We start from the raw sequence: 71,808 nt of genomic DNA, 5'->3' as shown, positions 1-71,808 counted from the left end.
ATTCATCTATCTATTTCTCTATGTCAATGATATTTTAATTGCCTCTAAGGATCCATTTGATATTCAAAAGGTCAAACATCAGCTCAGTAAGGAGTTTGAGATGAACGATCTCAGTGCAGCTTCAAAAATTTTGGGCATGGAAATTCACAGAGATCGACGGGGAGGCATTATATCTCTTAACCAAAAGGGATATATCAAAAAGATTATATGGCCATCACTGAAGCAGCCAAAGAAGCCATTTGGTTTAAAGGATTTCCTGGTGATTTATGTTCAACACAACATTGCCTTGGCCTATTCTGTGATAGTCAGAGTGCTATTTTTCTGTCCAAGGATCAAATGTTTCATGAGCGTACAAAACATATTGATGCGCATTATCATTTTGTATGTTATGTGTTTGGAAACACACAAATTTCTATCAAGAAAGTTTCCACACTAGAAGATCCAGCTGATATGATGACAAAGAGTCTTTAAAAAGTTAAATTTGGACACTGTCACAGTCTGACTGGTTTTTATATCTAAATTAGTTTTTCTTGCTCTTTGATTTCAAGAGACAGTATGTGTAATTCATCTGGAGTGCTGAATACTCATGGTGGAGATTTGTGAGGGTTCTTTGACTATTCAGCCCGCACACTCACGTGCCAATCCTATTCTTCTATTTGTCTTTTAGGTTTTGTTTGTTGGGTTGTTCTCTTTAACAGAATAGGAGCGCTCGAGAGTATGGTGGCCGCATCAGAAGAATACACATCTTCTCTTGTTTCCTTGTGTTGTCAACTGGTAGAAGGGGGGGGCTATCTTCTCTCATCACTAGCAGACTTGTGACCGTTTTTCTTATTCGATTCGTCCTCTCCATTTGAGCATCTTCTGGACCATATTTTCTCTCTCCTATTCTCTCTTGCAAGAGAGGTTCGTGTGCTCTGGGAAAAGGTTTGTTCCTTCTATTTTTATACTTGTCACTTTACACTGCTTTGATGCTATAGAGTGGTGAAAGGGTTGGTAGTTCAAAAGTGAAGTGTATTTGGGTTCTTTAATGCATTTACACATTCCGCTCTCAACGGTGCTGTGAAAGAAGGCCACATATTGCTTTTTCATTCTCTCACACTTTCTACAAGTGTCACTTGACATTGCTTTGATGCTATAGAGTGGTGAAAGTATTGGTTGTTCAAAAGGGAAGTGTATTTGGGTTTTTTACTGCATTTACACATTCCGCTGTCTACAATGCTGTAAAAAAAAGCCACATATTGCTTTTTCATTGTCTCACACTTTCTACATCTCTCATCTTCTTTCTCGCTCTCTGTCACTCTTCTCTCTCTCCCTCTCTCTCTATCGCTCCTCTCTCTTTCTCGCTATTCTCTTTCCTGTTCATTCTTCCCTTCCTCTTGCATATGAAGCTTGATCCTCTCTCCCTCTCTCTTTCTTTATCATTTTTCTCTCTCACTGGCTCTCTCTCCTCCTCTTTAATCACAATCATTTATGCAAATTTGTGCTGCGTGTTGCAAATTTTTACACAAATTCGCACAGGACATGGAGCTAGGCCTCCCGTGAGACCGAAAAATTTGCACAGTGACCGAAAACTTTGGACCGGACTGCAGGACCATCCCTAGAAAGAGGAGAGGACCAAGATACATACTCAAGAGAGGCAGGGAAGAATGAGAGGAAGAGAGAATAGCGAGAAAGAGAGAGAAGAGTGATAGAGAGAGAGAGAGAAATAGGATGAGAGAGAAGAGTGACAGAGAGTGTGAGAGAGAGAAGATCACAAGAGGGAGATAGAGAGGAGATAGAAGAGAGAGAGAGAGAGAGAAGTGATGCAGGACGGTGACGGGCAGCGATGGTGGCGACCGTGAAGACGAGGGCAACAGATTGCAAACGGCGGATATGAGGCAGACGACGGCAACAACTCGTCGCAAACTAGAGAAGGAGAGCTTGGCGCGGGAGCGGCGGCGTGGCGGCAGCGAAGCCCACGGGGTGAAAACGAAGATTTTCTCTATTCAAATTTCATCACCGTTCACAAGGGGGCTTGAATAGCCTCCTTGTGATGCTTGGAATTACAAGAAAAAAACCAAAAATGCTGAAAAATAAGAAATTCAAAGAGACCTCCATAACGTTCTGTCGGTATCATGACGAGATCCTTAGATTAACCTTCAGTTTCCCCTGCTGTGCGCCACCAAGAAGAGCTTGACAGAGAAAGAGGAACAGAAAGGAACGAGAGAGAGAGAGAGAGAAGAGCTCCGAGGAGAAAGATAAGAGCAATAGAAAGAGGAACAAGAGAGGGAGAAGAGTGCGAGAAAGAGAGAGAGAGAGAGAGAGAGAGAGAGAGGAGAGAGAAAAACGAGAAAGAGAGAAGAGTGATGGAGGAAGAGGAAGACAGATGAACTAGAGAGAGAGAGAGAAGAGCGCGAGAGAGAAAGGAGAGAGAGGGACAAGAAAGAGAGAGAGAAGCGCTAGAGACAAAGAGAAGAACAACAGAGGGAGAGAACGAGGGAGAGAGAAGAAAGGGAGATAGAAGAGCGATAGAAGTGAGAGAAATAGAGAGTGCTAGAGAGAGAAAGAGGGACAGAGAGAAGAGCGATAGAATATGAGAGGGAGAGAAAGGAGTGGGCAAGGGAGAAGCTCGATAGAGAGAAAGGAGCAAGAGAAGAATCATTGAGGGAGACATCAAATAATTTTTTTTAAAAAATCGAAATCAACCGCACATTCGCATCGCACAGGCCTCTGTGCGACGTGCAGTGCGATCACGCTGGCAGTGTGCGATGTGGGGTTTGAAAATTCGAATCGCACCGCACATCGCACCAAATTTTCACTGGTCAATCCTTCTCCCCTCCATCTCTATCTATTGTTATAAATCTCACATGTGACACGCAAAATGGGGAACACGTGGATCGTCAATTATGTTTAAAGATAGGCCATTATCTATAAATGTATGTTTAATTTCGGTTACGATGCTCAAATTAAGTTCAAGAAGATTTTTTAATATACTTCTTAATCTCTCCTCTCCAAGTTGGTCTCTTTCTTTTATTTAATATCCCCATATTCTCTTGTTAAGATTCTAATTTGAGTTGCAATCATAATCTCGCCAACATATGACACATCTTGTCTGAGATGTCTCTGAGCTTTATCTTTCCCCCTCTCTCCCTCTCCCACACTGTCACTATTTGACATTTATATTTGATATTTATATTTTATATTTATCTGATCTATATTTCAGTCAGAAAGATAAACAGACAGGGGAGCCAGGCTGGCAATGACGTGGCCTCACCACCTAAGCAGATTTGACCGTTGCAGACTTGATGATGTCAACGAACTCCGCCTAGAAAAAGTCAAAACTGGCCACGTCAGCACGGACATGTCATCATAAAAAGTCCACGCGCAAAGAGAACCTTGAGGGATGCACCGCCAACGAGGAATCCATCCACGTCAGCCTTGGACGCGAGCTCTTTGCAGTTGGCGCGGTTCACAGAACCTACGTGGCAAAGATTGAGACGTTGATTATGATGACGTGGATGATCCAACGGCTAGGAATCGCTCTTTATATTACGTACATCCGTATATGATCCGTGTTGTACTGGCCACGTCAGCGTTCACGTTCTCCGCCAGCCACGTCCTCAGAGCTTTGTGCACCTGGGAGGGGCCGATGCACAATTTTCAACCTTCTGAGGGTTTTATGTAAAGTTTCGTAAATTTTATCTTATGTGCTGATACACAATTTTCAACCTTTTGAGGGTTTTATGTAAAGTTTTGTAAATTTTACCTTTTGAGCCTGGGCCGGGCTGACAACTTGGCCTGTAGTGATGGCCCAAACTGGCTCGTAAGCGATTACGACGTTGGCCCAGTTCGTCACCCGGTCTGTGTAATATCACAAAATTTATAAATCATAAAATGAAGTAAATGCACAGAAATGCCCCCCCAAAAAGAAATTTTTTTTTCTTCAGAGAAAATTGGAAATTTGAGATTTAAAGGATGGGTTATGAACCTGCGACGGCCTTGGTTTGTGCAGCCATTGCAGAGAGTGTAGACCCTGCCAATCTCTGTTCTAGAGTATCTCCAACACAAACGATGACATTCAAACCTTGGGACAGAGCATAGGCCACCTTATCTCCGACGAACTGAAGAAATCCAGGAAGTTTGATTTATAAAAAATTATGCAAGTATTACACTGAATAATTCATATGTCAGACCTCTGCCAAAACTTGACACAGATAAGAAAATGAAGAAATACAATCATCAAAACCAACGATTCTCCCAACACTTCAAATGGTGGTTATTCATCATAAGCTTATTTACGAATTTAGAAAAAAAAGTATATTTGATGGGCTTATTCATTATGCCTATCCTAAAAAAAAGGGTTAGTATCACGGTACAGCCCAAACCAGGTCGAAAGTCTGCGATCTAACCTTAGCTTTTTTTTGGTACGGTATATCCCAAACTCACTAAGCCGTCTGCAATATATCCTGGTGATGACGTGGAGTCCATCGTGGCTGCCAGGTGGATCTCCGGCCAGATGTTGACCTGGCGGAACCCACCTGGCAGCCACGCTGGATTCCACTTCATCATCGGGATATGTCGACCTGCCAAGGGTTTTCCGATAAGAGAGAGAGAAGGGCATTTTAGAGAGAGAAAGAGAAGCGGCCTAGAGAGAGAGAGAAGGAGAGAGAGAAGGAGAGAGAGAAAAAGAGGTGTTCTAGAGAGAGAGGCGTTTTGTAGAGAGAGAAAGGAAGAGAGACCCGACTGAAGTCCGGCAGAACGCCTCTCTCTCTAGAACACCTCTCTTTCTAGAGAGAGAGAGAGAGGTCGGGTCTCTCTAGAGCGCCTCTCTCTCCCTTTCTCTCTCTAAAAAATGCCTCTCTCTAGAACACCTCTCTTTCTCTCTCTAGAACCTCTCTCTCCTTCTCTCTCTAGAACCTCTCTCTCCTTCTCTCTCTAGAACCTCTCTCTCCTTCTCTCTCTCTCTCTAGGCCACTTCTCTTTATCTCTCTAGAATGCCCCTCTCTCTCTCTTATCGGAAAACCCTTGGCAGGTCGACATATCCCGATGATGACGTGGAATCCAGCGTGGCTGCCAGGTGGGTTCCGCCAGGTCAACATCTGGCCGGAGATCCACCTGGCAGCCACGATGGACTCCACGTCATCACCAGGATATATCGCAGACGACTTTGTGAGTTTGGGATATACCGTACCAAAAAAAAGTTAAGGTTAGATTTTCGACCTGGTTTGGGCTGTACCGTGATATTAACCCTAAAAAAAATGAAGTGTGCGGTATTTTTAAACTACTTAATTATCATGTGCTAAAATTTGGCAAAATAATAAATCTTACAAACCCAGAGAAAGTTAGACAAGTTACCTCATTTGACTCTCCAAGAAGGGCCCGGCGTTCAAAGTGTCCAAGAATCACCCATGGAATGTCCAGGTTGGTGAGCATCTCTGCACTGTTAATGAAGAACATGGTGATTTAGAGTGACTGATGCATCCCTCGTATGGGCTTATAAGCTGACATAGAAAAATTAAATCTTTGATCTAAAAGGTCGACTGATACATTTTCCATCAAAATTTAACAAATACCAAAATTCACAACTGCAACACATCACCAGTTACCTTACTTCACCAGTGTAAGCGCCTCCCTTCCTGACCCAGCAATTTTGAGCAGCAACATGGAAGTCTGGACGCAGTATGCTTTTCACCAAGGGGAGAAATACAAAAGGAGGGCTGATCACAACATCTGGAAATTCATGCATAATGAAGCTGTTAAAGTTTGATCATGATAGAGAAACGTTCATGACAAATATATATACACACACAATCAAACTATCAGTTAACTATTAAAGGCGCATTATAATCATAGTTTCCGTATAGCATACTCTTAATTTAGAAAAGGAATCTGCAATAGATGGCCAATTTTCTTGCAGCGCGTTGGCCTACATACTTTAAAATAGTTTTAATAGGCATCAGAATTTTTCTTGAGTTAGGACTCACGCATTGTGAACTTGTTCGTCGTCTCATCTCATCTGTAAAAGATCCAACTCTACCTCAGATTCTACCTTGCGCTGAGTTATTTGAAGACAGTCCTATCAACAGCAATTTCTTGAAGGTTTTCATATGCTATTAATCATTCGATCCTGACCATTGTCATGATCGTAACAGCTGTCTATCGATAGGCATGTCAGATATACCAAGTCTATTGAAACATACCTTCATTTTATATTTTGTGAAAGGTAAATCACCTCTTTAGTCCCATATTTCCATTCATATCTTCTTCTTATCGTTCATGTAAAGACGTGCTAAATACCCCTTGAGAACACAATTCATTATATTTCTTCCTTCTGAGATATTTCTCGTCTGGATTTTCTTTCCCTGTGAGATAGTCCTCTTCTGCTTGTAAATTCGGACATAACCCACTTAGAGTCAAATAGTTTATGTAGCTGATTTTTGGACGAAGACATCTTCTTCCAAAAGAGCCTTTTGAGGCCAAGTTTAAGCAATGTCATCCACATAAAAATTTATTTACGTAAGCTAAATGAACAAAATTTGTGATCAACACTTTAGGATAACACTCTAAATTCTATTACATCTAAAGTTTTCCTCTAATTTTAAGGATAACACTATAAAACTTCGTCAGATTAGGTTCTGTGCATTGTAAAAAGGTAATCATGTTCTTGATTCATACCCACGATGTCCTCTGAAGGCACTTCAGCTTCATTCAAGTTGCAGATAATTTTGTTCACTTCCTCTTTCGTTCCATTCTACATGCATAAGAAAAGACTAAATTTGATGAAATCTTAATAAATCACAATATAAAGAGGAAATGATTTCCAATCATGATATTCTGAAAATAAACTTAAAACATTGTACCATGGAGTGTGTCTAAAACAAAAGTTGATAAACATCTAAAGGGAATCAACAAACGAAAATGAATAAGAAGTCTTTTTTCCGAGTTTATGAGAGAAGCTAATAACCAACTCATAGAGGTTTATCAAACCTCAAATTTCTTAGAACACCCTCCCCACGAACATCAAAGTTTGGAAAATAAGTTTGGGAAAGAAAAATGACAAAAATAAACATAAATGAAGCCAAATACATAGTTACGGGAGGATATGGTACTAGAAATAATGCAAGGAAATAACAAAACTCAAAGAAGTAGTCTATTGAAACGGGTAGAAACTTTTTAAGATCAGAAACCAAAAAATTCAAGAAGCATAAAAAAGGTAAACTGGTGAATAACATGGAATGAGGAGAAAGTATGATTCATACACATTTCCAGTTGCCTCCGATGAAGAATTTCCTTGACATTGCGAAATTTTCACAGGAATATCAGAATTCTTGAATGTAGGTGGATTGGTTCGGTGGTGAGAGATGAAGGAAATATATAGAAGATTATGAATCAATTCAAATGGGCTGATTAATGACATTCAGACTTGAGGTCGGAAGAAAATTACTGATTTCATCAACGTCAACGGCCAACAGATCCCGGCTAAAGTCAATTATCAACAGTTTCCCCATCAATACAAGCCAATTATCCACAGAAAATCAACGCCATTAGAAATGTCATTGACTGTTTGTACTTGCGTTTCATGGGTATGCCAGTCTCTCTCTTTTCCATCCTCTCTCTTCCTCCCGTCCTCCCTCTCTCTCTCTCCCTCTCTCTCTTCCTCTCTCCCTCTTTCTTTCCCTCTCTCTCTCTCTCCCTTTTCCCTTCTCTCTCTTCCTCCCTCTGTCTCCCTCCCTCTCTCTCTCCTCTCTCTCTCTCCCTCCCTCTTGGCCTTCCTCTCTCCTCTCTCGCTCTCCCTCCCTCTTTCCCTTCCTCTCTCCTCTCTCTCGCTCTCCCTCCCTCTTTCCCTTCCTCTCTCCTCTCTCTCTCTCTCCCTCCCTCTCTCTCTCTTCCTCCCTCCCTCTCTCTCTCTCTCTTCCTCCCTCTCTGTCTCTCTCTCTTCCTCCCTTCCTCTCTCTCTCTCTCCCTCTCTTCCTCTCTCTAAAACATCAAACCTAATACGCGGAGGAATAGTCGTTACGTTGACGAATGATGGGAGATTGACAGTTGACAGCCTTTGACAATTCATTTATCCGTCTAATTTTCTGACAATCTCGCCTAGTCAACAACAACAGCCCGCAGCTACCCTTTAAATTCCACGATCAACAGTACCCCCCCACAAAAACCATCCAACGATCCGCAGAAATATCTCTTCTTCCCTCTCTCTCTCTCTCTATAAATTTATATTATTTATATATTTGACGACCACGGGGGCGGCTTTCCCAGTAAAATAAAATTTAGGAAAATTAGAAAAACATCTTTGAGTTTTCTCAGGCCCGATTTATTCAAGTCAGAAAGAGAGAAAAACGGCCTGGGGAGCCAGGCTGGCAGTGACGTGGCCGCGCCACCTAAGCAGACTTCACCGTCGCTGACTTGATGATGTCGATGAACTCCGCCTGCAGACAGTCAAAAAAGGCCACGTCAGCACGGACACGTCATCGTGGAAATAGTCTACTAGGAAAGAGAACCTTGAGGGATGCACCGCCCACGAGGAACCCGTCCACGTCAGCCTTGGCGGCGAGCTCCCTGCAGTTCGCGCCGTTCACAGAACCTACGTGGCAAAGATCGGAACGATGGTTACGACAACGCGGATAATCCAACGGCCAGGAACTGCCCGTGACGTACCTCCGTAAATGATTCGGACGGTGCTGGCGATATCTGAGCCCACGTTGGCCGCTAGCCACGCCCTGAGATCCTCGTGCACCTGGCAGGGGTAGATGTATAATTTTCAAGAGTCTGCAAAAGGGTTTATCACCAATTTAGAAAAGGCTAGGGTTTTAACGAAAATTTACCTCTTGGGCCTGGGCCGGAGAGGCAACTTTGCCGGTACCGATGGCCCAAACTGGCTCGTAAGCGATGACGACGTTGTCCCAGTTCTTCACCCGCTCTGCAAGAAATGTTCCAGCAAATGAAATATCAGAGTTATAAATCATTTGAAAAAAAAATTATTCTAGGAAAAATTAGAAAAAATTTAGATGTAGAAAGAATGGAAAGTGAACCGGCGATGGCCTTGGTTTGCGCCGCCACGACTTCGAGGGTGGATCCTGCTTCCCTCTGCTCGAGAGTCTCGCCGACGCACGCGATCACTTTCAAGCCTTGGGCGAGAGCATACGCCACCTTATCTCCCACAAACTGAAGAAATATGCATGATCATCGCAATTCAGTTTGTCATAATCATACAAAAATCAATCATTAAGCATATGATTAATTTACAATAAACGAACAAAATGTTGGCGTCATCCGTTGGATCTATTTCGTTCACAACATGAACAGTGTTTGTATCATCATGTAAAACATTTAGAAACGGATTAGTGCAATATTTTGAAATCACTGAATTTGGAAAGTACCCAGGTGCCAAGAACAGGAAATAGATATGCCATGTTGTTATATATAGTTCATGGACGCGGACGGGACGATTTTTTCATCCCGGGACAAAAAAATCGTCTTGTCCGAGGATATGGACGAAATTTGGGACGAAAATTCGTCCCGGGGACCACCAGATGGGACGGTTTTTGTCCCGTGGGACGAAAAAACCATCCGTCCGAGGTCTCAGACAATGGACAGACGGATGTGGACGAAAAACCGCCGGATTCACATACGACGGTTGAGATCTCCCCACGTGGCCTCACCATGTCAATTTGCATCAAGGTCCTTGTGTTTTTTCACGCGTGCAAACTGACGCAGCCCAGAATTAATTTTACATATGTCTATTTGCATTCTCTCTCCTCCATATTTCCCTTAAAACACTTAGAAAAATCTATATTAATATACTAAAAATATAAAAAGGGTTTTTTCGTCCATGACGAAAATTCGTCCCAGGGAGACTGGACGGGACGAAAAAACCGTCCCGAGATTATTGGACGGGACGGTTTTTTTGTCGGTGGATGAAAAACCGTCCCGTCCTTCGTCCCTGAGCTAACATCGGACATAGGACGGGACGAAATTTGTCCCGTCCCGTCCTTCGTCCACGTCCGGGACTATAACTGCATACATAAACGTTACCTCATTCGACTCGGCGAGGAGAGCCCGGCGTTCGGAGTGTCCAAGAATCACCCACGGAATGTCCAGGTTGGTGAGCATCTCTGCGCTGTTAATAAAGAACAGAGTGTTTCTGCGTGACTGACTTGCTATTTATATGAACGTCATCTAACTCTTTGATTTACAAAGTTCGATTAGGCTCCACGGCATCGGATGGTGATGATGAGTCGTCATCCAAGAGGGAGATAATGATAAAGACGAAGAGGGAAGAAGTGAATTCATTTTTTGAAAAAAAAGGGCGAAGGTCATCCGATATCAGTGATCATCCCTAGACGAGGGGACGAGAGATAGATAGAGAGTCAAGATGGGTGAAAGATGACAGAGAAAGAGAGAGAGAGAGAGAAAAAGAAATGAAAGAGAAAGATAAAGCAAAGATTGTAGAGAGAGATAGAGTAGCAATATAGAGAAGTAAAACGTATGTTTGTCTCTCACAATTCCCATTGCTATGTAGACGTGGTCGTTCTGTTCTTTTGTGCGAATTTGTGCGAATTGTTCGTTCTGTTTGGTTTTCCGAACAGAACATCTCACAGAACCGTGTGCGGTGCAAATTTGCTTTGAGCAAATTTTGTTCTAGTTTTGTATGCGTGAATTTTGTTTGTTTAAAGAAAAAAGATCAGAACAAAAAACACCTTGTGCGGTTCTTTTGACCGAATTTTTTGTTCGTATCAAACGAACAGAACAGAACAACCATGTCTACTGCTATGTAATGGGAATTGAGGGTGCTGCACCACCGCAGTGGGAGTTGCCAATGCCATCTCCAGTCTCTCTCTACTCTCATCTATCTCTGGTTTCCTACTCTTAGGTCAGGTACTCGTAACAATGGTATCTGTAACCAGCGATCATTTAAGAGTTAAAAGCACTGCACAAGGCATCAATATATGTTTCTATGTTCATTCCAATCTCGTCCAACTTTGCCATCTCCTGGCCCAGATATGCTGTGGAACATAAGGAACGGGTCTTGCAGAAAATTATTTTCTAATCTGAGATTGAAAGGATTTCAGAATGCAGCAGGAGAGTTGCTTTGGGTTATCTTCACAAGCTGTGTATGATCAGTTTACAAGTTTGAGGCAGGAATGTCTTACCAGAAACTATTGAGCAAAATTTGAGGGGTAAGCTCATGACTCTCTGCAATTGACCAAATGAATCAATCCAAAGATCTCATTCTAATGATGAGCTATATCAATGAAAATAATACGAGAAATAGGCTGTACAAGCTTCAAATAGATCTGAAGCTTCTGAATTCTTGAACATGTGGACAGAGAACTACACAGGGAGACCTTTCCAAAAGGAATTCCCTATATTGCTAAAGCCCTTAGCCAACTAATCACTCTATCACACTGGCATCCGGACCACAACCTATATCGAGAAATTATTGGTATTCATTCCTCCATTAGGAGGATATAGAACGACTCATACAGGAACTCTTGGTGGCCGGAATTATCCAACCTGTTAAGGATTGATGCACTAACCATGGGCCTAAGGCCAAGTAACTGTAATAGAATCGTTAGGGTATTAATAGAACTGCTAACTCCCCTTAGAATGCTGCTAATGGACCCCTGGAAGGCCCATTAGCAGCCCAGTAATGGTCCACTAAGGGCCCATTACAATCCCACTAAGGGCCCATTAAGGGCCTATTAGTGAAGGCCCACTAAGGGCGGGAATATCAGGCCCACTAAGGGCCTGATATGTTCTGGGCCTGTCCTGGACAGGCCCAGAGTCCAACGGCTAGTAAAACTAGCCGTTGGACCCTCCAACGGTTTCTTGTTTAACAAGTAAGACAGTTACTTGTTAAACAAGTAACCTCTCTTTTGAATTTGAAAGGGCCTAGTGCCCTGGATTTTTTGTGTATAAAAGGGGAACTCTTGGCAGCAATAGACCATCTTTTGTGCCCCAACTCTGGTGTTCATCTCTCTCTCTCTAATTCTCTCTCTAGCTTTCTCTCTCCTCGGATTGCTCCATTTCACACAACCATCACATTCACCATATGTAAGACCCGCATTACTCGTGAAGAATAAAGATGGCAGCTGGAGAATTTGAATAAGGTAACAAACCCAAATAGATTACCTATTCAAGTCATTGATGAGCCGCCTCAAAAATTGCTAAGTATGTTCTAAAAATCAAATTGAATTTGATATCAGGATAGTATCAAATAAGGATGAAGGCCAGGGGGAAATTGCTAAGAAGGAATTGAAGACACATCTGGAGACATGATCTCCAAATACCCCGGCAACTTTCTAATCTTTAAGTAATCCATCCTTATCTTGTTAGAAGATCTTCTTATCGACCCCTCTTGGACATAATGTCAGACCTCCCTTTACCTATTTCTACAGATGACAAGCACGTATAACACTGAGACTCACTTGGAGACCCTTGTTGCCGCTGAGCCACATAAGTTGACTAACATGCTTGCGTTATTACCGAAGACCTATTTATTCACATCCATCTCTGGTTTTCTACTCTCGTGTGACACTTAGCGCTTGCGCAAGATCTCAGTTCTCTATATTTTCCATCTATTTATTTGGGGTCGGGTACCCACACAGAGAGATCAATGGGAGAATTAGAAAGAGAGAGAGAGAGAGAGAGAGAGAGAGAGTAAGAAAGTAGACAATGGGAATGGAGAGAGAGAGAATCAGAAAGATGACAATGGGAGTGGAGAGAGAGAGAGAATTAGAAAGAAGACAAAGGGACGGGAGGGAGAGAGAGTAGAGTACAGAGAGAAGAAAGATGGAGAGAGCAAGAGAGAGAGAGAGAGAGTAGAAAATAGAGAAAAAGAGTAGATAATAGAATAGAATAGAGAGAGAAAAAGGATCGAGAGAGCAAGAGAGAGAGAGGGGATGAAAGGATGAAAGAATGGAGAGAGCCAGAGAGAGAGAGAGGGGAGCAATAGAATAGAGAGAGATTTGAGATGTCACTTAAACATTTTTTGGAAATAATAAAAGTATTTAAAATTTTCAATGTTTCCGTCCCCTCGTCATCTAAAGTTGTCACATCATCATTGTCATCCATAGGCGGGTGAAAACTCAGACATCACCATATTCCACTCCCCATTCATGGATGAGAATAACGACATGGGTGATGATTTTGTCATCATTGATAAACCCTCCCTTGTATTAGTACCGGCCAAATTCCAAAAATCATAAAAGCAACAAATAATTGTTTACCTGACTTCACCAGTGTAGGCACCTCCCTTCCTAACCCAGCAATTTTGAGCGGAGACATGGAAATCTGAACGCAGCAAGCTTTTCACCAGGGGAAGGAATACAAAAGGAGGGCTGACCACAACCTCTGAAAAATATCAAACGAAGATAAGCCAAATTTCTAGGTTAGAAAGAAAAGCCCAAATTCGACTGTCATCCACAGCTTAGAAAGCGTTAACTGAAAATACTTATGAAGAATCACACCATAAGGCAGTAATTTAAGGCGCGTCAAAACTGTAATTTCAACGGATTATGTTATAAAACTAAACATGGCAAACGAAGTTATCCAGGGATATTAATATTGATGTATGTAAACTCAATAACCAAGCTATGTGATTAGACAACACTCGCGATTCCATTATTAATTGGTTCTGAAAAGTTTGGAGCTAATATCGCTGGATACAGCAAATTGCGGGCGCATATCCTCCATAAAAAGATTCTATAACATGGAGAAGCTAAACAATAGCAGTGCTCTTGATTCGTACCCACAACGTCCTCCGAAGGCACTTCGGCTTGATTCAAGGTGGCGACAATTTTCTTCACTTCATCAGTGGTTCCGTTCTGCACGAGTTTAAAAACAGTAATAAATGCTTAGTCCATCTCAATAGGAAACGATTCGCAATCACGATGCTCTGAAAATAAATTCAGAAGAATGTATATTAGAGTCTATGCAGACTAAGCTAAACAAATCTTCAAAGCAGATCAACAAGTGAAAAATGAACATCGAAACCTTCTCCCAGTTGATAAAATAAGCGCAATAACCAACTCTTAGAGATTAATCGAGGATATTGAGTATCCCCGTACACCACTCCCCAAAGTCAAAACTTAGAAAATTAGGTTTCACAAAAAAAATTGACTAAAAACAAAAGAAAACAATGACTAAAATAGGCGAATGGATCATCCAAAGAAGTAGCCGATTCACAGATCCGGAAACTTTAAAAGATCAGAACCATCATCATCAAAAGAAAAAGGAAGAAAATCCATTAGAAGTGGAAAAATTGTGCAGACTGAGCTTTAAATGAGCTAAAATCCATCCGATTCATACGCATTTCCAGTTGCCACCGACAAAGAACTTCCTCGTCATCGTCGACTCTTCTCGGAAATCTCGGAGGTCTGAAGAGCAGATTGATTTCCTTTCGATCTTGCCTTGAGAGACAAGATAGAGAAATTATATGCGCAATACAATTAACATTCCGACTTATAAACCAAAGAAATTACGGAAACTACCATGCATCTGACTCTATCAAGAAGATAGTAAAATGGCATATTGTAATTTAACGAATCTTTGAGGCTTAAAGAATAAATTTTCGTCGACGGCTAGGATTGCATCTCAGGAATAAATGTCAGCCTTCACGGGTCCCATCCCTCCTTATCGGAGTCATCACCACCCCACGTTCTGTCTAAATCTCGAAAAACAAAATATTTATATTAATGCGAATATATTTTAATATTTTAGCTTAAGATCAACCGCGAAAATAAGGATTTAATGACAATAAAGGTTTTTTAAAAAGGCCTATTATAATTATGATTACAGTAAGAGTGACGGGACAGGATGGCACGGACCCACAGTGAATATGACGGGTGAGTGACGCGTGCTGGTGGGTTGGGAAGATTTTTTAAAAATGTTTTTAAAAAATGGTTTTATTCCAAATTTATTATTATGGAATCAAAAAAGATCCTACCCGAATATCTTCATCTGCCATCAATACATGTTTTTACTTATTAATATTTCTCTCTCTTTATGTTTTTGAACCTCATCCCTTAAAATGTCATGCTAAGGCTCTTGTCCTAGGTGGCAAGTCTAGTTCTGGGCCTCTGGTTTATATATGATATTACTTACCCATATACCCCTAGTAGGGGGAGTTAGCCAAGCATCAACCATTTGATTTTATCTATTCAAATCTTGTCTGACCTCGACTACGTCTCTCCAGAGTCAGAAAAGTCTTGAGTCCTCCTCTGGCCATTCCTTGTTCAGTTTTTTTGTCCTTTGATCCTCCAAGGTATATAACCATACTGCCTACTCCACACATTTTTTAGCCCCCATATGCCCGTTCCATTGTGTATATTCATATTCTGTACATCCACTTAAACAATCATTAATGATTTTTTCAATGTCATCCCTCCAGTGTGCTAGCTACCATGCATTGTGCATGCTTCACAAAACCTCCCAAGCGGTCATCCATCTCAGACTTCTCCAGCCACAACACACTTAAGTATGGAGTTCCGAATATGATATTCACTATAGCAAACCAAGCAGGTCCATTTATCTCTCCATATATATTAACCTCTCTATCTCTCACAAGTCTCCCTACTTCTTTATATCTATTAATACATATATTCGATTCTCCATCTTTCTCTCCCTCTACCTCTCCCTATTTGTATCTATATCTCTATCTCTCTTAGTAACTAGATCTATCTCTATTTATTTTAATATATATTTATATATGTATCCCTCATTATATATATGTATCTTTCTATATCAAACTCTTTTTATCTCTTTCAATATATTATATTTTATCTCTATCTCCATCTGCACTTGTATTTGTACTTATATTTCAATATATTTACACGTGTATAATGTATCCTTCTATATCTTTATGTCTGAATGTATCTTCTTCTCTCTTTATTTCACTATCTTTCTATACTCAATCTTTCTACCTCTTTATGATGTAAAAGTATATACCAATATCTCGTCCACTGACAAACTCAATTAGGGTGAAATTACGTCATTGTGGATTTGAGTTTAATCAATAAAATCTATAAAACTTTACTCACTAATAATTGGCTGGTCAGTGATGAGCAAGGGCCATCTCCACAGGCGGGATCTAAAGAAATCACCTTATCTATAGGGTAAATTCAAGAGGGTGAGAAGGATTTGTGATTGAAGCAAGTGAAAATGAGAGAGACGGATGAAGGAAGTCGTGATGAAGTGACGATTAGCCAAGATGAGAACTAAAGGGTAACAATAATAAGAAATATATGATCTAGGGTTTAATATTAAATTAGGGTTTAAGATAGGAGAGTTTGGAGCCAAGACATGATAAAGATGACGTTAGGAGATACGATGTTGAAGGTGGCAGAAGTAGGAGTAGAGTGGCGAATGAAATGAAGGAAGATAGTGATTTAGGTTTTCTTATATGAATAGAGAGGGGACACGTGATGAGATCATTAGTTGAATGGTAGATGATGATAGATAGGGATAATGATGAGTGATGATGGATGAGGATGGATATTATCTATCTAAAATAATGTGTCAAAGAATGATCAATGTAAGGCAAGAGACTATATCCCTATGTTCCATTGGGATCAAGACATCTTATTGATCCAAATTAGCTTCCCATCTTCTTTGTTGACGTTCTCCAAGCACTCAAGACACCAAGACACTCTTGATGGATCTTCAAAACTTGACTTTCTTTCATTCTGCCTCTCTAAGAGGAAATGAGATTAAATATATTTTTTACAAAGATCAGGGCTGAATTTATATATCCAATCATATGGATTGACAGAGGACATAAAGAAAAATCTACCCTTAAAATTTCAGCTCAATTGAAGTTCTGAATCATCAGTTATCAAGCCTGGAAGTTGGACGATTCTCAGTAGTTAATTTAAGATGAACATTCTCTATCCTCGCCGTTGTCACCCTTATCGCACCATGTCTAATTTTTTTGTAATTTATAGCGATTATTAGCCCAGAATCATCCACTTCATTTGTGATTATCGACTCCTGTTGTACTACGTGTCACATTCTAGATATGACAAAATTAAAGGATTAAATGATTATAATTAATAAAGTGCTACACGTATGACGTGGCGATGTGGCGACGTGGCGACGTGGCGACGTGGCGACGTGGCGACGTGGCGACGTGGCGACGTGGCGACGTGGCGACGTGGCGACGTGGCGACGTCGCCACGTGGTGACGTGGTGACGTGGCAACGTGGCGACGTGGCGACATATCAGTGTCATGCCACATCAGTGCACTTCCTTTTTAAATGTCAATCCCAGATCTCTGCATTGCATTTATTCCAAAAAAAAGAGTTTTTTTATCAGGGTGCATCACCTCTGCATTTAAAAAATGAAAATATATATTCCGTCAGAAGTAAATGTCATTATGTCATTACTAATTGTGATGCCAAAGTGGTTTGTATTTAATGATTGGCTAGTGTCAATCATTAACAAATTTTAATGATTGGTCGTCACCAATCATAAACCATTTTTGTTGTTTGGTCGGTGTTCAATGAATCTAACATCAACACTTGGTATGGTGGAAATAAAACCCAAAAATCATAAAATTCATATAAAATTAAATATAAACCCAAAAAATTAGTAAATATGTATTTTAACTTAGAAAAATCATATCTTTATGGATATAATTTCAAAAAATTCAGGAAAAATCTTACTATTACTCAAATTTTTATTTTCTTTCAGATTATGCTGTCATAAAAATCACGTAAAATCATTTAACATTCACAAAATTCGAAGCATCACTTAAAAATAGATTTTATCATTTTAGGCTTGATAACACATATATAACCGATTTAATAAGAATACATATGTAAATATCATCGTATCAACCTATTAATACTCCTTATTATCATCCACCTATATGTATCTATATCAATCTCCATTTCTTCCCTATCCATTTCTTCCCATTCTCTCCCTCTATCTCATTTTGTCTCAATGTCTACTTATCTATATATATCTACCTGTAATCTCTATATATTGATTTTTGGAAAAGGTGTGACTTTAGGAGCAAAGACTAAATGGAGCCGGAGTGAAGGCAAGGTGTGAATTTATGAGGCGGGGTGAGAGTGAAGCGACGAGCAAAAGACATGTAGCGAAGTTCTTTCATTTACTTTGGTAAATGAAAGGTCCGAGTTTAGGATTATTTTGTATCTATATCTACATATTTTTCTTTTATATCTCTCAAAAATATTTTTATATATCTTTATACATATATGTCACAATATTAATCTGTGCCTACATCTCTATATCTATCCATCTCTTCCTATCGCTTTATCACCATTCCTCTTCATCTTTATATCTACTATATATTATTATAAACATTATATTAATATCATATATTTTGTGTACTCAAATAACTTTACATCTAAATAAAAAATAATCCTAGAATATTTCATTCATAGATTAGTGTCCCTCTCTATGCCTCATAATGTATATTTCTATCTCTTCTTATCTCCAAGTCTACCTCTCTTTTTATAAGTGCATCTTTGACTTTGTTCATAACAATTTTAGTAGCATATATATCTACATAACTATATCTCTTAGAACATACAAACATAAGTAAATTTCTATATTTATTACATTGATGACTTTAATTTAGGGTTATTTGATTAATTATGAGAAACTTATTTTATTCAAAAATTTATATTTTCCTCGCTTAGTATTGATCAAACAAGAATGCATTCGATTGGGCTATCAAAATTGCTAAATAAGAAATTAGCTAAAGAGAATCAATGGAAGATATTTTCATATGGAAATGCTTGATAAGATTAGGAAGATGGTCATTCATATGATAATTACATTTTATTTTTAAACATAGAAATTTATATTAAAACATAACAATATATATTAAAATATTGTATACTGAATGTGGGAAGGAATTACCTCTGCAGATCTCGGTAGTGTTTTGGCAATGGATCGCCTCATAGTTGCATGAAAGCTAGAGTGTGTATTGTGAGTGGATGGACAAAGAACGGGTGCATTGGTGGTACGCGAAAAAAGCTGGGACAATGATAGATGAGAGGGTGGGGGGGGGGGCAGCATGTGAGAAAACTGAGAGGTGAATAGGATTTGCAAAGAAACATGTGGCAGATGAGTGCATTGGCAACATGCAGCAAAGGCAAGGAAAGGCAGATGTCAATGGGCAAAGGATTATTGTGCAGGTGGAGCAGCATTTAAGGAAGACAGGCGAAGTGACAAAAAATAAGGACATTGAAGGGTCATGTAAAGGAAAACATATGTAATGGGTTAAGATGGTTATGTATTTCTGAATTTTGCTTTTTATTAGATATGGAGAAGGTTATCTATGTATGTCACGGAAGGGAGGTACCCAAACCTTAACAAAAGCCAATCCCTGGGATGCACTGATAGGATCTTCAATTCCTTGAACAATCTCCAAAGGTTCCTCTTCACTAAAATTTTACACAAAATTGCATAATAATGGCCCAAATTCCAAAAATTTGGCACCATTTTACTGAATCATGGATGACTAACCATACCCAATAAAACCAATTTTAATGGCCTGGTCTTCTTTATCTAACCCTGATAATTTTCTGAATTTGTTTTTACATTGACTTAGAATTTTCTTATTAAATACACATACATGTATAAAATAAAATAACCTCAAGAGATTGCAATGATATGACACTTCACTTCAAAGAAGTTATGGTTGTTCTCATAAGTTCAAAAAATATGAAAAGTGATAGACATTAGGATTTAGGTGACCCCTTCATTCACCATAATGGTTCACCAATAATTATTTTTTATCCATGCCTTTTCCTTTAAATCATCAAGAAATAAAAAGAATCAGAACACAAATGTTGGGTTTTGTGGATTCGACTGATTATTTGAAATGTATTATTAATTTATTAGTTCAAGTGGCTATGATACAAATATGGCCAACCTATATAGGCAATGAGGTAGAAGATATGGTAGACTTAAATAATTTTTTAATTCATCTCAGGCTAGTCCTTTTTGCTGTTGGGGGTATTGATCTAGAATGATGATGAGGCACGATCTGGTTTGTGTGAATCCCCCAAGCAAAACCCTTGGAAATAAGGGATAACACAAGGATAAAATATTGGTGAAGCTGTATTGTCCTTATTCCCTAAAGTTATCTATGAAACAAAGATGCTTGACCTCCTTAGAATATGTCCACTAGGATCCACTTAAAATATGTATATTTAATTAATCCAAACCTCATAAATATGCATATAATTTCAACCAAATATTTTTTCAACTACAGTAAAGAAGAAATGACCATTGAATGTATTTCAATGTAAATACTTTGAATATCCAATAAAGTATAAAAAATGGTTCGATATGCCTTGTTTTTTTCCATTCTCCTGATTATATTCATCCTTCTTGTTATCTTTATCTCTTTTTTTGAATTGATTTAGATCTAATTTTTTTCAGAGTCAGATTCATGGTGGGAGAAAATATTGTGGTCATTTTACGGGCTATTTATCAATCATAAATAAGATTCAGAACTCACTCAAGTGTATAGGTACAGATCAAATCCACAAAGAGCTTGGGTTGGGTTTTTAAAAAGATTGAGTTGACCAAACTAGGTTTAATTGGATAAAGAGAGAGAGGTAAGAATTAAAAAAAATTATATAATTTAAAGATAAGAATTATTCTAATCCAATTAATTCAAAACAGATCAAAATCAGATTAAAAATCAATGATCAACTCATGCAAATGAGTCGACCAAGTCAACCCATTAATCCTTGAGGGATAATTAGTAGGATTTTTATATTCTCATAAATAGGATAATTTTAGGAGTATTAGATGTATTTATATACTTTTTATAAATTTTAAAAAAGAAGAAAACCAATGGACAATTTCAAGGACTTGCTTTAACTGACCTATTTTCTTAAAATGATTTGAGGGTGGCATTGGTAATATAATTTTATGAAAATTATAATTTTATATAGCAGATAAATAAATTATAAGTATCATAGAGATCTGGTACTTTCTAGAGATGATACAAAATTAATATCAATTAACGAAGTCAATGACTTGAAAATGACCCAATTTATGATGTTAGGTTGAAGTCAAGGAATTGACCAAGAAAATTTCATAATTGGATGAATGGATTATGAATGAAAATATTGGGAAGATATGATTCCAAATACATAAAAAAATGCAATTTGAGATTCAAGTACTGAAATATGGATCTTCAAAGACAACGCCCAAACATTGAGACTCACATGACACTGTGATGGTCAAATATAGATTTGACGGCCAAATCTCAACATAATTGCAATTATTATATCAAAATGTAAAGGGGACCTAAAAATTTACTGATATTTGGTCGATTTCAGATTGTTAAACCTATCCCCAAATTCATCACAAAAAATCACGGTGAATTTGAGAAAAAAATGGTTATCATTCACTCAAAAATGTATATATATTTCTAATAGGAGGCTGCAACCACGTTCAAAAGCTCATTATTCACATCATTCTGCAGTTTTGGAGAATTACAGCATGTTGGCAATGATTCTCCATCTTTTTATGGATTGATGAGATTTTTGTACCAAGACAAGCATTACAAAGTAAAAATGAAAATTACTTTAGTTTTTACCAAAGAAACATGACTACGGGCTCGACCAGTGAGGATTTCTTAGGTATATTTGCCATCAAGGGAGGAAAAACCTTATATTAATTCATATGAATGAGAGAAATATTGGCCATCCATTCATTTCAAAAGAAATGGATGATCGAGATGATGCCACAAATCACCATGAAAAAGGCGACATCATGCATGCCAAGGGGCCCATTGTGGTTACCTTTTTAAAGGAGCTCTGATCATTATATATTTATCCAATCTCCCTCATTACTCCATGTGTGCATGCATAGAACTTCAAAATAATAATCTCATACAGAAATATTTAATTCTTTGAAGAGTACAATACTTCTCTGACATTACTCGTGGGCCACTTATGGTGACCATGTGAGGCATGGGCAATGTGAGGTCCATTTTCGCTACATCAGCTGGTTGGAAGGGCTCCACATAGGCGCAGCCACGTCAGCTGCAGCTGCTGCTGCAGCTGCTGCTGCAGACCAAACCTATTATTTCCACTTTTTAGGATCTAAAAAGTTATTAAAAATCCCAAAATAAATAAATAAAATAGAAAAATTTTATATATTAATTTATAAACCTTTTTAAGGAACTCGTATCCATTGTTTTCTAAATTTCATCATTAAAACCCATGCAACCTGAAATAAATAATCAGATAAAAGTGTTATTTTACAGGAATCACTAGTTTAACTTGAAATGTGAAACTAGGAAAACTTAAAAGGTTGATTTTAGTTCCTCTAATTACGTTATTCTTCTTTTTCTTATTTTATCATCCACTTAATTCATGAAACAATTAAAGTCAATGAATGTGGTTAATTTCAAATGTTTTGACCTGAGAAAGGTCAAAAACATGAATAAAATATATAATTAACCTTCAAATAACCCAAAAATTGACTTAATGGAATGACTTTATGATATTGAATATATCATGAAACAATGATAACATGCATCATAATCATGAGACTTAGGCATTAAATGTCTTGAAAGATGATACAAATGAAGGCACAAGATGCATGTTATCAATTTACCACCAGTTAAAGACGTGTGGATGTCATGATTCTTCGTTTTAAATCTCTCTTGAGCACTTATTAATGTTTCCTCCTTATCTTGATTGTAAATTATACAAATACAATAGAAAAATTGTGAAAAAACTATCTTCCCTAAAGATCAAGAAAAAGTTCATTTTTAATAACTTTTATTCGATATATTCTCTCATCAATCATTCTAAGAGTTGTCTATTTCCTTTTCCCTGTACTTTGTAATGCTCTCCTTTCTTCCCTTGTACTTGTTCAAACCAGTGTCAAATGAAATGATTATATTTGATATTTATCTGAGTGAATGTTAAAATAACTATTATTATTAATAAAAAAAATTTAAAAATTAGAAAAATGTCCAAGGGATGATTTTCAAGGCAGAGTAGCCAATGACACAAATTCTAGAGCACAATCTTGTTCTCCTTGTAACTTCTTCAAACCAGTACCAATAAATATAATTCCACATAATATGGATATGGGATGATGTGAGAAAAAACTTGGTATTTAAATTTTCTCAAAATAGCCTTTAAATTTATTCAGAAGGAGAGATCTAATGCTTGATGTTAATAGTGGCCATTTTTCAACGAGAGAGAAGAGATGATTTAAAATAAAGGTTAAATCTGCATATATATACTTCAAAAGAGAAACAGGAAGTATGTAATTTTCACAAAGCCAATTTACTTAATATGTGAGAAAAAATAAGATAGAATATTTGCTTCAATTTTGAATTGACATAATTACAACTTTGCCATTTACTGCAAGCTGTAAAAGGTAAAACCAATAATTTCATTTCTTCCATGAATTTAACTTCAAAAAATCTTTAATTTTTTTAGATATCTGAAATAATAGTCATTAAAATATAATAAATATTTAATTTTTTCATCCATTTTTACGCTCTTTTAAAATAATTTATTGATTCAGATATGAATATCTAAGATAAGTAGATAAATCCATATTGGACATCATGTTTGATTGGCCAAATGGTGTATGATACACATAAATATTTGACCAAATTTATCTAACCTGATAATCAATAGGTCAATCAAGTTTTATTTCATTAATCGATGATTTGGCCCATTAACCTTGATGGATATTATGTGGCCATCAAGCCATTAGTACCAACATCTTTTATTTGAGTTCACTAAAAGAAATATTTATTCATTTTTATTCTCATGTGATTTTTAAAATGAAGTCCATAAATATGTATAATAATCTAGTGAAATATGATGAGATAGTAATACAGCAATCACTTGTCTCTAAACATGTATTCTAAATATTCCTATTCAATGTATAGTCGAGATGAGCATCAAATTTGTCCATATAGAATATATCTATCTAATCCTAATTATATGATAAGTATGTCTGATTATGGGGCCATTAGTGTGGACACATTAAGGACAGATGGTTGATGAACTGATGACACACAATATCAATAGGATAATATGATGATATTTACATATTTATTTGAATTGAATTGGTTATATATGAGTGTAATGAAGCCTAAAATGATTAAATCCATTTTTATATAATTTTAAGTTTGTGAATTTTTATATATTTTTAAGGAATTTCTGACAACATATTCATGGTGGCTGTGTGGCTATTAGGCATAAGAGCAGGTGACAAAGGAACAAAATGTGGGGGCAACATCAGGCATGTGGACAATGGTTGTACGATTTATACTCGACCATTGTGGGCAGTGGTAGAGAAAGGGAGGCAGTCTTAGAGGGTAGAAAAAATGTGGTGGACAGTAAACAGAAAATGGTTGATGCATAGATAGATAAATTTAAGGGTCGAAAAAGTTTCTAATCTACTAACATGTTTTTCTTGAACTGGAGCTGCAGAATCTCCAATTGGTTTCAGTCCTAAGATGGGTGGTGACAAAATCCCTTAGCTCTTATAGAAAATCTCATTACGTAATCCACTCCTTTGTAATAACATGCACAAGAATGAGCGTGAAAACTGTTTTTTCACTCAGCTAGCCAATGCTAGGATGATGGCAAAAAGTGAGTTTTACAAATGAGAGAATGACATTAGTGCCCATTTAATGCTCTACATTGCTCCAAATTTGGTTTTCTAAGGATGGATGGTCAGGATGCATCAATCTACTCTCTATATACACATTTTGCCTTGTCCAGATCTGAAAAATACGTAAGAGATTTTATTTCAGTTCAGATACACAAATTGGGAACCTAAATATGATTTATTTAGGCCTTAAATGTCCCTTTTATGCTTGCACCTTCTCCTCTAATCCAGATACTGGAATGGGATTCTCTTTTTTCCCTATTTGAATCCAACAATGCTAATTAAACAACATAGGTCCTTGCACTCAAATATCCTGAATAATATGTATAAATATTTCAACTTGACTTCAAGGAAGTCAAGTGGTTTACTCTAAACATAACAATAAAGATATCAAATAGTGTATATTAAAAACTACTGTGAAATATCACATGAATCATATGTTGATCAATAAGACATGAATATATATGGGTTCATTTGAATAATTGATGAATAAAAATGGATTAAATGTTCAAAATTGCATATCATAATTTATTTCTATCACACGATAACCATAAGTTCTGACTAGTAGAACTATTTTGTGTGGTGATAAAAGATATGGGGGGAACGGATTCCTGTGCAATGAGTAAAAGCTGAAGTTTAAATAGAAAATAATGGTAAAGATATATAATAAAGTTTGGGAGGGCTAACTCAAAGCAAGAACCTACATATATAGTTGTAAAAAATAAATAACAAGGCTTACATTTCTATCTGGATATCTCATTTTTAGGCTTTATCATGATAATTAAAATAAAAAGTTACTCCGCATTAAGTAATATCAAATATTAATATTTATTAATGCAATATTATACTGTATAAGTAAAAAAATTGAATTATTATTTTTTCACTCAACTTTATATTGATTTTTTTACTATGAGATCAAATATATGGTTACTAGTTTTTAATAGATGGTTTATTGGATGCTAGGAGATATGTGGATATTTAAGGAATTTCATGAGTTAATTGAAAAAGAAAAAGGATGTGGAGCTTAAAGGGCAGAGGAAGAAGATCATGAATAATCCAAGATGACCAGGTCCATCTCAGAAAATGAAGGCATCTGGGCACAATCATTTTGGCGTGGCCAGGCAGTGGAGTTTTCTAGTTAAGATCCTCTTGGTCATGTATTCAAAAGGGTTCCCTAAGGTGTCATCCCTGTTTTATCTCCTGCCTCTATCTTTATAAATGTCTTTGGGTTTCAACCTAGTAGTGATTAGACTTGTGCGACAGTATTTTACAAAGGACCATTGTTGTTTAAGAGTGTATTGGATAAGATTCTTTGGAGCATTAGTGAAGGATTTTAAAGTAGTACACCTCTCGACATAAGATTGAAATAAAAAATGATGCATATGTCATCTCTCTCCTCCTGAAATCTACTTCCCCATAGAGCCCCTAGATCTGTCTATTGGACATCAAATAAAATAAATTCTATAATATCTCTAATAAACAAAGTTTCTTAGTTAGTACATGTGCTCACCGTGGACTGTATATTCTTTGATGACTATAAAATAACCCTTGACCTATTTCATAAAAACCACCATCTAAATCGTCTCCTTTTGATATTTCACCAACTTACAACCCATTGAATTCTATCTGTGATATTTACAGTGACATTCATGACTATGGCCTTACACTTGAACATTTTAGTGCCACCAAGAGGAAAAATTGCATTCAAGGATCTCAAAAACCTATAGAGAATCTGGGGAAATCTAACTAAGAACAAGTGAGGAAGAAGTTACTTCCAATCTTAGTCATTTTACATGATCAATTCTCAAAACATATCCTCTAAACCTAAAATCTAATATTCTTAGGGATTTTTATAACCATTATATGATGGATATGGTTAGGAATGTAAGCGAGCCTAGGGATATGTTTCAGGCATAAAACCCTTATTTTTTATCATGAGGCTTGCAGTTGTACAGTAAGGCTTGCATGCGCACCCATGTCAGCATGCGTAAGCTCGCAGCCCCTGGACCTTGTGGGCTAGACCATCATTGTGGAACAAACCATTCCAATGGGCATCATAAAATGTGGGTCGGGTGAAACCTAATCAATGCCACTTTGCTGACCCATAAAACAAGTGCTCGCAAAGCATGAGCCACCAATAAACATTCCTTATGTAGTGTAGTATTCCGTCACATGGGAAATCATATATTATAAACCCTATTGGGCATGCATGCTCCCCAAAGTTCAGATCATGCTCTATTGGGCATGCATGCTCCCCAAAGTTCAGATCCTATTGGGCATGCATGCTCCAAGCAAAGTACACCATATCACGTACATTGTGGAGCTTGATTCCCCTTGTATTTTAGTGGTTTATTGTATTTTTAGAATGATATTCTAATTTCTCCATATTGTATTTTAATGGAATTTTATGATGCGAGTTTCATAAAAAATAGTTTTATTAGTTAGAATATATAAATTTTAATTCATTTAAATATTTTTAATGAGCTTATTGAATTTTTCACTTTCTTCCAAAACTTTATGAACCATACATGTTAAGGGGAGAGAAAATTAGATATCTCATACTGATTCACTTCAAATCAGGATATCTACTGATCTAGAAGGAGTTTAAGATTGAAATTGTAAGGGTAGCTTTGATCTGTAACCTTTGTAAAAAGATGACCTAGGATTTTAGTCCTAATTATGAATAGTAGAGTGGTTTACTCATTCAAAATATTGTTTGGGTCCATTGTTGAGTCTTGATAACTCACAATTAAGATAAAAATTATGTCGTTGTAAAATTGACTTTATAACTTTTACTCGTAAAATAACTTAATTAGTTATTGATGAGCATGTGCCATCTCCAAAGGGAACAGATATTAGGGAAAGAGCTCTCTCTATAGGGTGAACTTGTGAAGGTGAGAAGGTTTATATATGGCGTAGGAGGTAGTGAATGGGTGAAGGTAATAATGATCATAGAAGTAGTAGTATGAGAGGATAATGGTGGACGGCAATGGTCGCGAGAGATGAGATGGGAATAAATGAATTATGAGAGGTGGCTAATTAGGGTTTTAAGAGTTAGGGTTTATAATATATGAGGATGGAGAGACGAGAAGGAAAGAAGAAGAGGGTGTAAGGCATAGTGATATGGATAGTGAGAATGAGATAGAATGAAGATTAAAATGGGAGAGATAGTGGTGTATGATTCTTAAACAAAAGAGGAGAGATAGGTGACAAGATCATAACGGTGTTTAGGGAACATGAAGTGGATGATAGGGGATGATAATGGAGGATGATAGAGGTGGATGAGTGATTTTAATAGATAGAGGTGATGGATGATGTGATAGTTGAACTACCTAAGTGTGTTGAATTAGACTCAATGTAAGACAAGATGCTAACCTTAGATCCCTATATTCTGCAAGGATCAAGGCATATTCCTAATGCTGATAAACCTCCTCACTTCTCCATTGGACCTCTCCAAGCACTAGAGACACCAAGACACCCATGATGGACCTTCAAAACTTCACTTTCTTTCAATCTGCCTCTCTAGGAGGAAGTGATCTTAAAAATGTTGTTTTTTCAATGATTGGTCATCAATTTATCAATCCAACCATATGGATGGATAGATGACATAAATACGAAGCTACTCTTAAATTTTCAGCTCAAGTTGAGTTTTGGATCGTTGGATACCAAGCTTGGAAGCTGGATGATTCCTACCCATGATTTAATCTAAATATTTCTCTCTCCTCATCCTCGTCCATGCCGTCACATCATTCGGTTAGGATTTTGTCTCATCTAACATTTAATGTGATGATTGGTTGAGATTCTTCCTTGTCATCAGCGATCGAGGAATCTCATCGCGCCACGTGTCACCCTAGGGAAAAGGACAAAATAGAGAATAACAATATACCAATTTTGAGATCATTTTACCCATATTACACTCATCTTTACATGAACTTTAATCTCATACATTGGATAAAGAAATTGGTAAAAATGACACCTTTTAATATTATGTGTAGCATAATTTACTAACCCACTAATTCTTACTGAAAATATACTTAAAATATTTTATGATTGTTATCCTCCCTATCAAGTATGTTAACTTATATTTTTCAAAGATAAAAAACAAATGGTTTATGATCCAAGCACCAACAAGACTCAACTCGACAACAGGCAAGCGAGTGTAGGGGCACTCAAGCCTGCCTACAACTGTCAAGTGCTGTTGCGCCTAAGTGTTGTAACATGGTCCACATGGAAGCCCACATAAGGCCCACATAGAGGTCCATGCATGCGCATGAGAGGGAAGTGTTAATTATTTCATACTATCACATCAGACGTAACTTATATAGTGTTACATATTTAAAATTTTCAATTATGGGATTAGACTTGCTTGTTTCTTTCAGCTCCACATCGGCCTAGGCTGAGAAGCAACAAAGAGATTGCAGCCCAATGGGCCACGATCTTAATAAATCAAAAAAAAAAATTATGGCTGGGTTTCAAGCCTCCCTGGCCTAAAGCCCACGTAATATCAGGCCGTTTTAAGTAAGCTGACATGATCTCAACCGTATGATCTTCTTAAGAAAGATTGGACGGTAAGATCTATTTCATAATATTTAATCATTTCTCTTTATTTTTTCAGGCTTCCTGATTAGCTGCGGCAGATGACGAGGACAAAGGGACCCATAATTGGATGAATCATAAAGGTGCATGATGACGGGGCAGCTAACTGGGTGGTTGACGAAGCTGCTAACGTGGTGAAGAGGGTACACCATTAAGAATGGCCTCACGGCTGCAATTTAATCACAGCCGTTGAACCCATGGAAAGGGGGATAAGATGGGGGGGGAGAGGGTAGTCTCATCCTTCACCACCGTCGGTTGCCATCATCATTGACTGGCCGCAAAAGGCAGGCAATGAGGGGACCACAGATTAATTTAACAGCCCCTAGAGAGCCGTTGGATCAAATCTGACCCATTGGAAAGACGATAGAACCTCTGAGGACCCTTTAAAGGGAGATTTCAAAGGCTAAAATCTCATCTTATCATAGGAGAAGAACAGCGGAAAACCCTTCCAGCGGCTGAGCAACCAATAGGAGTGTGACAGTTCTCCAACGACTCTAACCGCCCAGGGCAATGCCATAGAGAGTCCAGAGTGACGAAGATTCATGCCAGCACGGCGGAGGAGAGCTAGGGAGAGTGCACACTGATGTTAGGCAGCAGCGATTGGGGTTCCCCCCCTTTGTTCTTCAAATCAGGGTGATTATGGTAGGATATCTACTTAACCTGGTAGAAAAATAGTTGATGAACATCATTGATTATATTAAGCTTGATTTGAGTAGAAGAGAAGCTTCATTTCATCAGATTTTTATGAATTGGTTTTGTTGTGGCATTTCACCGAGCACCTAGTGTGCGTTTGAGAATATCAATCAAATTATCTAAATTTCTTCTTGATTTTTGTTATAAAAATATATAAAAATACATAGTAACTTTATTTCTGTCTTTGGGCCTCATAGAGGCATTTTTTCAAACGCCTCCAAGGTGTCTATAGAAATACCCTATTTCCATTCAATTTTCAACCATAATATATATAACTATGTAATAGATACTACACCTATATGAGTCATATTCTACTATTACAATCAACTTATTAACCATATATATATTCATTCTTATTCACTCTTATTAGTTTATCTATCTTCTCTTAATCTTTTTCTCTATCTATCTACCTAATTAGTTTTATTGTAAACTTGATAATCCCTATTCTCTTACACAACTCCCTTAAGCTTAAACTCTTAGGATAAATACATATGACTCTATCCCATAATATACATATTAGTAAATGTGTAAGTTCTTACTTTCCTATCATTAGTAACACTTTCTTTCCCTGCGCCATAATGCCATTAAACTGTTAGCTCTAAATGACATTCTGGCATCGCTAACCACGATGCCATAACGGTTCAGTTAAATGACTAGATGATGCCAATCATTCACCGGGTTAATGGTTGGTTCTCTCCAATTGTTATCCTAAATCATAGTTGGTCATTGTTTGATGAATTGAACGATGACACATGGCGTTGCGAAAAATAAAGGGCTAATAATATTCTAAAATTCATATTAAACTAAATAAAGGCCCAAAGAAATAAGATATTTACAAACTTAATGTCAAAAAATTCCAGAAATATTATATTGTGATTCAAAAGGTTATATCATTTCAGAATTCTATGACAGAAAAATCCCCAAAAGTACGTAAAAATGCAGAAAACTCATAATATCATTCTAAAATAAATCTAATCATTTTAAGCTTGATAACGTGCACATATGATTAGTTTAATGTGAATAAACATGTAAATATGGTCAGATTAAGCTACTGAAAATGCATGTTATCAAGTCTCAAGAGCAAAGGATTGAAGGAGAAATGTTGTGATCAAGACGTATGAACATAAAACATTACTAGGCTTGTTGGGCACATGATGACAAGTTTAGTGTTCTTCTTTAGACTCTCATCTTTGTTCTTTTTCTGTGTTATCATAATCAAGGATGACATAGATATTTTCCATCACACATGCCACTAACATCTCTACTTCCATTCACTATCACGTGACTTCCTCCGTTTCCATTTCAACCAATAAAAGTAAATGTGTATTACTCACCTTGCTTTGTCTCTTGCACAATCTCCACTGCAACTTGTGAGGATAAAATCATTTTGCTTCTCTGTCCAACATTTTAGCTACTCACTCAACTCTCCAATCACATGGTGCTCCCAAAGTGGTGGTTAAGCTAATTTAATTATAATTCATTATTATTTCTCCCAAAAAAATCAATAAATTTCCCATATCAATTTATGTGAATTAGGTCAAGAATATGCGGCTATACAAAAGAGGTGTGTGACTAAGGGGGCTACACAGTGCAACTAAATATGTGGTGAGGCTGGATGGCTACATGAATACTTCTTTCTATATCGGGATAGTTTGATCCCATTCACATACTTATTTCTGTACCTGAGCTAGGACTGATCAACTCAAATTTAAGGTAAAATTTACGTCCTTGTGAATTTAAGTTTTAAAAATAATATTTTTGAAACTTTACTCATGAATAATTTATCTACATGGGAATGAGCAAGGGTCGTCTCCACTAGGAAAAAAACTTAGGAAAGTAGCTCTTTAAATGGGGTGAATAGTGACTGGATGAAGGGATTACGAATAACATAAGTAATAGTGATTGGATGAAGATAGTGATCACGATAGAGGTAGCAGTAATTTAGGAAGACGGGGCGAGTATCAAACTATTAAGGGATCCTGACCAAGAAAGTAGGAACTGGAACTTAGGTTGAAGGCAACCGTGAGTAGTGACGGTGAGACAAGATGAGGGTTGATGATAAGAAGTAGCTGATTTTTGGGTTTAATAATCTAGGGTTCACTAAGATAGTAATTTAGGAGGATGGGAAGGTGATACATGATCAGGATGATAGGATGAAATGTGATGGAAGTAGGAATAGAGTAATGGATAAAATAGGGAAAATTAGTGATTAAAGTTTTCTTAAATAAGAAGAAAGGGGACACGTCATGAGATTGAGACTTTGTAGGTGATATGTGAGGGGGATGGTAGAATATGATATATAGGGATGATAATGGATGAGGATGGATGTTGACAATGGATAGTCTGTTGGGATCAAGGCATCTTCATGATGCAGATCAGCCTCCCCACTTCCCTGTTGACTCTCTCCAAGCACTAAAGACACAAAGAATAAACTTGATGGACCTTCAAAACTTCACTTTCTTTCAATCTCGAGCATATGGAGGTATCCATCAACTTATTCAATTAGATCAATTTGTTTAAGTAGCCTGAACAAGATCCAATTTGATGTGATCCCCATGTATAATTTTTAGGATACGTCTAGCACATTTTTAAATAGAAGACGATGATTAAAATTCTCATCAATTAGTTAAAATGATTAAGACAACTAAATTTTTCATCTTTGTTTGTTTGTATTTGATGGAAATATGTGTGGCAGACAAGCCAATCACACATTCTGCATATCGTTCTATGTTTATTAATAGAACATATTCATTATAGTGCACGTGCGATGCTTATAATGAAATTCATGTATACATGATCTGACTTAGTGAATTATGGTGAGATTTTTATACAGAGATAAATAGTCTTTAAGCATGTGTTCTAAATATTCCTATTCGAAGGTTACGCGAGAAGGACATCGAAGTATCCGGATAGAATAACACTATCTAGCCTACTTATATGATGAGTATGTCCGGTCCCGTAGCCATTAGTGTGGTGACACTAGGGATAGATAGTGGGTGCTCATTAGCAGAAAGAGTTCACTGAATTGATCTGTACGAATCCCTGAATGGTATTATACCAAACTGTCAATCAGGTTGATTCACGTCACGGTTGTGTAAGTGGTCCTTAGACCTGAGACACCAAAGACATCTTGTGGACAGGCGGTTGTACTTTGGCGATGGCCAACAAGTCTCTAATCATGGGATTCTAAATGGTCTTAGTTCGGGTACATCAAGAAGTTCATGAAAACGATTGAGTGGTCAAGATGGGATCGTCCACCCTCGGTATAAGAGGTGACAACTCAAGGAAGATGATGCAATGAAGTCCTTGGCCAAGGCAGTGAAATATCGGAGAAGAGTTCTCCGATGATTTGCGAATGCATCCGTACTAACTCGGATGATCGATTAGGGTTTAACAGTTGACCATACCCTAAGTCATCCAAGGAGCGTCAAGTGGATGAGGAATTATACATATACGGGAATTGATGACGAACAGGTTCCATGAGTGAGTCGATACACACTCCTTTGTATCTTCTAGGACACGAGGTGTAGCTTGGCACCCCACGTGTCAGTGTCTCGACCTATCGATTAGGTTAAATCAATCCGACATTAATTAATCTATATGATGATATAGTTAATTAATTTGGAAGACCAATAAAGGTTATTGGGCCGCTAGAGTCGTTAACTAGACTGACACATGGGCCTAGAGGGTCACACGCAAATGGTCTTTTGGACGTCGGAATATATACTTAAGTTTTTGGGGGTTTTATGAAAAATACCCACTTAGTATAAATAGGGGAAGGCCCTGAACAAAATTCACCCAGTCCAGAATACTCAAGGGCCTTTCCCCTTCTTTTCCTATCTCGCAACACCCCCTCTCCATCTCTAATGTGATCGGGACAATGTAACGACACCGATAGAGAAAGAATGGGGCTCGTCAACGAGAAGGAGGAGATCTGACGTGCCGAGGACTGCGTTGATACATCTAGAGGCTGCACACTTGAGCAGCTCAACTCGTCTCACTCTGGGATCGAAGAAATCACGGATGCGATACATGGAAAGGTATGTTGTTTCATATTTTTGTTGATGCCGTTCAGTTCACAAAAGTCTTCTGCTGTGAATCATTTTGTTTTGTTCATCCATGTCAAGGCCTATAGAACCCAATAGAGCCATGTGCCTATGACACATCCTCATTGCCCCAACTTTTGACTAGTCAATCGATAAAAAAAATTAATTTCTTCAAACTTGAGCCTTGGTCTTCACATAGAATTTAGATTGGGCCACTTAGACAAGCCTTTTTTGATTATGCCAAGTCATCCTACTGTGAAAAAGCTATGTAAAAAATGTTACTTATTAAATGCCATTATGTCATCACTAATCGCGATGCCATAAGAGTGTGCGTTTAATGATTGGCAAATGCCAACTATTAATCTTCATCTTTGGTTGGTCATCGTTCGATGAATCAAACCATCACATGTGGTATTGCTGAAATAAAAGGATTAAAAATATTCCAGAATTTGTACTACATTAAATATAAACTCAAAAAATATAAATATAAATATATATATTGACTTAGAAAAATCTTATCTTTATGAATATTATGTAGAAAATTTCAGGAAAAATCATATTGTGACTCAAAAAATTATTTTTGTTAAGAATATGTTATCAGAAAAATCCCTAGAAATAGTTAAAAATTCTTAAAATTCAAAATTTCATTATAAAAATAAATATAATCATTTTGAGCTTGATAAAATAAATATAATTGATTTAATTCAAATAAACATTTAAGTATGGTCAGATTAACCTACTAAAAATGCGTGTTATTTAAGACATATTTGAATCCCATGACTAGAGACTCGTATGTCTTAGTCCAAACATAATCGTCGATGCATAAGATGCCCTTGATGTCTCAAGTCAATGGACTACTTATATGAGTGTGACATGAGTCATCTCAACTCATACTTTTCGTAAAGAGCACCCACTGTCTACCATTAGTGTCTCCACAATAATCTCCATAGGATCAGCCATAGTTTTCATATAATTAGGATCATACATTTTTATTCTTTATGTCCTTCTCGAGCATCCTTCAAATAAGAGTATTTAAAATTCATGTTTAAAGATCCATGATTACTATATTTTTATCTTATCATAATTCACTGCATGAATTCATACAATTAATTATAAACATCACACATTTTTACTTAAATAATATTGAAACATGTCAGAGAAGGGTGATTGACTTGATGGCCACATAATATCCATTAGTTGGCTTGAGCCCCATGTGTCATTTTCTTCTACTTTCATTAAAGTTGTGGCCCATTAAGCCAAAATGTTCTTCCTTCACATCTTGAGTCAGCCCACACGACAAATAGATCTTTTAAATATATTAGTCCCATAAAAGAAAAGGGTCAAATTAAAGACCTAATGAAAATGAAACCGATCAATAATATAAAATAAAAAACACTCTCTCCTGTGTGCATGGGAACCAGCCCACTAGTCCTTGTTATCCTTCGCAGTGCGTCAACCTATTAAATATTTATTATATTTTCTGTTTAATAGATCCTAGAAGCCTAATATATTGCTCTAGTACCCCAAAAAAACTGCAACTCCACTGAGATCTGCCATCCAATGCATGATTGATACCTTTCTCTTTTACCACCAATTTTATTTTTTTATCAATTCCCCAAAACTAACATAGCCTAAAAAAATTGTAAAGTTTTATTTGACAATTAAAGGCCATTATAAACTCTTCTATTTTAAAAAATTCAAGACTTCTTGTTACATTCGCTCTCTCTTTGTGTCATGCTCTCAAAATCTCAGTTTCTTTATATGTAATATATATCATGATCTCTTGCCTCGATTCCATAGCTAATGTTCATAAACTAATTTTCTTATATTTTTTTGTTGTTTGGACCATTTGGAAAAAATGGGCTGCCACTACAAATGGCACACTGCCATGTGTTAGAAATGGTGGCGGAGTGTTATGGGTGTAGAAGGAGCTAGGGTTATCTAATGAAAAAAATATGTCTTAAGGGAAGGAAAAACCACTAAGTTTCAAGGTGTCAGATGACACAAAACTCTTTTTATGCCAGCCCTACGCATAGTGGTGTACTCTCTCAGCCCTTAATCAGGCTAACTGCAATATCAACTCTACGTTCTTGTAAAAATAGCAGACCCATGGAAGATGTTTTTTCACTCATCTAGAAAATATTAGAGAAATTTTCAAAGAGATAAATTTCAAATGAAAGAAAGAAGATTAAATAGAGATAGTCTAATGGTTCTACCCCATATTTTATTCCACGAGATTCAAGGACAAAGATGAATTGTCTTTTAACCCTAGATCCATTACGTTGATGGTCCAGGTTAAAAATTGATGCAGATCCACAAAAAATGTCTCCATTTGACTCAGTTTCTAAATATGCTTGATTTGTGATTTAACTCATTTTTGTGTATTTGGCCTCATCTTTTGGTCTACTTCGTGACTTGGGATTTCTCCATCAGTCCAAGTCATGGCTTGGGCTTTTCCTTTTCTCCCATTTTCCTTCATGACCTATCATAAAATGCATCTAAGTCCTTACATTCAAATACTATTAAGAAATTGAGAGATTAACCATTTGACCTTAAGGAAGTCATGGGTTTAGTCTCAAAACATCAATAAATACAGAAAATAATGCAAGTTAAGACTCAAGATATTATTTTATTGAGTTCCATATTTTTTAATAAATAATGCATAATTTGGGTTATTTAATGCATTAGGTAATGTAGTTAGTTTCATATAATATGGAAAAAATAGTATATTAATGGATGCATAATTTTTTGGTTATTAGAAGCAGCGATGAGTCGCTTGATCAAGCAAAGAATTGTACGCTACATCTAGCAGACAACAAGATGATGCTCAGATGGCGAAGTGTAGGCACACACAGCTCTTGTAGTCTGAGATATTTTGCATTGGATTTACTTTTAGAGTGTGCAATGAGTCCCCTATCATATAACTTATTTTCCATTGGGTGTACAGTTTTCATGTTTTAAAGGGCATGCATTAACGTGTAGAACACCGAGCTTCTCATCATTCTAAAGTGTTCCCTGCACAACAAGAATCAAAGATTTTGTGACCAAGAGGCTGATGATGACAAATGGGAAGTAGATGATGACAAGTATTGCAAGGTAGTTTATTTCATATGTAAATTTGTACCATATCTCCAAACGATATATGAAATTATGTTAATATATGGGTACCAATTTTTCAGGTACGATGTTTGACATATCATTGCAAGGTCTGGGGGGGGTGGGGGAACATGGGCCTCATGGTAGATAATTTTTTAAAACTATATTTTTGAGGTGGTGATGTGGCATTAATAAATTTGCTCGTCTATTTATATTCATTTATTGATGTACCAGTCAATGCGGTCGATAATTTACTTTTTTATCAATCAATTCTGACTTTAAAAAATCATAGTTGAAATGGATGTATATATAGAGCGTCATACGTGATAGATGTTCATCTATGAAACCTTTAGACATACATATTTAGTTAAGAGTTAATTAGATGATGCAAAGTTGGATAATTTATTTTAAAACATATATTTTAAATAATTCAACTTAAGAAATTATTTAATCATTATAAAAATAAATAATACTTGATTTTTTTTACAACATACTTCTCATTAAGTACAATTGATCTTTGTTCTTAATTCTGGCAGACAATGAAAAAAATTCCTGTAAGTCAACTTTGAGTCTATATATTGAGAATAAAGCTAAAGGTGTTGTCAAACCTAGTAATTTTGGATCAGTGATACATTCATTCTCTTCAAGGTTAGGTAAATGTTGATTCAGAATTTTCAGTTTCTTAATTAAACCTTCCATTTTTCATTGCGTCCTCATTTGATCGTATCTCCATAGCTATTTGAGAAAAATCACAATTTATTACAACCTAGAAACATTTTGAACTTAACTTGTATTTTTAAGTATCAGAATCCCTTTTATATATCATATCTTTTCTTCACATAAAAAATGGAATTTATCTCATTCAAAAATATTGAAATCTTTATTAAATTACGTTAAGTTTTATAAGAAACGGCTTATATGAAGCTTTTTAGAAATATTTGGGTATTATGTATTAATATCTATACTAATTCAATTGTTTTCGTGACACGCGGTGGGAGCGCTCACGCCTGATCTGACGATCGCGACAACAGGGTGGACTGCGCCTACCTCGGATGAGGTCCTCGCCACGCACTTCATCAATGCACTTGTTAAAGGCGGGGACAGCTCCACTATCTCTCCACCATCATCATGGGGGGGGGTCATGTGAGGCGTCGACGCGAGCACTTCTCCGAGCACCTGAAAGGTATCACTTATGTATCATTTTCTTTCCTGCACATGGGCGTGGACGAGTGGGATCCGAGTGTAATTGGGATATTTATACTCGCTCCACGTCTATAAACATTGATAAACACTTCACTTTATAAATAAAATCCCCCTAGGTGGCGTCCAGGGCACGGCTGGATCGGTCTACGGGCACAACCGTAGGGTTGGCTGTACCCGGCACCGTGTTTTTTGCCAAAATAAAAAAATAAAAAATTGTTTTTGTGTCGTTTAGATAATAATAATTTATTTTTTATCTCATTACCTTTTACCCCCACGCTATTTTATTCCCTATTTTTTTTATTAAACTAAATTCTCATATCTTTCAATAATTCATTACTCAAATTTGTAAAACAATATTTGGTATTTAAGATTGAATTGGAATAGTAAAATTAATTCTCCATGTATTGTATGCAATATATTTCCGTATAGAATATATATAACTTTTATGTCCTGAAAGTTTTGTTGACGGTAGGTTTTTGCATAAATCATAGTTGAAGTCAATTTTCAAAAATATAACTTCATAATAAATGATAGAAGGTCGTCTGTAATAAACTGTAGACATCCATATTTACTTTGACGATAGGAGGTAAATTATTTACACATACAAACTGCAAAGGATTAATTTTTTGTTTATTCCAAAAGACTGGATAATTTTTCTTAGATTGTTCACTTGTTAAAGATTCTTTTTTCACTTTGTAACACATATTTATCAACTTATTATATTAGTGCACACAATATAAACAGTAAACGGCAACATTATTAACATTTTTCATTAATTTATATTAATCATTGTAACATATATACTTAAGAAATAGTTGTTACAAAAAAATGCACATATAAATACAACACTTGATGGGTTTGAAAATGATGTATTGATAGATAGTACTAGTTAGAATAATTAATATAAAATAACCATTAACATTATTTTTTCCTTAAGAATGATGAAAGAAAAATTAATTTAGTAGTCATGATTTCAACACACCATACTCATTTATTTTCCACATTTTTAAAACTAGTCACATCGATCAACCAGATGTTGCATCATGTAACTTCATGTCTCTGAATCCCTCTGTTATTTATCACATCACATCATCCATGAAATTCATCGCATCACCGTCACTGTCATGGTGTTACAAATTCATCATTCATCACATCATCATCAACCATCGCGATCCACATGGCTTGATAGGTATGTGATAGATGACGAGTGTCGACCCCTAAAAATAGATAATTAAAAGCTGCCTAACTTGTCAAGAACTTCAAGATCAAATTTTTGACCTTTCTAGTAAGCAATGTGAAAGAGACTAGTATATAACTTTATCCATGGAATATCCCTTTTTCCATGGAGATTGTAACGTCAAAAATTTTTCCGCTTAATGCACTTGGCTGGCATTAAATGTACCAATTTTTAGGTTGCATAAAATAGTCACGTTGACAAATCTGAACAAGAATGAAAAGAATAAACAATGCAGCTGAAATTCTAGGTTTAATTAACTATTGTAAAGGACTTATCAGAGAACAACATATTTGCAAAATTTTGTTACATGACGACCATGATCTCTGATTATACTATAAGACAAGTGCCTTTTTCAATTAACTCTATTGTTCAAAAAGAAGATTAAATGGTGGGTTTATGAAATCCAAAATGATACGATCCAAAAAGCGGTGGGTTTATTAACTCTATTGTTCAAAATTTTGCTTTGATACCAGTGATACGATCCTTGATCTAGGCTCGTATCGGAGGGGCGGTAGAGGGCGAGGAAGGTAGAAGTTCCCGGGGTAGAGAGGAGAACGGGAATGGTCGGGGGGAAGGCCGAGCTGAGGGGGTAGGGATCGGCCGGGGACGAGCCGCCTGAAGACGCGGTGAAGTGGAGACGATCGCGAGGACGGGGATCGTAGAAGGGGAGAGAGAAACCATACCTAGACGAGGAGAGGGCAGGACAAGAACACTTCTTCTAACTTCTTCTTGGCTGCCCTCCTAAAGGGAGGGCTTCCCTATTTAAAGGGAAATACATAACAGCAATTGACTAGAACGCCCTTGTGGGCTAACATGACGATATTATCCCTAGATAGGTTGAGGATCCTCTCAAGGATCCTATCAATAAACAATGCAGCGGAAATTATAGGTTTAATTAACTATTGTAAAGGACTTATCAGAGAACAACATATTTGCAAAATTTTGTTACATGACGACCATGATCTCTGATTATACTATATGACAAGTGCCTTTTTCAGTTAACTCTATTGTTCAAAAAGAAGATTAAGCGGTGGGTTTATGAAATCCAAAATGAATAAAATAGGGGGGTCCACGTGAAGCAAGGAAATAAGTAAATGAAGAACATGTCCTCATAGGGAGGGATAGTGTGGGCCAACGGACATGTTACCACCTGGGGTCCAGCCCATAATTTAAAAAAAAGGGTTTTGGCCAGAATCTTACTTCCCTCCCTCAAAAGGATAGATATAGATAAATATATAAAGATAGGGACACAGATGGACAGAGATAGAAATAGATATTTGAAGAGAAGTGGAGATAGAGATAGAGATAGAGAGATGGAGATATATCCAGATAAAGATTCATACATATAGACTGAGAGATAGATGGAGAAAGAGAACAATAGATGGGAGAAAAAAGGAGAGACAGATATAAAGATGGATAGAGGATATTGAGATAAAGAGTTGTATTCACAGAAAAAAAAAAAGGAATTGTAAAGTAGACGGCTTGGTAATTTGTAAGATAGACACAAATCTGTAGAAAGAGATATATAAATGGAGAGACATATGGATAGAGGGTAGAGAGATCCACAGATCTAATCGTAGATAAAGAAAAGCTACTCATTAAAGGAAGGGTTGATAGGCAGTAAGATAGACACAAAGGTATAGATAGATAAATATATAGATATATATATGGATAGATAGATATATAGATAAAGAAATGGATATGGATAGATCGATATAGATGAGAGATATAGATATAGATAAGATCTATGGATAAATATGAAAATTCGGGTACGTGGAAAAGGGGGGAGACAAGGCAAGATAAAGATGCAAGGCTAAGAAAGAGAGGATACAGTTTAGTATGGGAAGAGAGAGAGAGAGAGAGAGAGAGAGAGAGAGAGAGAGAGAGATGGGAAGCCATAAAGATGAGAGAGAGGATCAAAGAGAGAGAAAGAGTACCATAAAGATGAGAGAGAGGATAAAAGAGAGAGAAAGAGAGACTGGATGCTAAGGACAAAGAGTGGGTAGGTGAGAAAGGGTAGAGACAGAAAGGACGGGGATAGGGTTAGAGTTAAATTTGATAGGGATCAAGAAAGATGAATACCAACTTGCCAACTAAGAAAACTAAGAAAATATTTAATACACACAATCGCTCCTCTCATAAACATTACACGCAAAATCATTAATTTATATTATTATTTAGCAATAAACACAGTTTTCTGCGGTCAAGGAAGACTGCGAAGACGGCATCTTTGACCAACTGCAGTTGTATCAGATGGGAGGAAGGTAAGGGGTAAAAAAGAAACAATAAAATTAAGGTTTTTTAATAATTTTCTGATTATTTGAGGACTTGATTGGAATAAATAACCGGCGGCGCACGAGCCGACACGCGTAACTTGGGTCTCAAGCCACCTAGCTGATTTGATAAACTAGGACCATACAAAAGTACGAAACTGCCCTTTTCTTATTTATGACTGGGCCGAAAATGTGGAAGAGTGGCTTTCAATTTCCATAAATTTGGCAAAATAAAGAGTTTATGAGGGGTATTTGTGTCTTCTCGCAATGTTCTAACATCTATAAATTTCCTCAAATTGTTGTCCGTCGGTACTTCGGATCGGCCGCAGGCAAATTTTTCGACGGATTGAGAAGGATTTGGCAGATTGAATTTAGGTGAATTTGTCTTGATCTCTGCTCTTATTGGATTCTTCTTATAGTCTACATGAGTTCATTGCTTTGATTTCATCGTTTTTTCTCGGTGAGAAATTGCGATTTCTTCTGTGGAGATTGAAATCATCGATCTGTTTTCAGGTCCGGAGTTTTTATTTTTCGAATTGCTCCGTTTTGGAGGAAAGAAACCGAATTTTTTTTTACCCGGATAGTCCGAATAGCCAATGCTAGCTCGGTGCGTTAAAAAATTGCAATTTCTCCTATCGAGAGTGTACATCACCGATTTGTTTCGGGTCCGGCGCCTCTTTGTAGGAATCGCTCGGTTTTTGATGAAAAAAATTAAAATTTTTCCTTCCCGGATTGATCTGATAGCCAATACGAGCGCGGTACGTCAAGAAATTGCAATTTCTTCTTTAGAATATGAATACCATCGATTTGTTTCAGGTCTGGTGATTTTTCGTTGGAATTGCTCTGTTTTGGAGAAAACAATTTGAATTTATCCTACCCGGATCGGTAAAGTAGCCAATACGAGATCGGCGAGTCGAGAATTTACAATTTCTTCGTTCGAAAATGAATATCACCTATTTGTTTCGGGTCCGGCCCCTTTTTGATGGAAATTGCTCGGTTTTGGAAAAAAGAAATTGAATTTGTAGCCTACCCGGATTGTTCGGTGCATCGAGGAATTAACAACATCATCAATCTGTTTCAGGTCCGGAGGCTTTTTCAGTCGAATTGCTTTGAATCGCAAGAAGAAATCGAAGATTATCGTATCCGGATTGTTGAATTAAGCTGGGGACGTCGAGATTTATACCCTGGGAGGCCACCGCCGGTGGTGCTCGCTGCTCGGTGAAGAGGGATTGTCGGATATGTGCAGCGGCGGGGGATATGTTGATCGGATTGTCTGGCGGGGGGTTCGCCGATCAAGTTGGAGGTTTCAGCCATGAGAGCGAACATGATCTGGCTGTCATGGTCAGCGATTTCATGGAGAACGGCAGCGGCGATGGATTTTCCTGGTGCAGCAGCGACAGCGATTCGGTTGTTCCTGATCTTCAACATCACGCCGAGAAAATCTTGGTTGGTGCCCCCTCCATTCTCAACAATTTCTTTACTTGATTAGATTGAATTGCTTAATGTTTAATGAGCTATAGCAGATAGCAAGGCCTCTCTTAATGTTTAATGAGGGTGTTGTTCTTCAGCTCCTAGTATATTTAGAAACATCCGAAATACATCATCTGAAATTGTTAGGCAATTAAATTTTAATTTTCTGCAGACGGTGACTAGCTATTTGATGGTTCATAGCTTAACGTTGAAGGCACTTCAAAACGTAGTAGTTTTGGAGCCATCCATCTTTCCAAAATGGGAAAATGAAATTTCTGATTTTAGCATGGTTTCCTGTACTGTCAACAATATTTTCTACCATAGAGATGCATCTCTGATATTCATATCAGACTCCATTACATCATCTTAAACAGAATTGTCTGCAGCCGGTGGCAAAGTTTGTTGGTTGGTTCATGGCTTAACAAAAGCTTTGTAGCTGTCCATCTTTCCAAAATGGAAAAACAAATTGCTAATGTCATCTACTTAGACCAGGACTCCCATTTCATGTGTTACTGCAAGCTTGGTTTATATACTCCCCACAACCCAATTTCACTTAAGAATTGCCGTTTCCGTTGAAACCTCATAGATATAATTTTTTAATATTTTATGTATTTAATTTATTTTTAGCCGGATTCTTAGATGGGTTGTCCTTTGTCAATTGATTGCAGTTCTTGAGGCACACAGCTGATCGGGATGAATGTGATCTAGCGTCAGCCGTTAGATCTCTCGTTCTCTCTCTGTGCGAAACAGATCTGAGCGTTGATCAGGACGGCCCATGCAACGCAAGCTGCATCCGACGGTCCCTGGTCAATCTCCTCCGGAGCTGCGGCTACGATGCTGCCATCTGTACCTCTAAATGGCAAGGCTCTGGAAAAGTCCCTGGAGGTACCCATATTTTCTCTCATTTTCAAATCACCACGTCTGGACGACGATGAAGTGTGACATTAATGAGTGGTTGATGGTGTGAAAATCCAGAACTCCAAATACATAGTCAGTCTCCTTCTTCATCATCATCAACGATGGTCCATGATGTGATAATCTAATTTTTTTCCAAAATATAATGAAATTATCTGAGGACGCGTATTGACTATGGCAGTCCATCCATCATGTTGGTTCTGCTTTTATTTTCAGCTACTTCATCAAAATTTTAAGTAAACCGTATTTGGGTTTTGCATAATCTCTCATTTGTTAGTTGGCATCGTCATCATCAACAATAGTCGAACAAAATTAACTGATGTAGCTGATGGCATTGTCAATGTAACCGTCAACCGTCCATCCAAAATCCATCTACACCATCGTTACATTGGCGGTTGACGATTACTGCTGTTCCGATTTTATTTTCTCCCAAATTCATCAGGATTCCAATTAAATACCATTTGAGTTTTGCGTAACCTCTCATTTACAAATCGGCATCATCGTCATCGTCAACAACAGTCAGATGAGTTGTAAAAAAAATTAACTTTTGTAGCTGACGGCATTGCCAATATCAACACCATTGTTATGATGACGATTCTGATTTTATTTTCACCCAAATTCATCAAAATTTCAACTCTCTTATTTGGGTTTCGGATAACTCTCATTTTCATCAACGACAGTCGATGACATGTGAACAATCTTTAACTAAAATTATCTGATGACACGAAACCATCCACCGTCCATCCAAATTTCATCATCGGTAAGGAGGGTTGGCATGTGAAGCAAAATAAAAAGGGGGCTTTATTTCTCCCCAATTTTTTTTTTCCAAATTCAAGTAAATCTTATATGGGTTTTGGTTAATCTATGCAGGGGAACATGAATACATAGACGTGGTCAACTATGGGGGCAGTGGGGAGGAGAGGATGATAATTGACGTTGACTTCCGGGGTCACTTTGAAATAGCAAGGGCCATTGACTCTTATGATGCTATATTGGGCACTCTCCCTGTCATATACACCGGTTATTGGGCAAGGCTGAAGCAGCTCCTCCAGGTCATGGCCGAGGCCGCCAAGAACTCACTCAAGCAGAATTCTATGCCAGTGCCGCCGTGGCGCTCGCTCGGCTATCTGCTATCCAAATGGCAGTCCAATCCGACGAGGAAGCCGGTCAACGGCCCGGATTACGCCACGTGGCGGACGATCATTGGCTGCAAGAATGACAGGTGTTTTATGCATCTGAGGCAGCTCAAGTCCTCCCTTCATGGTGAAGTGGAGATGGAGAGGCTGCTCAAGCCTGGGAAGAAGGTCAAAGTGGAGAGGTGCGGCCGAGGTAAACCCTTTCTCAGCATCAATTTTTAGAGAGAAATTTCTAGTAATTGAGACAGAGACCCAAGAAGAAGAGTGGGTGGCGGCGATTTTTTTTTCTTCCTATTATTTTTTTCATTCTTTATTTCCTTCCAGAGTTTTTTTGGGCTTATAAAGAAGTTGGGAACCAAGATTTTTTGCTCAGTCGATTACAAGTTCCCCATCTTACTTGTAAAAATTCAAGGTCGTTGAATCTTAAGAATTATTGCCGAGTGGGCTAAGTTTGAACAACAGAACAATGCACGGAAAAATGAACCTAAGAACAAAAAAACCCACCAAAAAATTAGCCTTGCTACATGAGTCTGCTGAGGGACTTGACCAGAAGCTTTATGTTCTTCCTGGTAGTCTCGTCGCCGGTGAACAGAGAGATATCTGAGGTGATTCCCTGAGATTCCAGAAACCCGGGCCAAAAACATTTTAACTTTCTATTTAGGAATATATAAATATTTTATTTTAAAGAGAGACAGAGAAAGAGATACCTCGATGTTCTTCAGCGTCGCCACCAGCGTGGAGATGGATTCTTTGAGAAGATCTCCGTTTTCAGACGTTATCATGGAGGAACGGGCCGTTCTGTATGAGAAAATTCAATATAGAAATAGGTTTGTTCTCAATCTTAGGAGAGAAAGTCTTTATCTTTTTCAAAAAAAAAAGATTATGGAGAAAATGCCATATGTATAACTAGAGAGAGAGAGATATATATGTTTTGACCTCAAATCCTGCGTAGCATCAGCAAGCGTTCTCGTCAAGCTCTGAACGTCTTTTAAGAGCTCACTCTGACGAACTTGTGAAAGCATGGGGTGCACTTCTTCCAACATGGCCTCAACCTGTTACCCCACTACATCAGAAGCATCAATGCCGATGACTATCAATCGCTCAATGGAGAATCAACCATTCCGAACTATGGTTTTAAAGAATTTGATGCAAGAAATTTAATTTAATTTTTTAATTGCTAGGTTTCTGTCTGGAGATCTCATCCAATTTCTTTTATATAAGGTTTATCAAAGAACCAAGGCTAGGGATTCTAGCAATTCACCAAAATCCAAAAAGTAACTCAATTATGACCAAGAATGGCCACCAATTATATTGACTGACAAAACTTTTTCTCCAAAAAAATTAGGAATTTGAGTTTTAACCACGGCTCAAATCTTTAACTTCTGAAGTCTAGACTAGAGTAACGCATCAACAATGGCGACGACGAGTGCAGGATGACGGCAACAAATTGTCATTATGATCTTGTTTCCAAGAGCCGTCATCGTTATCCATCATTTAATGATGAATAGTCATCGCCCAAAGAAGGATGACAATGCTTATGATGATGATGATGACCAATTTGTTATTGTCCACCAACCCTTGTCAGATTCAAAGATGGCAACGATTGTTTGTTATCATCATCTGGTTTTCAAGATCCGTCATCGTCATTATCAGTCGTCCATTGGTTGATGACGGATCATCATTGTCCACTAGCACCAAGGTTCAAGACACTGGATTTTGATTAGGCGCGGTCGTTCTGTTCATTTTGTGCGAATTGTTCGCTCTATTCGCTTTTCCGAACAGAACAAAAACAAATTCGACCAGAACATCGCACAGACCCGTGTGCAGTTCTTTTGTTCGCTTTGTGTGAATTTTTTTCTAGTTTTGTGCGAATGCACGAATTTGTGAATGTGCGAATTTTGTTCGTTAAAAAAAAAAAAAACAAAGAACAAGGCCCCATGCGGTTCTTTTGTGCAAATTTTTTGTTCGTTCAAAGGAACAGAACAACCATGTCTAATTTTGATAGAGAACCAATATGATTCTATGATGAGAAACACCCATATAGATAAAAGTTAAAAAAAATCAAACCTTTGCAATAAGGGGTTGTGCTTCGATTGCTATTGCAACGACTTTCTCGGCCAAGGCATAGCTTCTGGCCACACCAATTTCCTCCATTTCTCTTCCTAGACGGGAAAATATTCCCACCAATTCATCCAAACTTACACCTTGCTTTCCTCTAATCGTTTCCCTGTCACAGACTATAAGACCTTCTTTGAAACAACCTTCATCGAGAGGACCAACCGACGGCACCGGAAGCGGATCCCGGGGCGTAATATCAATCATGGTTTCCATCAGAAGACCCGACTGGTTCACCTCGACCAGTGAATTCCGAGGTATAATTACCTTTTCATCTTCTACCTGTCGGAGAGAAGGCCCAAGTCAGAATCTCCACAGAGCTGAATCCAAAGCTATCCAAAGATTCTCTAATGGATGAAGAAGATTCAACTAAGATTCTAGGTCAGGGTGGGACGCAATCTTTGGCCAGGATAGAAGATGACACAGCAGGCCTTCAATTAAAATACTGATGTTTTCAACAATTTATAAAAAGAATAAAGTTAATACATCTTAAAATTAAGCTGTCGATCAGGAGTTTGTAGGACAATTAGGGTTCCATTCTTTATGTCCTCTTTGTTTAGTCCTAGAATTTCATTGCGAGTGCCGGCCATGGAGGCAAGTGTTGCGTCAGCAGCAGTGGTTACAAAATCCATGAAGATTCTGACTCATGTTGCAAAGTCAGTGAAGATTCAGATGGTAAAAAATGAATGAAGATCCAGATTCCTCTTAAAAATCGATGAAGATTCAATTTCGTGTTATAAAGTCAAAAAACATTCAGATTAAAGAGAACAAAGATTCAGATTCATGTTTTGAAGCCAATTCATCTTCAAACGAGGACGAAAGAATTCTTCAAAAACGTCTTCCTGAAGGTTTTGAGGTTAAATGAATAAAGAACAATAGCGATGGCACAAATTTCATCCTCCAATAATCAATCTTCCCTAGCCACTGAAATACTATGATATGATATTTAACTGGGGTAAAAAGAAATCAAAAGAAAGAGAAAAGAACGCCAACCTCAACTACAGCATCAACACTTTTCAGAGAGGAATGAACGCGAACAACAGTCCCCACAGTCACTCCTCTAATCCTCACCGGGGTACCCAAAGAGATCCCACAGGCCTGTGCAAACTCGAACACGACCCTGTACTTCTTGAATTGAGACCTCATGTGAAATCCTTTCAACCAAACCAAAGTCAGAGCCAAGAGAACGGTTCCAGAAGCAATGAACAAACCCACTCCGCCTTCCCAAACGCTCCTTCGACCAAATCCAAAATCACTCAATGGGTTCAGAATTCTACTCCAGATTGTGCCTGGAATGCTCAGAACTGAGGCTAATGGGTTGTTCCCTTTGGAAGACGAAGGCTGTTGTTCTTTGGAAGACGCCCTTATAGAAGAGAATCCCTTCAAGGGTAAGCGAGCTAGCGATGACCCGACATTGCAAAACTTGCCTGGTTTCTGAGAAAGAGGAGATATTACCAGGCTGCTTGGACAAACAGGGGCGCTCGCGGCAGTCACCATGGCTGTCAATCAGAGAAAAAAATGCCGATTCTACAAACCTAGATGAATTCTTTTCCGCCGATGGCGCATTCTGCGAAGAACAGTCGGAATAATTCGGCGTAGAGTTAATGGAAAACCAAATCTTTGACGAAAAATAGTCGGACAGATGTGTGTATGGAGAGAAATGGAAGATCTGCAGGGGATCAAGGCCAGGAAGAAGATGGGAAGAACTCGTTCTACCAGTCTGATTCCCTCCGCAGCAGAAGCCCCAGGCGGATGGGGGACTGTTATCTGGATGGCATTCGCGTTTCCCCAGTGGATAAAAAATCATTTTAGAAGAACAAACCATGGCCCGTTTATAAGTATAGCCCATTTAACCATATTTTGTATAGTGCAGAGAGGAATTCTTTCCTGCCACTTAACCCTTTAATAATCATATCTCCATTAAGGATTATGCTTTCAACTCCCAGATTGAAGGATGGCCTTTGGTATTCATTAAGAAGAACATTTGCTGCATGATGCATGGTAGGAAAAAAATCATCTAAATCATCTTTTTGGTCATTTGTTTCTCAGATAAAAAATAGGATCAGTCTGAAACAGGTGATTGCACAGTAATAGGAAAATTCAAGGGATTGCTAAGGGATTAGCGATGAGTTAAGTTGGGAATGGGGTTCCAATAATATATAAATGATTATATTAATCTCATAATTTTTTACATGTTTATTTGTACTAAAATTATCATCCATCTATGCATGGTATAAAGTGTAAAATGATTAGATCCATGGATAATCTGATTTTATGTATTTTTGGTATTTTTATGGATTTTTTGACATCATATTCATAAGTAAAATAATTTTCTATGTAGGGCTACATTTTTAGGTATTAATTTGAACGAGTTATGACTTAAAATAATATTTATTGAGACTTTAGGCTGTCGCACCATGTTTTACTGTCTGATGTATTCGAATTGCATCCAATGATTGGCCATGGCACAATCAACGTCTGACACAAATGATCAGATGCCACATTCATTAAGAAGAAATGACATTAATGCTTTATGATTTGTGATGCCATAATAGCCCAACCATAAATTTTATGGAAAGTTTGGACATGTAGCCATAAATGCAGCACAAATCTAGAGAATGCATGTATATGTTATGGAATGAGAGCTATTAGTTGCACAAAATGTTTGGTACTATGGGTACTGATGTGGTACCCAAAGAGATCTTTCTTGGCTGAATTTCATTCAGAGTTTTATCTTATTTAAACCAGATGGGAAATTTTCAGAAAAATCCATAAACTTTAAGTGTATCTTCTAATGTCTAAATACCATTTGCATGTGATAATCTAGGCCCATGTATCAGGGTAGATAATCACTCTAATGGCCCAATAACCTTTATTAGCCAACATAATTCATTATTTATATCAGCATAAATTTTGTATTAGAAGATCGTATTTGCAGCTTTTTATTATTTTTTCTTTTTATTTTGTCCATGAGTATATTAGTAATAATATTGCTTCATATACTTGATAATGTTATTAATTATATAAATATAATAATTAATCAAAGACTGATTTAACCCAACTGATAGATTAGGTTGCCAGCTCATTGGGTGCCAAGCTACACCCCATACTGTAGAAGATAAGGAGGATTTTGTAACTCCCTCATAGAACATTTACCATAATTAATTACCATGTTAGCATAACCCCTTGTCTGCTTGATGGTGCTAGGAAAACTTAGGGTTTGGTCAAGTGAAAAATGTTAATTGGCCATCACAGTTAGAACTAATGTGTTAGAAAACCATCAAAGAGGTCTTCCCTAATATTCCACAACATTGGCAGAATCACAACATTTTCTAATACTTATGAATGTGACTTCTTCATTTCATTCTTTCCATGTCAATCCATTTTAGAGCGGTGCTTATGAATGAGTTACCTCATCTCTTTCAACATATGGCCACCAAGAAAGTCTAAAAATTAGTTTCGTAGGCTTCAACCTTGTTCCCCAATGTTTTGGGTATTTTTTAGATCCTTCTGCGTGATAATTTCATCCATCTTGGCCTGTGAGTTTTCTAATGGAGATGATGGTCTCAGTTAATGAATGCAACTTGGACTCAATAAACATATTTTAAGGATCTTTGTTTCTTGATCTGGATTTTCCACAACTTTTCGCATGATGAATTATTCTAACCCAACTTTGGACTTTATAGATGGGTTTTCACATGTATTTGTTTATTGATCAAAGTTTCCACACAGAACTTTTAAAGTGTGATTTTTTATGTTGATTGATATCATGTTTGATATTTTTTATTGTCATCAAAATTATACCCTTTGAGAAAGCACCCATACTCTTGGCTAGAGTGTTTGTGAACGAATAAAGAGTCATCATGTATATGTATAAAGTGCTATTTATCATTAACCAAAAGGAGAAAAAATTCTCACTCAAGTCATTTGGAATCAAGGAAAATACTAAAGGAGATTGTTGAAACTGCATTTAAATTTTGAATGAGCATATCGAGATGCAAAAGAAGGTTAATTATTTGAGGATAACCCATTTATATACTGCTTCAAGTATCCATGCATGTACCCACTATCGACCATATGGATCAAGAGTATAATAAATGAGACTCTAATAACAATAAATAAGCCTTTTATGACGAGAATGATAGCATGAGAGTACATAAGGATAAAGAAAGAGAGAGGAAAAAAAACCTTAAAAATCATATTGATATAGTTCCAAATCCTTCCATGACTATAAAGATGAAGAACAAATCATGAAGGGCACAATATAGTTGTATCATATGAAAAAGAAGAAAGAATTTAAGGAGAATTGAGTGCCAAAGATCAAGAGAGTGGTTTTTAAGGTTATGGATAGCCACATCTACATTGGAGCCACAAAAGGTGACCTCATTTTATCCCTATGGATTCCGACAAAAATCATTGTGCAGTTTGCTTGATTTGTCTTGAGTATATGACAATGGCAAATAATATGCTATAGTTATTATTAATTTCATGTATTTTATGTGTTATTTTCACTTAAATGAATCATAAATTCGTTGTTATTAACATTTAAAATTATTTATTACTCAAATAATTTTTTCCGCCATTTTACAATATTTTGACAGAAAATTCTATAATTATTTAAGAAAATAATTTTAAGATACTGATTTATTTAAATATTTTAGGAGTTTATTGTATATTTTTAATGATATTCTTTTTTCCCTATTTTTCCTATAATTTTATGATTTTTTTGACACTATAAGTCAATGTATATATATATATATCTTTGAATTTAGTTAACATTTTAAGAGTTTTCTGAAATTTTTCGATCTTCCTAAAAATGCATGCCGTGTTAGCAAGACAACACATGGATCAAAGATGAGAGAGAAAATTGGATAGTTGAGAATCATTCAACTTCAAATCGTGATATTTAACGATCCAAAAGGAGTTTTGGATTGAAATTTTGAGGGCAGTTTCATATGTATCATATCTAACCATACATATCATCATTCTATAAATAGACACCCCATATTCTTAAATAGAAAAAATCCAAGGTTGTCTATATATAGAAAACCTTGGCTTTTGTTCTTAAGTACAATTAGAAAAATTATCTTCTCATTCATGATCTAGTTTTGGTATGTTCATATATTCAAAGAGCAAATAATTTAAGGAGTGATTTTATGATCAAAACTCATGAAAAGAGAGCTTTAGTTGGCCAGTGGGTTATGTGTTCATGCTTTTTCCCAGGTTATCATTGTCAATACCATGTATATTCATGCACATTGCCATCAACTCAGCCACTCATCATTGTGCATTAGTAGCCATAGAAGATTATGTGTCTAGAAAGCTAATCACACATTATGTATCTTGATCGATATACGTTGAGATAATATTCATTACAATACTCCTGTAATGCGTATGAAGCTTAGAGAATTATGATGAGATTGTAATAGGCATATCACTAGTACTTAAGCATGTGTTCTAAATATTCCTATTCTAAGGATACTCGAGAAGGACATCAAAGTATCCACAAAGAAAAACACTATATATTTCCTCTAAAATTGTGAGTCTATTCAACCCCCTGGGCATTAGATAATGGGTACTCTTTAGCAAAAAGAGTTCACAAAATTGATCTGTATGAATCCTTAAACGGTATTATTCCAAAATCTTCAATTCAAAGATATGTAAGTGGTCCTTGCACATGAGACACCAAATATATCTTACAAAATGACTGGCATAGTTTAATTATGACCTATAAGTTCCTTTTTATGGAATTCTAAACCGTCTTAGATCAATTTCCACAAGAAATTCATTAAGATGTTTGATTGGTCAAGATGAGATTGTACGCCCCAAGTATAACGGGCGAAAACTGAATGATGATAAGGTGATGAAGTTCTTGGCCAAGGTAATAGAATATCAAAGAAGATTTCTCCCATGAGATAATCGATAATGATTTGAGAGTTGATGATGTCGGACGTCATCGGGGGCGTCATCCAGTCGACACCAAATATGATGGTTCAGTGCCGATAAGTGATGATGGTATCGAACGTCAACAGTGTCTTCGTCCGACAGATGAAACCCTAATGGGTTATGCGACTACGATGCAATAAATGAGTGTCCTACATGTCGTACGTGCAGGCTCCGACTCAAGGGAGGCGCCGAGCTCCAAGCTGGGACGAGTTGCCGGATGACGGCGACGGTGGCCTCTTGAACCTCGTCAGAGTGGCGAAGGCGTCTACAGCCGAACGGAATCTATCCGTAGGGTTCACACATAATGAACATATTCATACGTACCAGTAAGATACTCAGTTGACCGTAGTTCTCTCAATTCGTCCGCTCTCACCTAACTAGCCAGCGTGGTGGAGTCAAGACGAGAATATACTGTAATCAGTAAATAAACAAACTACAGGAGAGGATGGCGTACCTCGTCGACGGTGGCTCGTAGTGCAGTGTCGTCGACCGTCAGCAGTGATTCGGAGTGGGTGGGGCAGAGAGTCGCCGGAGAGGTCACGGCGGCTCGACGGGCGAAGTAGCTTTGGAGCTATTCGTAAAGGTCGGTGGAAGATCAGTTGAGGACGTCCTGTGCTCGGGGCGATAACCTCTTCAAGTCAGAGAGGAATGGCACTCCGAGGCATCGTCCGTCGAGGCGTCGTGGGTTGGCGACGATCGGCGGGGGCGCAGGGTGCGGTGGAGGTGTCCGATGGCGGCGCCCAGTGAGGTGGCGGCGCAGGAGGCAACAGCGATGCCCTGGCAGTGGCTCGAGACCATGGACAAAGGGGCCAGCGATGGGGGTGGGGGGGGTGGGGGGTCCAGCGCCCGCTGGTCACGTCGACGCCCATTGTTGGCGGCGGTGCCCGCTAGTGCGGCGGCGCCCGCTGTTGGAGACAGTGCCCGCTGGTCGTGGCGACACTAGCAGCGTGCTGCGGCGGCGGCAGCACCCGCTGCTGGCGGAGGCACCCGCTTCTGGCGGCGCGCTTCTAGCGGCGGCGGTGCCTGCTTCTGGTGGTGCCCGTTATGGGCTACGACGACGCCTGCTTCTAACGGCGCCTGCTGCTGGCGGCGGCCGCGAGGCGACGCGCCCACGACAGCCGTCGCCTAGGGTTCCGACTGTGACTCTGCGGAACGGAGCCCTAGAACGGGCGCACGGGTGGGTCGGAACGGGTGCAAAGCAGACCACGTTCTGTTCCGCCCATTCTCTCTCCTCCCTTATGTTTTTTTTTTCTTCCTTTCTTCCCTTTTTTTATTTTCTAAATGGTGAGACCAAGAGACTAACATGATTTTTTCCTTCTTCATGGTCTATTTCTCTAGGGCGCTCTCTCTTCCCTTATAAAGGGAAAGGGATGGGCCCTTAAGTTGGCTAACAAAGAAAGGGGAAAGGGGTCCATTAAGGGGGCCCTATAGTTTGGGCCCCCCCATTACAAAGACAAAAGGAAAGATTGACAAAAATATAAAAAAGAAAAGGGGAAGGGAAAGGACTAGGGGCCCCTTCTAGTGATGGCAAAGATGAACATAAAGCAGGAGCGGGATGCGACGAAAACAAAACATTGAACACAAAGAAACACTAGCGACTAGGAAACGACAAAAATCAAAAGGCGATAACAAGCATCTTTCACCCAGATTTTGATGATGGTGGCCAGTGGCGCGGACGACGTCGTCGACGGTCTTCGATGGCGTGTGCCATCAATCCTCCTGGGGTCCGAAGAACGCAGCTTCGTCGAGTTGGGGTAGCTGGCGATGGCGTTTGGCTAGGGCCTGGTCGTCGCTGGCAGCAGTCGCGCTCCGCGGTGATCGGGTCATCTGCACTTGCACGTAGGAGCCTTCGTGATACCATGTCCCCTACGTCATTAATTACCCCAAGCAGTATACGATCGACTTACTAGTGCCAATCGGGCGAGAGCACCGGGGAAGTGGTCACGGCAAACTCGCTCACATTGATGGGGCTTAGAAAGGCCAGGGTGGAGGGGAGAGAAGGGGCTCGGTACGGGATCGGGCCCGTCACGTTAGACGTGGAGCATGTCCCCCACGAAGGAGGGACTTCGGCGACGTAGGTGTATCCGCCCACTCGTTGGAGGGTGGAGAACAGGCCGGCGCTCAGACCATGAAGCATTGTGGCTGGCCCGTTAGAATAGCTCTCCGACCAAATTCTCATCAACACTCGGTTTCCCACGTCGGTGACTCAAAGTTGGCTCTGCGAGTCGGCAGCCTGCTTGTACTATGCATGCCTATATGATGACCTAGCATGACGATCATGATGCAACAACAAAACATGCTGAGCGAATGCATAAGGAGGGACTACTACAGGTGCTAGGGTATGGGGTCGTCGAGGGACTTGGCCGCAAGCGGTCTCGGGTGGGCTCAACCCGGCGGCATGGGCCTCTGGGGAGACTGGCGCGTGGGGTAAGGCATCGACGGTAGGCCGTTACCTTGCGGATGGTATGGCAGGCGCAACGTGTCTGCTGCTCATCAGCCTGGCAGTGGAAGAGTGAGCGGTCCGCACTAGGTCGAGTAAAATCCTGGACAAAGCCGGTGGGGATGCTATGTGTCTGCTTTGGGCGAGTGGCATGGGTGGTGGATGCGGCGATGCGGTTGGTCGGACAACTGGCGTGAGAGGCTCTGGTAGCTAGACTAGCGGCTCGGGCGGCGCTGTGTGTGGCACGTCTCTCCTGACTAGCGACCCAGGCTGTCCGGCGGGCGATGCGATCGATTGGGCATGATAACATGTCTTCTTCTTTGTATCCCGGCTCTCGAGGAGGCGTGGGATAGTGGACGATCGTTAGCCCGACCACCTTGGTCGGGGCACTCTTCGCTGCTGGCTTCGTGGTGTAAGGGTACCATGTGACCCATCGTCCCTTATGCAGAAACAAACACGTGTTCGCTCTGCCGACTATGGTGACGTTATGATCAAAGATCCAGGGACAACCCAAGATGATACTTCCTACTTGCATAGGAAGGACGTCACACAGGATGGTCTCATCGTACGTCCCCATTTTTAATGGGACGTGGCATTGTCGCTTCACCGGTAGTGACGAAGCATCAACCCATGACATGTCGAATGGTGCAAGATGAGGCATGGTTGCCAACCCTAGTCGGGCGACCATCGTGTCCGATATGGCATTGACGCAACTACCACTATCCACCGTCAACTTGCACACTTTGTCGTCGATCCGGAAAAACGTGCAGAAGACCTATGTTCGTAGCATCGTGTCCGCCATCGGGGCTGTCCTCGGCAAGACATGCGTAGGGTTAACCTGTGGTACAACGTCAGGTAAGATGGGCGTCCCACTAGTGCTCGGGCGATGGCGACCATGCTAGAAAATCGCCGAGCGCTGGGGCGTGGAGCGGTTTCCGGAGTCGTGCCAGCGTCCACTATCTGGATGTACCCGACCCGGGGGTTGGGTGACTCGTAACCGTTCATGATCTCCTCATCTGCGTGGTGGTCATTGATAACACCCTAATTTCGGTCTTTATTTCATGTTATTAGCATGATTTATGCATTTAAAAGGCTTAGATTTGGGTTGTTATCATATATTTACACAAAAATAATGCTTCCAAGTAATTTCTGATTTTTCCCTAATTTTCTGTTAATTATATGAATTTTTAAGGATTTATTGAAGCTCGAAATAATTATTTTTGGATGAAAATGGCACATTAAAAAGTTTATTTCGACATTTATCAACATGGGAATTAATCAGGGAATTTTCTAGAATTTTTTACGAATTTTTAGGAATTTTCTGGGATTTATTTCAAGAAGAAATGCATTTATTCTATGAAAAAAGGGCATATTTATAAGAGAAAAAAATGTATTTATGCAATTTCTAGACTTTTCGGGGCCTTTTGCAGCGTTTCATTGCAAAAGACCCTGAAAACAGCTCTCGGTCGCCACGGCAGGCGTAAAGATCCTATTTAAAATCATTCAGGGTTTTATTGCAATTTTTAATATATATTTTTAATGTTTTAGGAGAAATCGGAGGAGAGAGAGTGCGCTAGGGGCATATACGCAATTACTTTTGGGCGGCGTCCAAAAGCAATTCCAGGCTTTTTAAGGACTTTTCTGCAAAAAGGAGGATTCAAAATGCGCCAGCCAATGAGAGAGCGACACGTCATTGCGTGTTTAAAAACGAAACTAATAAATAAATCAATTTTAAATCCAATGGATTAAATTGGTTTAAAATTGATTTATTAATAACTTTTGATCCTGAAGTCTGATTGAGATGATTTTTTTATGGATTTGTTCGTCTTAATCCCCTCTTTCTATCTGTATGGTTAGATCATTCAGGTCTAGCCTACATTGATAGATAAATATTAAGTACTAAACGGGGGTAAAATGGTGATTTTTACCCTATAACCTAAGTATAAAAGCTAAATTTCGAGAGGGGGAGCTCATTCTGGATGGTGCTCTATCACAGCTGCAAGACAGGGAGGAGCTCTAGCTTGGATCAAGTTATCTGGTACTTTTTTTTCCTTGATTGTATTTGAACTTTTATGCATTTTGAATGAATTAGGTTAAGTTGTTTGTTTCTTCATCTCTATTCTGATCTGAACTTCTAAATCGCTTGGCTTGAGCGGCATGTACAAGCCCTGATTAGGATTGAGAGGAGAAATTGAGGGATTTACCTTGGCATTCAATTGCATTCCAAAAGAAAACTCTAAAAAATTTAGTTTTAATTCTTAGGAGATTAAGATTTCCCTTTTTATTTCTGATTTAGCAAATTCTCAAAACCAACCAAAACTTAAATCAAAAATTTCTTCCAACCTCTCTAATTGAATTCTTTGATCCATCCAATTGGATCAATTAATTCAATCTAGAGCCCACATTTCTTCTTTTCATCTCATCTCTTCTACCCCCCTCTCTAAATTCTCACCTAATTAGGGTGACTTGATCCTCATTGAAGATCAAATTCACTCTAATTAAGATCTAAAACACCAAAAATAAAATCAAATTGAAATTCCTACTTGCCTCCCTTGGACGACACTCATACTTATCACTATACATATTAAGTAGAGTTTTATAAATTTTATTGCATAAGCCAAAAATTCACAACGACAAGGGCTAAAAATTTGCGTAATTTTCACCCCTATTTTCGGCTTATCAGTCATCGTCGGGTAACGGATCCAGGTCTCCATTCGGGTCCTGTTCGGTCTCTCCCGTATCGATCAAGAGGGCCGAAGACGGACATTGGCTAGCTCTGTGCCCTTTCCCTTGGCACTTGAAGCACATAAGTGGTGCTTGACTGAAGGTAGTGTTGCGGGCCGGAGTGTCGCTCGTGACGGCTTGAGCGGGTGGGGTAGAACCCACGGAGGTGACGGGGGCGATTCCTTGCCTCTCCTTGGTCTAGGAAGCCCATACGGTAGCGAGCTGTGCGGTACAAGCAGAAGTGGCTTGGGGCACGATGTGAGTGGCGTGCAAGGCGGCTTCGTCGCTCGGATGCTCCATGTGCTCCACTAAGTGGTAGGCTTTGTCGACCTCTACGGGGTTGCACTTAAGAACCTCGCTACGCAAGGTCGGCCAAATCCTGTGGGCAAATAGAGCGATGATGATTCGCGGGTCCTCTGACGAAGGCAAATTGCATAATTAAATTTTTATGGTCGTTGTAATTAATTGCCTTTAATCAAATAAATTTATAAAAGTTGAAACTTACTCAAGACGTATAGATGAGAGTAAGGTCGTCTCCACAGGGACTGGTTTTTAGGTTAAATTTGATAGTCGAGTTATCTTTACTAAAATATAATGATAATACTAAATCTATTAAGAATGAGAAGAGATAAGTGATAAGAAAGTATAGAGAATATTAGTTTAATAAGGATATGAGAGAAGAGAAAAATATTTGGTTATGTATGTATATATATGTACTATAGATATTAAGAATAGTAAGGAGGTGAATAATTAGATATTATATTTAAGAATAGGGGTAATGTAATTAGTAAAGAAATACAGAGTATTTAATAAGATTACTTAGTAATAAGAAGTTAGAAGCAAGAAGGATTTATAAAGGAGTATCTAACTATAATATGGTAAGTAAGGATTTTGGTAAGTAGATAGAAGTGAAGAGAAGTATTACTAAGTTAAGAAGGTGGTAGAATATATTTTTATAGATTTGCATATGATGGATTTACTGAGATATAGAAGGATTTAGTCGAACACCAGGTAGGTGTTCGACCAAATTCCCAAAGGTGGGTCGAAGTTTGTAGATATGTATAAGATATTGTAATTTTTATACGCTTTTCATTTTAATTTTTGTAGGTGAAATCGAAGATACCACTGTCTTCCGTCGAACGCCCTTAAGGTGTTCGACGAATGACCCAAATGAGAAGCGGGAGATTGGTTTTTAATGTATTTCTGTTGAACGCCCACAGGGTGTTCGACAGAATGCCCGAAAGAGAATCAGAATTAAGAGAGAAGAGAGTATGGCGCGTACTTCTGTCGGACAACCGCAAGGTGTTCGACAGAATGCCCGCAAGATACGAAGATATATTTTTTTAGTTTTTACAAGGTTGACTGCTTTAAAACTTACGTAAATCAAATACTGTTCATCGAACACTCTAGGTGTTCGATGAAATAACCCCAAGAAAACGGCGAATCAAAAAAAATCGATAATGCAGCTATATCATGAAATTTCTGATAAATCTTTCCGCTAGGCTCAAAGCGGATGAATAAGGGAATTATCTACAGAGATTAGCTCTCCCCGAACGCCCTGATTCGGAGAACAGGGATAGCAGCGCCGGTCACCGTCGCTGAGCTTCCGTCTAGTCGTTCACCTGTTCTCCTCCTCCGTACGGGTGCGACTCAATGAAGAGCTGATCTCCTAGACCTCCTCGAGAGTCCTGTGAGCTCGGAGGTGTGTCACGGCACCTCGTCGACTGCTGGGTCACCTGTCCCTTTGTTCTTGCGGCTGGAGATGATGAATTGAGGGCTCTCGGTCCCTTCTTAACGGCCTGGGAATAAGCCTCGATGCCTTCAGATGGAAGGGGGCAACTCTAGGGTCCTCCCGGGCCGTTGGATCACCTCTGGCAGGCGGAGTCGACGGCCAGGGGCTAAATAGGACGGAAATGCCCCTGGCCGTCCGATCGAGTTTATAACGTTCCAACGGCTGCGATTAAATTGCAGCCGTGGACCCTCTTTTACGGTGCACCCCGATCCTCGCCACGTCAGTGCCTTGTCATCGTCCACATGGGCCGTCTGCGTCACCTTTGCCATCTTTGATTCGTTCGCCGCCGAGCCCCGCGGCCGCGTCAGCCTGAGAAAAGAAAATAAAGAACCTTGTTAAATAGACGGACTGGATCTCTGCCGTCCGATCTTTTTATAAAGATCGAACGGTTGTGATCTTATCCGTCTTTAAATAAGCCGAAAGAGCGGGCCGGGCCTGGTTGGCTCGAAGCCCGGTTCAATTTTTTTACTCCATATTTTTGTCTAATCGCGGCCCGTTGAGCCGCGATTATATTCGCTCAAGGTGGCCCGGCCCGATGCGAATTTGATTGCAAGTTCGTTATCCCATATCGAATTATTTCGAAATATGCGACAATATATAAATGTCAGTATGTTTCTACTGGTGAATTAAAACGACAAAAATACATACCTCCCATGCGATCCGCTTAGGGCCCTTGACGGGCTCGGTTGTGGGCCCAGTTGTGCTGCCGTGTTTGGGCTCCGTTGTGCGACGGGCGTCAACTACGAATGGGCCGGCTTGAGCTTCCCCGCTCGCTGGCCTGGCTGTTAGCTTGACGTCCTATACTCGAGGATACCCCATAGCCGGCGGCCCAAAACAACTTTTATATATATTTTTTTTTTCTTTCAAAATAAAATTTCTCCATCCCTTCCTGCAAATTAAATATAGATCCTTCTCCCTGCGATTTCATAGAACATATGCTAAGTAGAATATTAGGAAATTAAATGGATCTTAAATGTATATTTTAATGAAAATTTTAAAACATGCATAAAATGATGTTAAAATGCATCATTTTCATAATTTGTTCTATTTAGTGCATGACATGCAATATTTCATGAAATAGAGTTAAATACACATAAATTTATCCCAAAATGCCCTTAAAATATGTATAAATACATGACATATAATAGGTTCATCATCCTCCACGAATCGACACCGCATCCGGCATTCCTCGAATGCTGCGATATATTCTGTCACCGAGAGTCGACCTTGCCTAAGGTCGAGCCATATGAGGAATAGCGACATTTGGTACAGTTGTGGCACGTACTTACTCCTCAGTTTCAACGCCATTTTGGCCCAGTATGTGATGGGCTGTCCTCGTCGCTCGCCGGCGACATGCTCGTTCTCCCAGAAGATCTTGGCCTGTCCGCCAAATCTCGTCTCCGCATATTCGATGCACAAGTCGTCATCCATGCGGTACCACCGCAAGTAGGAGTTCATGCTCGACTCCCAGTCGATGAACTCCATGGGTCTTCTCGACCCCTCGAAGACGGCGACATTGACACGCACACTCTTCTGGATCTGAGCGCAGTGCTCCTCTCATCGGCATTCGTCGTCGTACGTGCACCGTTTGGTCGCTGGGTGATCCTCGTGATGCTGGTCGATGCGTCGTCGAGGCGGGGTCGGGTCGCGGTCGTGGTCATCCCAGTGTCGGGGATGACCATCGTGTGGTGTGCGGATGTCGGGCATCACGCGTGGCAGGTACCGAGGAACCTCGTCAGGTTCCTCGTACCGGCGGTGGTGGGGCTGGACGTAGTCGTCTCGGCGGGCCGGTGGATCGACATTGTGTCTACGGTAATGGGGCCGGATGTGGTCATCATGACGGACCGGTCGGTCGGCATCGTACTCATGATCATAGCGTGGGACATATTCGTCCTGGCGGCCCGATCGATCAGCCTCGTATCCTCGACCATGGCATCGGACGTGTTCGTCTCGGCAGGCCGGTCAATCAGCGCATAACCACGGTCATCGTGTCAGACATAGTTGTCTCGGCCGACCGGTAGGGCGGCCTCCTATCCGCAATCATGGGGCCGGACGAATTCATCACGGCGGGCCGGTAGGTCTGTCGGGTAACCACGATCGTCGCACCGGACGTAGTCGTCTCGGCGGGCCAGTATGTCGGCCTCGTACCCCCGATCATGGTGCCAAACGTGTTCACCTCGACGGGCCGTTAGGTCAGCGATGTAACCATGATCGTCGTGTCGGACGTAGTCGTTTCAGCGGGTGGTAGGTCGGCCTCGGGTCTTCAGTCCAATGGCCAGACGTAATCGTCTCGGCGGACCGGTAAGTTGGACTCATACCCACTGTCGAAGTCACCACTTGGGTATCGTCTATCCCGAGCACGGACGTCCGGTGGGTCGCATGCGGGGTGTGGGGCGGGGTGCCGATCTCGCAGCTCCTCGTCTGGCCTCTGGTCGTGCTCCTCGTACTCGTCGTCGTCGTAAGGACTCCTCGGACGATCCGGGTGTCGTGCAACCTAGGGTGGGTCGCGAGCTCGCTCTGGAGCCACAAACGCCAGTACGGCGTCGGGTATTGGAGGTAGTGGGCGTGCAAGAAACTACTCGACACACTCGGCGAAGGCGGCCATGGTGCGGAGATACGCCCCTTGCTCCTCGGACGGGTCCTCCCGGGGTCGGTGCTGTCGGCACGGTCTTCCTCGTCCGCGTCCTGCTCTTCGGCCGCGTCGGCTGCGGCCCAGGCTGAAGCCTTGTCAATGGGAGCCTTCCCGTGTGGGCGACGACTCGTCGTCGCCCTATCCTCATTGTCACTAGGTGACGAGACACCTAGTGACCTCGGGGAACTACGTGGGGATCGTCGGTGTCCGCGGCGAGCACGGGTGCGCTCACGAGGACCGGACAGTCCGGGGGCACTCTCCTCGGCGAGTGCGGTGGCTGTAGGTGGCTGTGATGGGCCGCCTACGAGAGTCACGGGACGGTGTTCCGAGAGGGCCATACGATGGCCTCTCTCGTCAGGCGACGATTCGATGCATCGTGGGGAGGTCGAACCTCCGGACTGCACCCTCCTGCTCGATCACGTCTCGATGACCATGTCCCCTAGGGAAACCTAGATGGGTTTTCGAAAAGACGATGCAATGCAGGAAGTGACGACTATGCGGGGTCAGAGACGTGTTGTGAGCATCCACAGTCGGGCTCTGATACCAAGTTGATGTCGGACGTCGTCGGGGATATCGTCCGGTCAACACCGAGTATGATGGCTTTGTGCCGATAGGAGATGATGGTATCGAACGTCGACAGTGTCGTTGTCCGATAAATGAAACCCTAACGGGTTATGCGACTACGATGCAATAAATGAGTGCCCTACGTGTCGTGTGTGCAGGCTCCGACTTGAGGGAGGCTGATAAAGTCAAAAAAGGGTAGTCATTTGCATGCATTCTTAACTACCCTCAAAATTCAGTTTAACACTACCAAAAAACTACTATTTTACATAATAATGAGATCATGCCTTCCATTTTTTCCAATGATTAAAAAGCTTACATTTTCTACTCAATTGAGGTTTCCATCAATGCTCTGACATGTATTTTACCAAGTTACACAGTTTGGGATTTATGTTTAAAAGGATTTCAGGGATATTTCTAAGCCCCACTAGACTCAATGAGTCAAGTGGGATACGAATCTAACAATTTCCCTAGTGTGTTGACTTTTCAGGTCAAAGGTTGACTTTCGGTGGTCATAAAATTACAAAATTTTATGGGGAAGTCAAGACAGGAGTCTTGAGACTTGGGACAAAATTTCAAGTCAAAATGAGCTATGAAGAAAAAGATGCATGCTAATCAGTGGAGCGGACTCAACCGATAGGCTTGTTGTGAAGGAACTTGAAGAAAACCTTCTAGAAGGTCCTTGGAGGCTTCCAGGATGATCAAGAGACATGAGGATGACTCCAGCTGGCAGATCCTGTTTGGAGGAGAGCCCAGGGTCGAGATCCAGCCCAGGATTCATGAGGTGGAACCCATCCATCCATCCATTCCAGCTCAAATCCAAGGGCTAATGATGAGTTGTAACTAACTCTAACCAACTTGTTATTTTCCCTTCAAATTGGTAAGAGTTAGTTGTAAATAACTCTAACCAATTTGAATCTGGTTGTTTGGGGTCTGATCACCTGGATTGAGGCCTCAAGAACTCAATCATGGATGTTCATCCATGATCCAACAACCAAGAATGGCTGGAACAAACACATGTACCCCTATAAAAGGCCCCCCCTCACCCTCCTTGAGGGCATCCAAGAATTGAGTATTGTTTTGTTCACTTTCTTTCTTGTTGAGCTTGTTCCTGGGTCCACCTTCATCCTGAATCTTGAAGCCAGTTGGTAGGGAGCATCCTGGATCTTGAAGCCAGTTGGTAGGGAGCTGAAGAAACCACCTTGGGCCCCCTTGAGTGTGACAAAAGAGGTTCCTTTCTTCTTCTAGTTCTACCTCCTCCTAGACTTTTCCTAAGCTTCTTGGCTATCTTAAGCAGATATCCAACGTCTTAAGCTTTCCAATGCCTACTCACACGTGTCAAAACGATATCTGGAACTCCAGATATCATCGTTTTGGTCCATCGCACGTGAGAGCACCTCTGCCGGCGCGACCAGCGGCGGAGCGCTGAAGCCCAGTGCACAAGTGGCTCTTCTGCCCGCACATACAGCGGCAGAGCACCCACACTGTGCACTCCCGCTCTCTCCCTTCACTCAAAACTGTTGGGAATTGTTTCCGAACTGAGTTAACTCAGTTCGGTAACGATTCGGACAGCTCTCTCTCATCCGGTTCAACGACTTTGAACCGGATAAGGGAATTACAACCCAATTAATTTCAGAATTTTTTATCTCTCCCTGGAGACAATAAAAAATTCTGGAAAAAATCTCAAAAATCATTCTCTATCTAGGCTTTTTACGAAAAAATTTTCTATACCTAGTAAAAATCATATTCATCTTTTTTTCATTGAACATAAACCAACTTAACAACTAAAAACATTATGAAAGAAACTTATACAATGTGAAACTTGAAATTCATCCTAACTAGCTACCTAGCTCCCTGAGGGATCATCCCTTACTAAGTACTACTAGTAAGGTAATAAAATTGTTGATTGGTGCATATCCACCCTTACAAACGACTTAGTAAGTGATCCTTTATCATCAACTTTCAACCCCTAGTTTGGACCAATCAGAGGCGCCGAGCTCCAAGCTGGGACGGGTCGCCGGGTGACGACGACGCTGGCCTCTTGAACTTCGTCAGAATGACGAATGCGTCTACGGCCAAACAGAATCTATCCGTTGGGCTCGCACGTAATGGACATACTCATTTGTACCGGTAAGACACTCAGTTCACCGTAGTTCTCTCAATTCGTCTGCTCTCACCTACCTAGCCCGAGCGCGGTGGAGTCAAGACAAGAATATACTGCAACCGGTAAATAAATGAGCGACATGAGAGGATGGCGTAGCTCATTGTCGACCGTTGGCGGCGATTCGGAGTGGGTGGGGCGGAGAGTCGCCGGAGAGATCACAGCAGCTCGACGGGTGAAGAAACGCTAGAGCTATTCGTAAAGGTCGGTGGAATATCAGTTGAGGACGTCCTGTGCTCGGGCGACGACCTCTTTGGTTCGGCGAGGAATGGCACCCCGAGGCATCGTCCGTCGAGGCGTCGTGGGTCAGCGATGATCGACGGGGGCGCATGGTGCGGTGGAGGTGTCTGTCGGTGGCGCCCAGTGAGGTGGCGGTGCAAGAGGCAATGGCGATGCGCTGGCGGTGCCGCCCACTGGTCACGGCGGTGCCCACTGGTCGCGGCGGCGCCCGCTGGTCGCATCTGCACCAGCTGCTGGCGGCGGCGCCTGCTTCTGGTGGCGCCCGCTTCGGGCGGCGATGGCACTTGTTTCTACTGGCACCCGCTCTTGGCGGCGTAGGCGCCCGCTTCTGGCGGTGCCTGCTGGTCTTGGCAGCTTGGCGGCGGCTGTGAGGCGGCACGGTGGCGACGCCACCTAGGGTTCCGACGGTGACTCCGCCAAATAGAGCCGTAGAACGGGCGCACGGGTGGGACGGAATGGGCACGAAGCCGACCCCATTCCGTTCCACCCATTCTCTCTCCTCCCTTTTGTTTCTTTTTTTCTTCCTTTCTTCCCCTTTTTTTTATTTTCTAAATGGTGGGACAAAGATACTAACACGATTTTTTCCTTCTTCCTGGTCTATTTCTCTAGGGCGCTCTCTCTTCTCTTATAAAGGGGAAGGGATGGGCCCTTAAGTGGGCTAACAAAGAAAGGGGAAAGGAGTCCATTAAGGGGGCCCTTATAGTTTGGGCCCCCCCATTACAAAGACGAAGGGGAGATTGACAAAAATATAAAAAAGAAAAGGGGAAGGGAAAGGACTAGGGGCCCCTTCCCGTGATGACAAAGATGGACATACGACGAGAGCGGGATGTGACGAAAACAAAACGTCGAACACGAAGAAACAATAACGACTAGGAAACGACAAAAATAAAAAGGCGATAACGAGCATCTTTCACTCGTCTTTCGATGACGGTGGCCGGCGGTACGGACGACGTTGTCAATGATGGTCGATGGCATGCGCCATCAGTTGACCACACCCTAAGTTATCCCATAAGCATCATGCAGATGGGGACTATACATATATGTTAATCAATGATAGAAATGTTCCATGAGTCAATAAATACACTCTTGTGTAACTTCTATAGCACAATGTGTAACCAGGCACGCCACAATTGATATATGATTAATTTATCCATATGTTATAGATAATTAATTTGTAAGCCCAATAAAGGTTATTGGGCCATTAGAGTTATTAGATCGATACATCCCTAGAGGGTCATACACATTTTTTTGGGAGTTGAAAGATATGCTTAAAGTTTAAGGGTTTTTTCAAAAAAATCTCACCTTGAATGAAATTTATCCATGCCATAATTTTTCGTGTCCCCATACTTCTCTCTCATCCCTTTGGGTCCTCTCCACTTCACAGTGATTAGAGTGGCATAATGATGAAGGTGGGATGATAATTGGGCTTGTCAATATGAAGGAGGATATTCATTGTGTAAGGGATCATGTGGATACATTTTGAGACTAGACACATGAACAACAACACAAGTCTCACTCGAGGAACCAATAAATCACAAATCAATTCTGTGCACATGCGATATGATCATGGATTTTAGAGTTTTCATAAATTTTATTTTCACATCCTTACACTACATGAATTTTTTAGATTTCATCTCAATCAAGGCACTAGAACCCAACTTGCAGCCATTTTTTTCACAATATGCACTAATAAAACTTAAAAATAGATTAATGCCACCACCGCCAATTGTCACACAACGCTACCAAGGCACCAACTAAGGTATTAGTTTGAAGTGATTATTATTTCTTACTTAAAAATAGATTAAAAATTACATATTATATTATGATTTTGACTGAATTGGGCTCATTAGTACAAGTATTTTCCCTACTTTGCTGATTTATTTTGAATTAATTTTCATTAGTTTTATTTTACTGAATTATATATAATTCTTTTTAAATATATTTTAAATCCATAAAAATTATTCTCTAATAATTTCATTACCTTTTCAAGGGTTTTAACTTCATTCTCTTCCGTGAGTCTATATCTTTAAATGCCAAGGGTGAATAATCCCATCTTGACAACACAATAATCATTGTGGCCTTGTTGCTGCATCCAAATTGGGACAATTTAGAATCTCATATGATTTGCTTAGATGTCACACATACTTCTAGCATTTCTACCATGAGATTCCATACCATATTAGCTCAAATGCAGCAACAAGTCCACGAATTTGATTGTGTGATCAAGGTGTTGAGGATCTTAACTTAATGGAGCCTAAAATATGTATCCAACAAAGGTCAAGAATCCACCAACAGTATAGGGATGAGAGTAACAAAAATCCCCACACTGCTTTGGAGACAATAACCTTCTTGAATGGGATGATAAGTTTTCATAGTAAAGGTCCAAAACAGCACGTTCGAAAGGAGAAAAGAGAATAAGTTCACCAAAGGGACTAACCAACCAGGAGATAAACGCTTGGTGTCACCTCCTCATAAAAGCCTATTTTACAAGATTTTATGTCATCCCCACTCTTCCCCAACTCTCTAATTAGATAAGCTTGAATCCTCCAAGGTTTCTCATAGGATGCTCTCAAGAATTCCTTCCAGAACTCCTCCAGAATTCCCTCAGAATTCCTCTCCCAATATGAGGTAGGCACCTCCTTTTATAGAGCTCATTGGAAGCTTTTAGAAGCTTCCCTCTCTAGAAGGTTTCCACAACTTTCTAGAGCACCTAGGATCCACAAGCTTCTATAAAGATCCATTAGCTTTTAGAATAGTCTAGAGAACCTCAGATTCTAGAAGCATCTAGAAGGCTCTAAAAAGATTAGAAGCATCTAGAAGATTCTAGAAGAGTCTAGAAAATTCTAGATCATTCTGGAAGCTTCTAGAACATGAATTTCACAGAAGGGGTCATCAACACTTGGTATTTCAGGATATGGACTCAATGAAGAAGATTAATTAAACTCCCAGTATATTAATTAAACTCCCAATATGATAAGGTTATTGTCTCCAATGATTTCACCGTGCATTATTACTGAATATAATTATCAGTTAGGGGTTTGACAGTTAATTGTACCCGAAGTCATTCGTGAATCTCATGCGGATGATAGATTATACATATATGGTAAAGTGATAAAGGTATGTTTTCAACTAGAGAGCTGATATATTGTTGGAAAAACTGTAGGACCCCACATGATTATTGGGTTATTTAGTCTTGATTGAGATGAAACTAAAGTGATTCACGTTGTAGAAGACTATCAATAGAAGAATAATTACACATAAAAATTCATGATTAAATCACCTATCCATATATCACATCCTTGATTTCTAAGTTTCTAGTGTGAGACACGTTGAACTGTTCATGTATCCAACCTCTAGGTGTATCCACACCTAGTTCAGTTTTAATATAATCTCCTTGATGAGCCATATAAGTATATACACATATTATATCCTCCCCCACCTTGATGAGCCCCATTATCATTCCAACATCATTGTCACACCTTCGCGAACACATTGGGAAAGGAGTGAAGAAAAGAGGAAAAGGGAGAATAAGGGTGAGAGACTTAAAGAATTTTGGCCTGGGTAAATCTCTTTCAGGTCTCCTATTTACAGTTGGTGGAATTTTTTCATGAAAATCTCTAAAGTTTAAGTATATCTTTTTACATCCAAAATACCTTTTTTGTGTGACTCTCTAGGCTCTTGTATCATTATAGTTACTGTATCCAATAGGCCAATAACATTTATTATCCTTAAAAATTAATTATAAATATCATAATATAGATTGGTTAATCACATATAGATGTAACTCAATCAATATATTGAGTTTCCGGCTTGTGAGGTTCTAAGCTACCACCTTGTGCTCCAGAAAATATAAAATAGAGTACCAAATTCACTCACTTGTGGAATCTTTATGTTATCAATTACCATGTACATATAGTCTCTCATCTGCTTGACACTCATAGTAAGGTTTAGGCTACAGTCAATTCGCAGACCCTAGTTGGCCATCCAACTTAGTTCTCATGCATTCGAAAGTGTAATAGAGAACTATTCTCCTACATTCCATTAGCTTGGCCAAGGACTTCATCACATCACCTTGCTTTACATGTTCCCTCTTATATCAAGAGTGTATGATCCCATCTTGACCACTCAATCATCTTCCTGAACTTCATGCTTCACTCAAACTAATAAAACTTGTCATTCTATGATTAGGAACTTGTAGGTAATTGTCAAAGTACAGTTGTGTGTTCTCAATACATCTTTCGTGTTTCAGGTCTCAGTACTGATAACACACAAATTCAGTGGTAAAATGTTGTAAATGTGTGTTATATGGGGGTTTTAAATGATCTAAATGCATACTCTCATATGGAATTATCATTTATCTGCATTAGAACCACTTATTGAGCACTAAATCAAAATGAAGTTAATTTGGTAAGTATATGATTTTTCTGATTTTCTTTGGGTATTCTTCCAGAACTTTTTGTTATCAGAATATATTTATATATTTGTCAAAAGGCTTACTTGGGTCTAAATATTTTAGATGACAGGTTTCAGCAGAAGATTGGACAATTTTGGAGGGAAAATTTGGAGAAAGGAGAGCCAAAATGAGCACAGAACACGAGGTGGCATAGGAGAGAGAAAATGATGAAATCCCACTTCAAACCCTCATATCTTGCAACTCTACCGTTGGATCAAGCTCAAATTTTGGTGTGGGTTGTTCACTTTATCTACTTTCAATCCAACGGTTGAATTACCAGCAAACTTCTAGAACTCTCGTAATGAAGGGGACGGCCAAGGGCAAAAGGGAAATTGACTTTACCCTTTCACCCAAGGTACTTAAACCATTTTCTCTCTCTTCGACCATTCGGAGTCTTCCATCCACAGCTGAGCAGACAGAGGAGGAAGTTCTTGGATCAAACAAGGTTCTGAATTTATTTCATTGCATTTTCTGGTCTTGATTTCTAGATTGCATTCATCTAAATCGCCTTGGCTTAGGCAAAATATTCTGGCCCTTTCCACGAGTTAAATCTGAGTTTGCTTGAGATGAATATTGAGCCCTGAAAACAAAAATTAACTAAAAATTAGATAGATTTCATTTTCTTTTAGTTTACAAATTAGACCGCTCCTAAAAACTCTTGAGAAAAATTGAATCAGCTCCTATATAGATTATCATTCCTACATAGAATATCTTATTCCCTACTCTATTTCTGTTTTCTTGATCTTGATTTCAAGATCAAGAAACCTAAATAGATATCTCACAAGTACAATCCTCATTTCTTTTCCCCTATACTGAGTTTCTTGATCTTCTTGACAAGATCAAGAAATCCAGATAGGAATCACTCCTCCTATTATCTCCTCTATATTCCTCTCCTAAATTCAGCTCAAAATCCACTAATCATATTGAACATCTCATTTACCTACTAAGCCTCTCTTGGACAATCCCCGATATTCACACTATACATCTAAATATTGGGGTAAATTTATAAATTGAATTGCATAATCTGAATTGTAAAATGACAGTAATTAAGGCATATTCACTATCCAAAAATTCAGCTTATCAAGTACCACTTATACAACCATGATGTGAATCAATCTGGTTGGCATTTGGGTTTGCTACGATTCAGATATTCATACATGAAAATTCAATGATCTATTCCTACTAAAGAACACCCACTATCTATCATTATTTTCACCACAATAATGGCTATGACATAGTTCATACTCATCTTATGAGTGTGAATAGATAGTGCTATTCAATGTATTAATACTTCAATGTCCTTCTCATGTATCATTCGAATAAGAATAGTTAGAAGGCATTTTAAAGACTAGTTATCTTGATATTATGATTTCATCAAATTAAATAAGTTGGATCATGTATACATGTACTTCATTCTAAGTATCACATATGAACCGTAATGAATATATT

At 39.3% G+C, this 71,808-nt stretch overlaps 4 protein-coding genes and 1 long non-coding RNA gene across 9 annotated transcripts; 1 reads left to right on the top strand and 4 right to left on the bottom strand.

Moving 5' to 3' along the window:
* Positions 1-3,148: 3,148 nt before the first annotated feature.
* On the bottom strand, positions 3,149-8,097 carry LOC144706397 (triosephosphate isomerase, cytosolic-like). 3 transcript variants are annotated; one of them, XM_078579321.1, is made up of 10 exons: positions 7,424-8,097; positions 7,239-7,306; positions 6,655-6,730; positions 5,586-5,709; positions 5,335-5,419; positions 3,968-4,100; positions 3,746-3,840; positions 3,537-3,615; positions 3,375-3,457; positions 3,149-3,304 (listed from the first exon to the last, which is right to left on the bottom strand). In XM_078579321.1, exons 2-10 carry the CDS (start codon positions 7,275-7,277, stop codon positions 3,257-3,259), a joined length of 762 nt encoding a protein of 253 aa, XP_078435447.1. In that variant the 5' UTR covers positions 7,278-7,306; positions 7,424-8,097; the 3' UTR covers positions 3,149-3,256. The 3 variants fall into 3 exon arrangements, with proteins under 3 accessions (XP_078435447.1, XP_078435446.1, XP_078435448.1); XM_078579320.1 differs by having other exon boundaries at positions 7,239-8,097; XM_078579322.1 differs by lacking the exon at positions 7,239-7,306.
* Positions 8,098-8,233: 136 nt separating this feature from the next.
* Positions 8,234-14,447, bottom strand: TPI (triosephosphate isomerase). The gene is made up of 9 exons (XM_078579319.1): positions 14,296-14,447; positions 13,736-13,811; positions 13,215-13,338; positions 10,018-10,102; positions 9,015-9,147; positions 8,808-8,902; positions 8,641-8,719; positions 8,484-8,566; positions 8,234-8,411 (listed from the first exon to the last, which is right to left on the bottom strand). Exons 1-9 carry the CDS (start codon positions 14,332-14,334, stop codon positions 8,364-8,366), a joined length of 762 nt encoding a protein of 253 aa, XP_078435445.1. The 5' UTR covers positions 14,335-14,447; the 3' UTR covers positions 8,234-8,363.
* A 23,539-nt stretch (positions 14,448-37,986) lies between these two features.
* Positions 37,987-40,242, bottom strand: LOC144706633 (uncharacterized). The gene is made up of 2 exons (XR_013582287.1): positions 40,185-40,242; positions 37,987-38,237 (listed from the first exon to the last, which is right to left on the bottom strand). It is a non-coding gene; the product is annotated as an uncharacterized LOC144706633 (long non-coding RNA).
* A 1,840-nt stretch (positions 40,243-42,082) lies between these two features.
* LOC144707191 (cruciferin (DUF506)) lies at positions 42,083-45,667 on the top strand. Of its 2 annotated transcripts, XM_078580316.1 has the most exons (5): positions 42,087-42,149; positions 42,591-42,659; positions 42,856-43,220; positions 43,913-44,129; positions 45,030-45,667. In XM_078580316.1, the coding sequence occupies exons 3-5, from the start codon at positions 43,032-43,034 to the stop codon at positions 45,515-45,517; spliced, it is 894 nt and encodes a 297-aa protein (XP_078436442.1). In that variant the 5' UTR covers positions 42,087-42,149; positions 42,591-42,659; positions 42,856-43,031; the 3' UTR covers positions 45,518-45,667. The 2 variants fall into 2 exon arrangements, with proteins under 2 accessions (XP_078436441.1, XP_078436442.1); XM_078580315.1 differs by lacking the exon at positions 42,591-42,659 and having other exon boundaries at positions 42,083-42,149.
* Positions 45,668-45,688: 21 nt separating this feature from the next.
* On the bottom strand, positions 45,689-49,205 carry ABCI15 (trigalactosyldiacylglycerol2). Of its 2 annotated transcripts, XM_078580313.1 has the most exons (5): positions 48,404-49,201; positions 47,363-47,692; positions 46,232-46,347; positions 46,003-46,093; positions 45,689-45,908 (listed from the first exon to the last, which is right to left on the bottom strand). In XM_078580313.1, exons 1-5 carry the CDS (start codon positions 48,905-48,907, stop codon positions 45,816-45,818), a joined length of 1,134 nt encoding a protein of 377 aa, XP_078436439.1. In that variant the 5' UTR covers positions 48,908-49,201; the 3' UTR covers positions 45,689-45,815. The 2 variants fall into 2 exon arrangements, 1 of the variants encoding a protein (XP_078436439.1); XR_013582408.1 differs by lacking the exon at positions 45,689-45,908 and having other exon boundaries at positions 46,232-46,358; positions 48,404-49,205.
* Positions 49,206-71,808: the final 22,603 nt, after the last annotated feature.

Source organism: Wolffia australiana, chromosome 8, assembly GCF_029677425.1.
Source record: "Wolffia australiana isolate 7733 chromosome 8, ASM2967742v1".
Taxonomy (NCBI): Eukaryota; Viridiplantae; Streptophyta; class Magnoliopsida; order Alismatales; family Araceae; genus Wolffia; species Wolffia australiana.
Note: the sequence above shows the minus strand (reverse complement) of the source record. Positions and strands in the feature narration are given on the sequence as shown.

Excerpts from the sequence above, each read along its gene's own strand:
- LOC144706397 (XM_078579320.1), bottom strand. The coding sequence starts at position 7,277 with ATGTCAAGGAAATTCTTCATCGGAGGCAACTGGAAATGT. Across the intron at positions 3,458-3,536 it reads AACACGGATCATATACGGAT|GTTCTGTGAACCGCGCCAAC; the intron begins GTACGTAATATA and ends TTTGCCACGTAG. Across the intron at positions 3,305-3,374 it reads TTGGCGGTGCATCCCTCAAG|GCGGAGTTCGTTGACATCAT; the intron begins GTTCTCTTTGCG and ends GACTTTTTCTAG.
- ABCI15 (XM_078580313.1), bottom strand. The coding sequence starts at position 48,907 with ATGGTGACTGCCGCGAGCGCCCCTGTTTGTCCAAGCAGCCTGGTAATA. Across the intron at positions 47,693-48,403 it reads GTGTTGATGCTGTAGTTGAG|GTAGAAGATGAAAAGGTAAT; the intron begins GTTGGCGTTCTT and ends TCTCTCCGACAG. Across the intron at positions 46,094-46,231 it reads GATGCTACGCAGGATTTGAG|AACGGCCCGTTCCTCCATGA; the intron begins GTCAAAACATAT and ends TTTCTCATACAG.
- TPI (XM_078579319.1), bottom strand. The coding sequence starts at position 14,334 with ATGACGAGGAAGTTCTTTGTCGGTGGCAACTGGAAATGC. Across the intron at positions 13,339-13,735 it reads GCCTTCGGAGGACGTTGTGG|AGGTTGTGGTCAGCCCTCCT; the intron begins GTACGAATCAAG and ends GATATTTTTCAG. Across the intron at positions 10,103-13,214 it reads GCCTACACTGGTGAAGTCAG|CGCAGAGATGCTCACCAACC; the intron begins GTAAACAATTAT and ends CTTTATTAACAG.
- LOC144707191 (XM_078580315.1), top strand. The coding sequence starts at position 43,032 with ATGTTGATCGGATTGTCTGGCGGGGGGTTCGCCGATCAAGTTGGAGGT. Across the intron at positions 43,221-43,912 it reads ATCACGCCGAGAAAATCTTG|TTCTTGAGGCACACAGCTGA; the intron begins GTTGGTGCCCCC and ends AATTGATTGCAG. Across the intron at positions 44,130-45,029 it reads CTCTGGAAAAGTCCCTGGAG|GGGAACATGAATACATAGAC; the intron begins GTACCCATATTT and ends TAATCTATGCAG.